The 72089-nt window shown below is 33.9% G+C and overlaps 1 protein-coding gene across 1 annotated transcript; it reads right to left on the reverse strand.

Annotated features, from left to right (window-relative positions):
• Positions 1–26123: 26123 nt before the first annotated feature.
• On the reverse strand, positions 26124–33477 carry LOC112942189 (homeobox-leucine zipper protein HDG11-like). The gene is made up of 5 exons (XM_069289105.1): positions 33323–33477; positions 32174–32290; positions 28696–29208; positions 28081–28173; positions 26124–27981 (listed from the first exon to the last, which is right to left on the reverse strand). The coding sequence occupies exons 3-5, from the start codon at positions 29155–29157 to the stop codon at positions 27547–27549; spliced, it is 990 nt and encodes a 329-aa protein (XP_069145206.1). The 5' UTR covers positions 29158–29208; positions 32174–32290; positions 33323–33477; the 3' UTR covers positions 26124–27546.
• Between the last annotated feature and the right edge of the window lie 38612 nt (positions 33478–72089).

Genomic DNA, 72089 nt, shown 5'->3' on the forward strand with positions numbered 1-72089 from the left:
TATCTTGGGACAGACCTGGTCCCCTTCTTTGTCTTTACCTTTTGTATTCTTGACACTAGGAACAGGTTCTTCAAGGAACATGAGCTCATCTATGATTTTGGAGAATCTGGTGCGCACTTCATGAATGAGTTCACCATCATTCATGCTGAAATCTTCAAACTGAGTAGAAAAAAAATCTACCTTAGATTTCCTTATTTTCTCAGTGCCCTCATATTTTGTTTTTAACAGATCCCAAATTTCCTTGGCTGATTCACATGATGAAATCAGATCGTATTCATTTATACTAAGGCCACACATCAATAGCTTCCCTGGTTTATGATTTTTCTGGACTAATAGTTTGTCAGAGTCATTAAATTGTTTTCTAGTTTTGAAAATGACTCTTGTGACCTCTCCATCTTTAACCTCCATAGTTGACACATAAGGACCTTAACATATGACATCCCATACTTCACTGTCCTCACCCATGAGATAATCTCTCATCTGAATCTTCAAATGTTCATAGAGTTTACTATCAAACAGTGGAGGTCTTGTGGGGGACTGATTTCTTTGATTATTTAGTAGTGACGCCATTTCTCGCAGGAACTTTTCTCTTGGCGTTAACCAGATAAAGAGCACCTGCTCTGATACCATTTGTTGGAATATGTGCGTCCACTACCAGTCAATGAACCACGTCCCTTGACACAACAAGAACAGTGCGGAACATTAAACAATATTTATGTATGTATGTATGTATGTGTGTGTGTGTGTATGTGTGTATGTTGTATGTATGTATGTATGTATGTATATATGTATTTATATATATGTATTATCATCATATCATATATTTATATGAAAGAGAACCTTAGGCCTGCTTATTTGGCGCCACTACAAACCAGGATTCACTTTTTCCTTAATTATTCTCAAAATTAGTCTTTCCATACATGAAAAGTTGTGACTTTTATGAAAAATTGTGACTTTTTATGAAAATTTCTGACATATACGAAGTGTTGCAAATTTTATGAAGAGTTGTGACTTTTATGAAGAGTTGCAAATTTTACGACAAGTTGCGACTTATATGAAGGGTGGCAACTTTAGTAAAAAATTATTGCTTTTATGAAAGATTGTGACTTGTCCAAAGTGTTTTGACCTTTCCGATAAGACACAACAAACATTCACTCAAGCTACCCTTTGTAGTCTATAAATAGAGGGATTTCCTCTAATTTTAAAATAACGAAAATACATGTCCTTTGCTCCTATTGAGTGGCTAACTGACACCATTGTTTTTCAATCAACACACTGGTGAATAGAATCGTTCTGTCCTGACAAGATATATTCCTTTAAACTTCGGGTACTAGAATGAAAAAAATTCCTTAAGGGGACAATGTCCAATAAGTGGGCTCGATTTTTCCTTTATGTTTCATTTATTATTACAGATCCTCTTATGCTTTTTACAATACTAAATTTATGCTTAAATTATTACTTTTTTTTTGAGTACATGTTTTAAATATTTTTTTGTTTATTTTTATTCTTTTGATCATTGTTTGGAAGTAAAAATATTTTAATCAAGAGTTTTATATAATTATTAGACTATTCGTGTCATTTATATGAAAATTCTTGAAGTACAAAAATAAATGTGCTTGATTTTTATAGACTTTTAGTGGCTAAAAGATCCATGGGATGTCTAAGAAGGGACTTTGAGTGTGCAAAAGATATGGTTGTTCCACACTACCTTGGTGTTTTATTTATTCAATTTTCTATCTTATCGAGTCTTTTAATCGATAAATGAGATCCAAAAAATAAAGGAATGTAGTAGGACAGTAAGTATTGTGCTCCACATTAATCAAACGTTTGGGGTTTAAATGTTGGGTTGGAGTCAATGAATTACCCCTCAAAGTAGAATAAATCTATATTAATCTAATGTAAAAGAAACAATTATTTTCTTATAAATTGTAGATTGAAATTCCTCCACATAAGTAAGTTTTAACTATATTGATCGAAACATAAACAACAAAATATTCCTTTTGGCTATCAAAGTAACGTCATCGAGTGCATATGATTTTGAATAAGGGGCATGAAAAGACATCATTTAATATAAATTAATTGAACGACATACGTTATTTAATTGAACTTCAAGGGATGCATTTTTCTATTTTAATTAACTTATCAAGTACAAAAATAATTATATAAGATGTATAATATTTAAATTCTACATGTAGAGGCCTTGAATAGGAGAAAAATTCTCGCAATTGATGAATACATTTTTTTTACAAATTTTTGAAAATATACATAGATAGACAATGAAGCAATTACATATCTTTTCTAAAGACTTTGGTGATGAACAACTACATTTAAATTGTAGAATTAATAACAAAATTCATAAAAACGTAGAATCAAATATTTACCTACTATATATATAAAAGAGAACCCTTGGTCGCCTACGTTGTGCCACTACAAACGAACATTCTCTTTAAATTTATTTTATTTCAAAAACCAGCCTTCCTTTTTAATGAAAAGTTATGACTTTTATGAAAATTTGTAAATTTTTTCCATGAAGAGTTGTGACTTATGAAGACTTGCAACTTTTATGAAATGTTGTGACCTTTCTGGAGGCTTGTAACTTTTCAAAAAGGTTGTGACTTTTCTGATAAGAAACAGTAACCACATTTCTACACTACTTTTTGTTGTCTATAAATAGAGGACTATACTTTGCATTCCGTGGGCTCAACTTTTTTCATTCTGTTTCATTCTATTATTGCATATTCTAGTAAATTTTTTACAATCATTAGTTTATGCTTATATTATTAGTTGTTGTTTTTTGAATATATGTTTTAAACTTTGATTTTTATATTTATGTAAAGTTTATGTTATAAGTATTTGTTAGTTAGATTAAATAACAAATGTTAATAGAATATTCAAGAAAGTTTTCGCGTCTGAAATTATTGAAGATACCTTTAAAAAGCCCTTACAATTCTCAAATTTCTTCATCAACAACGTTATTCCTTCACAAACGAGGAGGTGATTTTGTGTTATTCAGAAAATCAATGTGAGAATTAATAACTATGCGTGTGCATATTTTTTGTTTTTACGTGGATATTATGAGTACTTTAATGACTGAAAGTTTATTGAAGTGTCAGTCAATTAAAGTGGAGGTATCTTATTTCAATATATAGGAATTTTTTTGGTGAAAATGATTTGTTATCATCATTGGATATATCATAGTTTACCTCCTTTATTGTATGTTTTTTCTCGCTCTTTTGTTTTCTCCTTACAATTGAATTGATTTTTTTTGACATGTATATAAAGCCACTATGACGAAAATCTTCGTCCTTTTAATGTTTATTTTCATTTTCTCATTTAATCTTCTAAATATTTTGGACGTATGATGTGACTATTTTAGCCAATCTTAATTTGAAAAATATGAAACAAACCTACAAATAAAAGTAATATTTTAAGTTAAAGAAGATAAGTCTGTTAAAATAAATTTGTTGTCCTTCATTCCTCAAGTCATTGTTAAGCGTTCAAATTGTCTAAGTTAGACTCATTTTTAATTTTTAATGTTTGAGAATGTTTCTTTAACATGAGTCCAGAATAAAACATTTTCATCTCTGTATACTTTAATAATGAAATAATCATACATAAATATTCCTAAAAAGTCATAAAGTTACATTGATGAAGAATTCAGAATGGCCTTCTGTAGTTCAATGAAGAGTGAATTTGTATAAGGGTTAAAAATATTATTTTGTTGTGGTTTCAAATAAATTTTTCTCTTTCTATAATTTTTTTATAATAACAAAGTAATAATAACGAAAAGTGAGAAACATTTGACCTCAAAGAAGTAGATTGTCTCTAAAAATATTATTTCTGTTGTTGCGGTGTATACTTTTTAACGGACATAACTTATTTATAACTATATTGATTATCAAAAACTTTCACAAAATGTTGTTACACAAGGAGTTATTATAACCATAAATCTATTAGATTCTATATTTCATGTATAAAAAAAAGATTTTTAATGGCTACATAAAAACATGACTCAATTTTAACAAGAAAATTATATCATAAAACATATAATATGATAAATTATGTAAAAGATAAAAATAATTAAATATCAAGATATTTCTAATCATTAATTGTATATTAATAATTTTTGAGATATGAGATAACGTCAAATCATGTAATTTGTCTATAAATTTTTAAAAACCTACAAAAATTTACTTTTTTCTTATTATAGTCGATCATTGGTAAAGTTGTTCACAAGTTTAGAAAGATTTCTTATGTCCGCAACCAATGAAGCCTTTTCATTTGTTTTGGAATCTGGGCCCAAAACGTCTCAGCCTTCTTAATGTAAAAAAAGGTGAAAAAAAATATGCACAGAGTGAGAATCAAACTCGACCATTCCAGGCGGAACTTGAACCCCTTATTCATTACGCGATCCTCTATTTAATATTTAGGGGTTCATTTTGATTAATATACTCATAAAACCAGAAATTGACCTTACATATACAGTTTAATTTTTCGACGTAGGGGGTTCGAGTGAACCCCCTAGATTGCACATGTATCCGCCCCTGTGTGCGGGATATGGGAAGAGAAATAATTCACATGGATTCAACTCATAGCTTTGTAAAACTGAGTAGACTAATCAGACCTCAAGAAATACGTGTTGTTGTACAACGAAATAGTTGGTGTTATCAGCTAAAGAAAAAACATACAATAAAAGAAGAAAAGAGAGACATAATATTAAGTTAGAAGAAGAAATGTTTAAATAGAAGGAAATCCTAACATTTTGGAGTACATAATTAAGTAACTGGAAAAAAACTAGGCACTAAGTCTACCAACAACTCAACATGCCTAAAGACTAGGAAACTCAAAACTGAAAAACTAAAACTGAAATATTTATATTTAGAAAATAGAAAAAACATCATCAGCCATGTCACCATGCCAATTCAACATCAATTAATAACTCAAGAGGTAGATTTCAACACTTCTCCTTGCATCAAGAGCTGCAAATTCCATGTCCCTTTCCGAATAACTCAAATTTGCTTGCCGGAAGAGTTTTTGTAAAAATATCAGTCAGCTGCTCTTTCGTTCTGCAATATACCAGATTCGCTAAACCATCCCTTGCACTTCTCTTAGAATGTATAGAGTCACATTGAAATGTATTGTCTTTCTATGAAAAATTGGATTGTGAGAAATAGCAGAGGCAACTTTTTTTCCCACACATATTTTAGTGCTTTCCTTCATTTCCAATCAAAGACCGCATAAGATTTTCTTTATCCATAAAGCTTGATTGCCTGGTGCTGTAGCAGCAATGAATTCTGCTGCTGCAATTTATTGAGCAACAATCTCTCTTTTTTTTGGAACAACAAGAAACGTATCCAGCACCAAAAATAAAACCGTACCCTGAAGTACTTTTCATATCATAGTCCATTGAGCCTGTGATATATCTGAGTACTCTTTTTGCAGCTTGTATATGCAATTCACTAGAAGAATTCAAGAATCGGGATAGAACACTTAGATCATACAATATATGTGGTCTTGTTGCTATAAGATACATCAAACATCCTATCAGCTTTTGCATATCCAGCTGGTTCAAATACGACTACATTTCATCTTTGATAGATACTTGAAAGTGATTTAGTTCCTCGAACGGGAAGATGATCAACTCGTTCCTCAAAATTGTGCAATTCATTAGCTTTTCATTCTTGTTTTTCTCCATCCTTATACGGTTGCTTTTGTTATAAAAAATACACATCTCTGTAAACCAAAAATATTCCATTTTCAGATCGGAAAGTTCTGTAAGCTTTTTACTGCAAAGCTATAGCCAATGAAATTCTAGGTTCTACCTTCTTGTCAAGTTTATCCATTTTCAGCTAAGGTATGTGAGAAAAGCATAAGCAACAAAAAATATTGAGATTTTTTTGTGAAGGTTTGTAAGCATTTCATGCTTCAAAAGGTGTTTGACCAGTAACTGCCTTTGTATGCAGCAAATTCAACAAAAATACAGTAGTATTAGCTGCCTCTGCCCATAACTCCTTGGGAAGATCTTTCTCATGCAACATACACCTTGATATCTTCTTGACGATCGTAGTCTTCCTTACGCTAACTCCATTTTTCTGAGGAGTTTATGGAGTAGTGAGTTGATGCTCTATTCCAGCAACTTTACAAAAGTTTTGAACTGATCTGATGTGGACTAAGTTCCATTATCTGATCTGAGCACTTGTAGTTTGCAGCCGCTTTGATTTTTACCAAGGCTTTTAATTTTCAAAAAGCATCAGCTACCTCCGATTTAATCTTAAGAAGTATATCTAACATCCTTAATATATCATCAATAGAAATCATGTAGTACCTGTTTCCTTTCAATGATATAGTTCTTTGCGGGCCTCCAAGATATATATGAATTAGTTGCAATTTTCAGTCGCTCTCCAAGTTTATTTTGGGAATGGCGATCTCGTCTGCATACCAAGTTGACATGCCTCGCAAATTGGGAGTTTTGTTCAAGTGAAGGTAAACCGTTTACCAACACTTTTTTTTGCATATACAAAAGCACCCTGTGGTGAAAGTGACCCAACCGTTTGTGCCATGTTTCTCCAACACCAGACTTAATTGGATTCCATTTGGATAAATGATCAGACACACCTTATCTTCAAAAAGTAATTTGAACCCATTTTCAAGTAACCGTCCAACATTTAATAAATTTTTATCAAGTTCAGAATTAAATAGAACTTGAGAAACAAATTTTGTGCCTATATAATCTCAATAGCTACAGTCCACTTTCCTTTTGTAGGGAAGTATTCTCCATTTCCAGTCCTGACTCTTGATGTTGTTGTTTTATCAAGCCTTTTGAATAGCTTTCCATCACTAGTCATGTGGTTTTTACAACCACTATCAATAAGACAACTGTCACTTGAAATACTAGATGCAAAACTTGATGCAATAAATTTGAGCTTCTAGTTAGTTCCTAAGAAAGTATGAATTGTCTATACACCTAAAACATGAAGCCCTTTCAGCAGCTTCTTTGAACTGGTATTGGTTTCTTCTTTGATCAGACATCAATGACCCCTGAATGTTGTTCTATATTCTTCTCTGTAGCTAAGCTCCTATGAGAGTATTCGACTGGTCCGTGCTTAGAGCTTCAGTAAAGATGTCACCCACTTAATCTTCCTTCTTACAAAACATTATGATGACACTATCCCTCTTTATCATTTTTTAACATCAAATATTTACGTCGTTTGATAGCTCATTAATGTGCTTTTCAGGACAACCGAGGGTACCTTTCAAGGTGCGCTATATCTGTAGCTCTAGGAAGAAATTTAATTCTTCCATTATGTTTATTTCAACACTCACTTTCAATGAGTTAAATAGAAATAAGATCTTCACACAACACCTCAAAGATTGCCTCAAAGATGACATCATCAATATGTACCTGAATGATCAGCAGTTCCTTGTATATTGAATTCAAAGAGAAGAGTTTTTGACAATTTTACTTCTCTTGAAGACATTGTTGAGGAGCAACTTGGACAACCGATCATCTTGTAGGGTAATCGACTATCAGATTTTTATTCTTTCAAACTGAGATTGATTAGCTTCTTCATTGTCACCTTCGAATGTCACATTATCAGTTTGAACTGCATCATCTTTGTTCAGCACTATCTAGAAACCAGGTCTCTCATCAAGTTCATCATCTACATGATCTTATTTGAGATTGTTGGATTCATGAATAGGATGTTCTTCAGCAAGCTCACTATTTAAACCATTTCTCTGATTCTGAAGCAACTCTTCTATCTCAAAAACTTCTTTCCTTGCAACTTCCAAAATCTTCTAGACTCATCAATAAACACATGACCATTTTTAGTATACCCCTGATAAGCCTTGCTGGTGGAGTAGTGTACCACAATTATTCTTTCATCAATGTTAAGATCAAACATCTCATTATCATCATTTTGGTCACAAACATGTACCATTTATCACTTCAGTCAAAAGTTTCTTGAAAGATTTAAAGTCTGCATATTTCACCTGAAGGACGTCTGATCTGCTTCTCCTTAACATCATCATCATAACCTTTGTCATTTACAAATATTATTTTATGCAGACTGGACCAGGTCCCCTGACACAGGTTTGTCCAGCAAAGCAACACTCATGAGCACGTTTCCTTAATCACACCCAATACCTTGAGCATTAAGTTCAGTGAGACTATCAAAATGAGCAGTAAAAAGATCAGCAATATATATATTCTTGCATCTCTTTTCTATCAAAATCATCGACCGAGAGAGCAAGTTTGAGACAAAACAGTTATCTGATAAGAGCTTACCTTAATTTCATTCATCACAAATCTACACCAATAATGTAGTGTTTATTGCCATTTGCCAAAAGAGACATCTCCACCTTGAAGTGTCTTGAGAGAGAGGAAGTTCAGTGCTTTGAGCATCCACCATTCATGAATCGACACTGGTTGTTGCCACTTCCTCTCACAAGAATGTCATGTCACGTGTTAGCCTTGGGAACCCACTTCAGTTGAAGTTTCCAGTAAGAAGATAAAGGAGTGATAAGAGAATTCTTTGTCCAGTGAGGCAAATTTATATTTTTCAACTTAGGAATAGAAGCAAGAACAGGTCCCTTCTTCTGCAAGTTCTTCTGTTGGACATACATAGGACCAGGTCCTTTCTTCAGTCTATTCCGTTATTTGGAATAGTTTGATGAACTTTCTCCACAATCTTTAAATGCAGGACATTCTCTTTTGCAACTCAGATCTCCTTTTATGTTGTTTCTTTGACTGAGTATATTTGTAAGGATCTTAGAGGAATTAGTCCATTTGAGGGAATTTTCAAGTTCCTCTTTTACACGGACCAGGTCCCTCTCCAATGCATGATTTCTCTCGAAAGCCACCTTAATCTTCATTTTAGCAGTATGCAGCTTATTTTCAAGGTCTAGCTGCAATTTGATAGCCTCACTCTTTTTATTTTAAAAATTGTAGTAGTCGCCCCTTTTATCTTTTCCTTTAGTTCTAGATTTTCTGTTTCTAGAACAACCATTTGACTTTCAATATCAGATACTTGGGCAACTAAATCAGTTTTTCAATCTTGAAAGATGTCTAGGTTGTTGTTTACGAGATCTTTCTCATCTTTCATCTCACTTATCAAATAAGATAGACTTACCTTTTCATCAGAATCTTCTTCGTCTGACTTTGCCATAAAACCATTATCTGTGTTTTCAGAATCATCTGAATCACTTGAGGATTTTTCCCATGCAGCCATTTTTCTTTTTACTGCCCCGAAGAAGACTTCTCTTCTGCTTATCTTGGGACAGACCTGGTCCCCTTCTTTGTCTTTACCTTTTGTATTCTTGACACTAGGAACAGGTTCTTCAAGGAACATGAGCTCATCTATGATTTTGGAGAATCTGGTGCGCACTTCATGAATGAGTTCACCATCATTCATGCTGAAATCTTCAAACTGAGTAGAAAAAAAATCTACCTTAGATTTCCTTATTTTCTCAGTGCCCTCATATTTTGTTTTTAACAGATCCCAAATTTCCTTGGCTGATTCACATGATGAAATCAGATCGTATTCATTTATACTAAGGCCACACATCAATAGCTTCCCTGGTTTATGATTTTTCTGGACTAATAGTTTGTCAGAGTCATTAAATTGTTTTCTAGTTTTGAAAATGACTCTTGTGACCTCTCCATCTTTAACCTCCATAGTTGACACATAAGGACCTTAACATATGACATCCCATACTTCACTGTCCTCACCCATGAGATAATCTCTCATCTGAATCTTCCAATGTTCATAGAGTTTACTATCAAACAGTGGAGGTCTTGTGGGGGACTGATTTCTTTGATTATTTAGTAGTGACGCCATTTCTCGCAGGAACTTTTCTCTTGGCGTTAACCAGATAAAGAGCACCTGCTCTGATACCATTTGTTGGAATATGTGCGTCCACTACCAGTCAATGAACCACGTCCCTTGACACAACAAGAACAGTGCGGAACATTAAACAATATGTATGTATGTATGTATGTATGTGTGTGTGTGTGTATGTGTGTATGTTGTATGTATGTATGTATGTATGTATATATGTATTTATATATATGTATTATCATCATATCATATATTTATATGAAAGAGAACCTTAGGCCTGCTTATTTGGCGCCACTACAAACCAGGATTCACTTTTTCCTTAATTATTCTCAAAATTAGTCTTTCCATACATGAAAAGTTGTGACTTTTATGAAAAATTGTGACTTTTTATGAAAATTTCTGACATATACGAAGTGTTGCAAATTTTATGAAGAGTTGTGACTTTTATGAAGAGTTGCAAATTTTACGACAAGTTGCGACTTATATGAAGGGTGGCAACTTTAGTAAAAAATTATTGCTTTTATGAAAGATTGTGACTTGTCCAAAGTGTTTTGACCTTTCCGATAAGACACAACAAACATTCACTCAAGCTACCCTTTGTAGTCTATAAATAGAGGGATTTCCTCTAATTTTAAAATAACGAAAATACATGTCCTTTGCTCCTATTGAGTGGCTAACTGACACCATTGTTTTTCAATCAACACACTGGTGAATAGAATCGTTCTGTCCTGACAAGATATATTCCTTTAAACTTCGGGTACTAGAATGAAAAAAATTCCTTAAGGGGACAATTTCCAATAAGTGGGCTCGATTTTTCCTTTATGTTTCATTTATTATTACAGATCCTCTTATGCTTTTTACAATACTAAATTTATGCTTAAATTATTACTTTTTTTTTTGAGTACATGTTTTAAATATTTTTTTGTTTATTTTTATTCTTTTGATCATTGTTTGGAAGTAAAAATATTTTAATCAAGAGTTTTATATAATTATTAGACTATTCGTGTCATTTATATGAAAATTCTTGAAGTACAAAAATAAATGTGCTTGATTTTTATAGACTTTTAGTGGCTAAAAGATCCATGGGATGTCTAAGAAGGGACTTTGAGTGTGCAAAAGATATGGTTGTTCCACACTACCTTGGTGTTTTATTTATTCAATTTTCTATCTTATCGAGTCTTTTAATCGATAAATGAGATCCAAAAAATAAAGGAATGTAGTAGGACAGTAAGTATTGTGCTCCACATTAATCAAACGTTTGGGGTTTAAATGTTGGGTTGGAGTCAATGAATTACCCCTCAAAGTAGAATAAATCTATATTAATCTAATGTAAAAGAAACAATTATTTTCTTATAAATTGTAGATTGAAATTCCTCCACATAAGTAAGTTTTAACTATATTGATCGAAACATAAACAACAAAATATTCCTTTTGGCTATCAAAGTAACGTCATCGAGTGCATATGATTTTGAATAAGGGGCATGAAAAGACATCATTTAATATAAATTAATTGAACGACATACGTTATTTAATTGAACTTCAAGGGATGCATTTTTCTATTTTAATTAACTTATCAAGTACAAAAATAATTATATAAGATGTATAATATTTAAATTCTACATGTAGAGGCCTTGAATAGGAGAAAAATTCTCGCAATTGATGAATACATTTTTTTTACAAATTTTTGAAAATATACATAGATAGACAATGAAGCAATTACATATCTTTTCTAAAGACTTTGGTGATGAACAACTACATTTAAATTGTAGAATTAATAACAAAATTCATAAAAACGTAGAATCAAATATTTACCTACTATATATATAAAAGAGAACCCTTGGTCGCCTACGTTGTGCCACTACAAACGAACATTCTCTTTAAATTTATTTTATTTCAAAAACCAGCCTTCCTTTTTAATGAAAAGTTATGACTTTTATGAAAATTTGTAAATTTTTTCCATGAAGAGTTGTGACTTATGAAGACTTGCAACTTTTATGAAATGTTGTGACCTTTCTGGAGGCTTGTAACTTTTCAAAAAGGTTGTGACTTTTCTGATAAGAAACAGTAACCACATTTCTACACTACTTTTTGTTGTCTATAAATAGAGGACTATACTTTGCATTCCGTGGGCTCAACTTTTTTCATTCTGTTTCATTCTATTATTGCATATTCTAGTAAATTTTTTACAATCATTAGTTTATGCTTATATTATTAGTTGTTGTTTTTTGAATATATGTTTTAAACTTTGATTTTTATATTTATGTAAAGTTTATGTTATAAGTATTTGTTAGTTAGATTAAATAACAAATGTTAATAGAATATTCAAGAAAGTTTTCGCGTCTGAAATTATTGAAGATACCTTTAAAAAGCCCTTACAATTCTCAAATTTCTTCATCAACAACGTTATTCCTTCACAAACGAGGAGGTGATTTTGTGTTATTCAGAAAATCAATGTGAGAATTAATAACTATGCGTGTGCATATTTTTTGTTTTTACGTGGATATTATGAGTACTTTAATGACTGAAAGTTTATTGAAGTGTCAGTCAATTAAAGTGGAGGTATCTTATTTCAATATATAGGAATTTTTTTGGTGAAAATGATTTGTTATCATCATTGGATATATCATAGTTTACCTCCTTTATTGTATGTTTTTTCTCGCTCTTTTGTTTTCTCCTTACAATTGAATTGATTTTTTTTGACATGTATATAAAGCCACTATGACGAAAATCTTCGTCCTTTTAATGTTTATTTTCATTTTCTCATTTAATCTTCTAAATATTTTGGACGTATGATGTGACTATTTTAGCCAATCTTAATTTGAAAAATATGAAACAAACCTACAAATAAAAGTAATATTTTAAGTTAAAGAAGATAAGTCTGTTAAAATAAATTTGTTGTCCTTCATTCCTCAAGTCATTGTTAAGCGTTCAAATTGTCTAAGTTAGACTCATTTTTAATTTTTAATGTTTGAGAATGTTTCTTTAACATGAGTCCAGAATAAAACATTTTCATCTCTGTATACTTTAATAATGAAATAATCATACATAAATATTCCTAAAAAGTCATAAAGTTACATTGATGAAGAATTCAGAATGGCCTTCTGTAGTTCAATGAAGAGTGAATTTGTATAAGGGTTAAAAATATTATTTTGTTGTGGTTTCAAATAAATTTTTCTCTTTCTATAATTTTTTTATAATAACAAAGTAATAATAACGAAAAGTGAGAAACATTTGACCTCAAAGAAGTAGATTGTCTCTAAAAATATTATTTCTGTTGTTGCGGTGTATACTTTTTAACGGACATAACTTATTTATAACTATATTGATTATCAAAAACTTTCACAAAATGTTGTTACACAAGGAGTTATTATAACCATAAATCTATTAGATTCTATATTTCATGTATAAAAAAAAGATTTTTAATGGCTACATAAAAACATGACTCAATTTTAACAAGAAAATTATATCATAAAACATATAATATGATAAATTATGTAAAAGATAAAAATAATTAAATATCAAGATATTTCTAATCATTAATTGTATATTAATAATTTTTGAGATATGAGATAACGTCAAATCATGTAATTTGTCTATAAATTTTTAAAAACCTACAAAAATTTACTTTTTTCTTATTATAGTCGATCATTGGTAAAGTTGTTCACAAGTTTAGAAAGATTTCTTATGTCCGCAACCAATGAAGCCTTTTCATTTGTTTTGGAATCTGGGCCCAAAACGTCTCAGCCTTCTTAATGTAAAAAAAGGTGAAAAAAAATATGCACAGAGTGAGAATCAAACTCGACCATTCCAGGCGGAACTTGAACCCCTTATTCATTACGCGATCCTCTATTTAATATTTAGGGGTTCATTTTGATTAATATACTCATAAAACCAGAAATTGACCTTACATATACAGTTTAATTTTTCGACGTAGGGGGTTCGAGTGAACCCCCTAGATTGCACATGTATCCGCCCCTGTGTGCGGGATATGGGAAGAGAAATAATTCACATGGATTCAACTCATAGCTTTGTAAAACTGAGTAGACTAATCAGACCTCAAGAAATACGTGTTGTTGTACAACGAAATAGTTGGTGTTATCAGCTAAAGAAAAAACATACAATAAAAGAAGAAAAGAGAGACATAATATTAAGTTAGAAGAAGAAATGTTTAAATAGAAGGAAATCCTAACATTTTGTAGTACATAATTAAGTAACTGGAAAAAAACTAGGCACTAAGTCTACCAACAACTCAACATGCCTAAAGACTAGGAAACTCAAAACTGAAAAACTAAAACTGAAATATTTATATTTAGAAAATAGAAAAAACATCATCAGCCATGTCACCATGCCAATTCAACATCAATTAATAACTCAAGAGGTAGATTTCAACACTTCTCCTTGCATCAAGAGCTGCAAATTCCATGTCCCTTTCCGAATAACTCAAATTTGCTTGCCGGAAGAGTTTTTGTAAAAATATCAGTCAGCTGCTCTTTCGTTCTGCAATATACCAGATTCGCTAAACCATCCCTTGCACTTCTCTTAGAATGTATAGAGTCACATTGAAATGTATTGTCTTTCTATGAAAAATTGGATTGTGAGAAATAGCAGAGGCAACTTTTTTTCCCACACATATTTTAGTGCTTTCCTTCATTTCCAATCAAAGACCGCATAAGATTTTCTTTATCCATAAAGCTTGATTGCCTGGTGCTGTAGCAGCAATGAATTCTGCTGCTGCAATTTATTGAGCAACAATCTCTCTTTTTTTTGGAACAACAAGAAACGTATCCAGCACCAAAAATAAAACCGTACCCTGAAGTACTTTTCATATCATAGTCCATTGAGCCTGTGATATATCTGAGTACTCTTTTTGCAGCTTGTATATGCAATTCACTAGAAGAATTCAAGAATCGGGATAGAACACTTAGATCATACAATATATGTGGTCTTGTTGCTATAAGATACATCAAACATCCTATCAGCTTTTGCATATCCAGCTGGTTCAAATACGACTACATTTCATCTTTGATAGATACTTGAAAGTGATTTAGTTCCTCGAACGGGAGGATGATCAACTCGTTCCTCAAAATTGTGCAATTCATTAGCTTTTCATTCTTGTTTTTCTCCATCCTTATACGGTTGCTTTTGTTATAAAAAATACACATCTCTGTAAACCAAAAATATTCCATTTTCAGATCGGAAAATTCTGTAAGCTTTTTACTGCAAAGCTATAGCCAATGAAATTCTAGGTTCTACCTTCTTGTCAAGTTTATCCATTTTCAGCTAAGGTATGTGAGAAAAGCATAAGCAACAAAAAATATTGAGATTTTTTTGTGAAGGTTTGTAAGCATTTCATGCTTCAAAAGGTGTTTGACCAGTAACTGCCTTTGTATGCAGCAAATTCAACAAAAATACAGTAGTATTAGCTGCCTCTGCCCATAACTCCTTGGGAAGATCTTTCTCATGCAACATACACCTTGATATCTTCTTGACGATCGTAGTCTTCCTTACGCTAACTCCATTTTTCTGAGGAGTTTATGGAGTAGTGAGTTGATGCTCTATTCCAGCAACTTTACAAAAGTTTTGAACTGATCTGATGTGGACTAAGTTCCATTATCTGATCTGAGCACTTGTAGTTTGCAGCCGCTTTGATTTTTACCAAGGCTTTTAATTTTCAAAAAGCATCAGCTACCTCCGATTTAATCTTAAGAAGTATATCTAACATCCTTAATATATCATCAATAGAAATCATGTAGTACCTGTTTCCTTTCAATGATATAGTTCTTTGCGGGCCTCCAAGATATATATGAATTAGTTGCAATTTTCAGTCGCTCTCCAAGTTTATTTTGGGAATGGCGATCTCGTCTGCATACCAAGTTGACATGCCTCGCAAATTGGGAGTTTTGTTCAAGTGAAGGTAAACCGTTTACCAACACTTTTTTTTGCATATACAAAAGCACCCTGTGGTGAAAGTGACCCAACCGTTTGTGCCATGTTTCTCCAACACCAGACTTAATTGGATTCCATTTGGATAAATGATCAGACACACCTTATCTTCAAAAAGTAATTTGAACCCATTTTCAAGTAACCGTCCAACATTTAATAAATTTTTATCAAGTTCAGAATTAAATAGAACTTGAGAAACAAATTTTGTGCCTATATAATCTCAATAGCTACAGTCCACTTTCCTTTTGTAGGGAAGTATTCTCCATTTCCAGTCCTGACTCTTGATGTTGTTGTTTTATCAAGCCTTTCGAATAGCTTTCCATCACTAGTCATGTGGTTTTTACAACCACTATCAATAAGACAACTGTCACTTGAAATACTAGATGCAAAACTTGATGCAATAAATTTGAGCTTCTCCTTGTTCTCGTTGTTGTCGTCCTTTCTCTTTGTAGATGATCTCATCATGCCCAAGTTTTTGATATTTTGGCACCTCATATACGCCTTTCTCTAGCATTTCAAGTGAGGATGATTCTTCCTTTGACAATATTGACATGGGGGAATTTTTCTCCTCAGTTGCTGACTAAATTGTAGCTACTTCCAGTACCAACGGAAACAAGACTATTTTCTGCATAATTCTTCTTCCCTTTGATTTTCTTGTTTTTTTTCAAGGAGAGTTTTGCCGATTGTCCTGAAGTGCACCTTCTACCGATCCTTCCTGTCTTATTAACCTTCTTTGCTCGAGTACCTGCAATTCATTTGGTAATCCTGCCAAAGTTAACCTTGACAGATCCTTGGTATTTTCTATGGAAGTAATGGTTGGTTCAAACTTCTCTTCTATCAGGAAACTTATTTCCCAACATTCTTACCTTTATGACGATGCTAAGAAGCCTGTCTAAGTATTCTTTGTCATTTTCAGAATCTTTCTTTCTTTGTACCTCAAATTCTCTATTGATATTCATAGCTTTCATACTTTTGATTCGCTCATGTCTTTGGTATTCTTCTTTTAAAAAATCCCAGATTGCTTTTGCTGATTCCAACGGCATGATTCCGGGAAAAGTTGTAGGTGATAGTGCAGCATATAAGCAAGATTTCGCGTTGGATTTTCTTGTCTTGCTTTACTTGTTAAGCTTGACCTGAGTCATTGCTCAATTACTTGGTAAAACAGATATTATGTAATCCTCCTCTACTAGTTCCAGAGATTAGTTCTCTCGATAAAACATTGGTGGAGAAATAGCAGAAGAACCCGAAGAGTTTTTTGAATTCATGTTTCTGATGGCTTTTCAAGGAAACAGGTAGGGACTTTATTGATGGTCCCCTTATACTACACTCACCATTTCCTAATAAGAGGGTTCTGATATCAATTTTTTGGTGTGAAGAGCTAAAGAAAAAACATACGACAGAAGAAGAAAAAGAGAGATGTTACATTAAGTTGAAAGAAGAAATCTTTAAATAGAAGGAACTCCAAACAATATGTAGTAAATAATGTTGTAACTACAAAAACAGAATCTTCCTAATAAGTAGGCCCTAAGTCTTCCAACAACTCTACATACCTAAAGACTAGGAAACTCAAAGCTGAAAAACTAAAACAGGAATGTATATCCATTAAAAACCAAAAATACATCAGCAACCATGTCATCATGTCAACTCAACATCAATTAACAACTCATGAGGTAGATTGTAATAGAAATAAAGTAAGTAAAATCTTTTATATTTATCTTGGTTATACTTGTTTAAATTTAATATGATAAACATTTATTAATGATTTCTATTATCGTCACAAGAATTCATTCTTTATCTTTATCTTTATTTTTGTTAGTAAATTATCAATTGTTTTTTGCCAGCCATTGTGTACTTGAAATGAGCATTTACTTAAGTCCAAAAACTCTCAAATACAAACAGGCTCTCATTTAACAATTATCTAAATCGTGTTTGATGATACATATTTACTATTAAGTTCAAAGAAGGTAACGTATTCATTGTCCTTTAATTTGTGTAACAAATTTTTCTCTCTTAATTTTAGTAGTTAACATGGTTTTATGGTACTTTTTCGTTTTACTAAAATTCAGGGTTCCAAAAATGTGGAAGTAGTGGTGGTACAATGACAATATTAAAGGGTGTGAACTTGAGCACCAATGCATTTCAGGGCGGTTGCAATAGACGGCATGTTTTATATGAGGGGAGATTTTTAGATGTTGTCTAGGGAGCTCAGATGATTCTCTTGGAAACAACATCTGTTAAAATTTATACTATCAAAATTTTCAGCTGAGAAACTTGTATTTTTTTCTGAATATAAATGAGAGTAATATCAAAGAATTTTGTTTGAATTTGTAGGTTCATTACTCGATTCTGCAATTTCACGTGTTTTGCTTTATTGCAACTAAGTGAAAGAAAATCTTACTAGAAGTTATTTTGTTTACTTTTAGTATTGTAGAAGTTTCAAGAAGTTAGATTGCGAACTCTTCAAAAGTATTCTAAACTTCACAGTTCACTAAATCTTGATACTTTGGTGCTTCAGAATTGCTCAAGTTTGAAGAAGATCTATCCATCAACAGGAAAATTGGATAGACTATATGGTCTATCTTTGTATTGTTGCAAAAACATTATGGGTCTTCTGAGAAGCACATGCCAGATAAAATCCCTTGAATACTTGGACCGTAGTTATTATTGATCTTTACAAACACTGCTAGCTGACATTGGAGATATGCAGAGTCTAAGGCATCTTCTTGCATGTGATACCAGTATAAAACAATTGTCTGTTGAAATGTTAAGAAAACCATATTTAGAATCCTTTCGATGAATGTTCCACAAGATTATATATAGAGAGATACTTGGAGTTTATCTTACTTAATTGCTCTAGATTTGAGCGGCAACAATTTTCTCTATCTACCATTTGGTTTTTTGAAGTTACCATTGTTGATTTCCTTGTGTTTGAATGATTTTAAGAATCATCAAACACTGTAGTCAATATTAAATTTAGAGTACCTTGAAATTCTTGAACTTAGAAACTGCCAAAAATTGGTCATTACAGTGTTGACAACCTTCCTTCAATTTAGAAGATCGACATGATTAATTGTACCTCTCTGCAGATTCCATTTGATGAAGGCTTCTTTAGTGCCCCTGCTTTATCGATTCCATCTAGGAAATATATGAGTATGAGTTTAGTCCTCTCTCTCTATCTCGCTCTTATCACATTATTAATTATCTAGTTGTAACATCTCACAATTTTAGAAATCGTTAGGAAGAAGCATAGAACCAGAAATAGGCATTTTCGTAAATAATTAAATGGATATCTACTTGAGTTAGAAAAAATGAGTTTCTGGTCAACTTCAACCGGTCATAACTCCTATCTCAGGATGAGTTAGGTTTATTTCAAGATATGGTCCGTATGAGTAAGTTATACCCTTTGTAAGTTGGTCTGTTCGGTTAAAGAATTGGCAAATCTGGATTTTAGAAGGGTAGGTTGATCTTTTTCTAAAAATCATGAGGCATTTCCTATCACAAATCATAATCCTTGAATTCATAATTCAAATCAAGGATAACGAAGGGCCAATTCAAAGTAAAGTCAAGAGTCAAGTCAATAAAAGTTTATCCAAGATTTCAAAGTTCTTTTACAAATGTTTCAACTTTGTTTTAACATTAAAGTTCACGAAAAGTTAAGCAAAGAGTTCAGATTTGAAGTTCATTTCTTCAAAAGTATACGGGGACTTAATATTCCAGAAGGATTAAAAATGTTCACATTTAAAGAAGAATGGAAACTGAGATTTCCAAAGAGCCTTTGGTCTAGTTTTCAGAGAAGAGTAATCGCTTTATAAATGAAGAAAGAGAGAAAACATTGATTTCCAACGTAGTCTTTGAGCTAATTTTTTGAGAAATAATCTCAAATCATAGAAGGAAGTATGTTTCTAAACATAAGAGCTAATATTATATTTTTTTGGAGTAGTATTGAGCACCGATATGAGGAAGAGTTCAAACAACTCACAGCCCCCATAAACCATCTAGCCACCATGAATAGAAAAGGGTCAATACTTTTAAGATGATTCCTTTAGTGCTTTTTAGCATACACGAGTGGATATACTTAGTAGTTAGGTTCTATACTAATGGCAAGGTATAAAAAGGACCTTGAAGCATGAGGCAAAATGATGTATCATCACAATAGCTCTTATCTGATGGTTGTCGATTAGAGAAACTTCTACATAATTTAATTGTATTTTTTATACACACATACATCTCAGAGTTATATTGTATCTTTGTATACATATTGAAGTAATATCATGTTTTAACTAATTTTTCTTGATATTGCACTTTTTTTAAATTCCTCTATAATGAGTTCAGTCTTGTAGAGTTGATTTTACCCAAGTAAGTTGTTCAAATTTCCATTCAAGCCTATGTTCATATGTTAGCATTCAAACTCGCATACTCGTACATTCGATGTACTGATTCCAGTTTTAATGCATTGTATTATGATGCAGATACAGGTAGCTAGGATCGACATGCAATAAGTTATTCAGAGTTAGTTGGTGAGCCTCCTTGTATTCCGCAGGATCCATTTCAATGCTTTCAGTATTAGTTTTACATTCACTAGGATGCTGTGGGGCTTGTCCCAACATCCATCTCAATTACTTTTAGAGGCTTCATAGAAAGATAATATTAGTTGTTTAGTCTTTTTAATTTCAGTTGTAGAGTTTAAGACTTGAGTTACCATTTTGGCTAAGATATTATTTTTTTAAGTTATTCAATGAATTTATCTTTGTTGAGTTTAAGTCTTCAGCTGATTAAGTAAGTCAGACCAAGGGTTCGCTTGGGGCCAGCAATGGTTTTCGAGTGCCTGTCCCGCCCAAGGTGTAGACTCGGAGTGTGACACTAATTATGTCTTTGTCTAATGAGGTAGGGGTTAGGAATACATCTCTAAAGCAATGAAATTACATCACTATGCTCATCTAACATAATTATAATTTCTTAGGAATGGTTCTCTGGTTTGTTTGTGACTTTAATGTTTTATCCCATTATGGACTCATCCTTGTTATTGTATCGAACAACAAGCCTTTATTTTTTGAGTGGACTAGGTATATATTATAATATCAAATTTTTGACGCTTCATTGTAGGTCAGTTAAATTTGAATTGTGTTTTTTTTAAACAACCGACAAATGTATTTCACTAACATGTAATTGGAATTACAAAGATATTTAAGAACAAAAATAGAAATTGAAGAACACAAGTAGAAGAAAGCGATAAGAAGCAAATCTCATAGAAAGGGGATAAGAGGACAACATGTTTCTCAAAAATTTGCATAATCTCAAAATCACATATCACTATCCTTTTTTTATGGAACCGCTTCTTTACTATTACATAGCCCTGATTCCAAATTAACCTGATCCTATTGCTCGTTCTCAGCCCAATAACTCTTGTCATATCAATAACGACTTGTATTGCATTAGTATCTATATTGAGATGGAATTGATTCATAACCAAAATGGTGTTGAAGCTATTGCAGCTTAGTTTGGAGTAAAACAGTGTTTTTTCAATGGACATACTCAGGACATTACTCAATGCACAACCAACATGGTGACAAAGGAACACACTTTCTACCTGAATCTGAAGCAAATTGTTGACACATTATTAACTACAAGAGAGGGTTGGAATCCAAATCACTCACCGCTACATAGAAGGAAACCAAGTAGCTGTTTTTCTTGTTGCCTTTTTCATTCTAAGGACACAAGTGGATACTAATACTAGTGTGCCTACTATACTCAAACATAGAGGAACAACAACCTATAGATCATAGAGGCAAAACGAGTTGGTACATAAGAGAAATTGAGGAGACACAGGATTGTCTGAAGTATGTCAATGCGGCTACAAGTGTGTTCCTTCCGATCCTATCCTTCCATCACCACCTATAACTAGAGGTTGTCATTTGAGGTGTAGCCAAGAAGAAAGTAAGCAAACAAGTACAGATTGGTACTCAGGACAAAAACTAACCTAGATCTCAAGTAAATATATTGTTTGATGTTTAATTTTTGAGCCTTTTCATGGTTTAGCCCTAAGACCAACAACTTGGCTAGCGGCTGAGCTATCCGTGTTCACAACATATAATTCCATCCACATATGGATACAATATATATATATTAATCCCACACTTTAAAATCAGGAAGGCATGACATTGTAACCTGACAAAGAACAAAAACAATTATTAGAGAAAATCAAACAAATAAGAAGTCTCAAATAAGTGTATTAATAAAAAATATGATTGCAGCGAAACATATCTCATAGTCTTGAGATTTTAAAAGTCACTAAAGAGGGAACACATCATCCTTCAAAACCATCAATTGTCTTAGTTTTGAAATCTTCAAAACAAACAAACAAAATGAAATTAAATAATCACAAATCAGAGCAACCCAATGCTTCTTTGATTCTTAAAATTGTGGCGCTCAAAACACCATTAACAGAACCCACTACCTCCATTTTTTGCTGCCTAGAGGTTGGATTATTATTACCACAAATCATTATTTGAAATGTCACTGTCAAAATTGAACCATTTTGTGCATTTGCAGTGCTGTCCCTATTCGAGGAGAGACGACCATCAGGACTTATAATGATACCAGAGGGCAAAATGGGAACTTTCGTTGCATCACCTCCATTGACAATTGAATTGATTGCTCGTAAATCTATGGATGCATAGACTAAAAATGCTCTCATTTCATCAATACTCGTCTCTTCAAGCACTAACATTTCCTTATGCATATTATAAAGTTGTTTATGCATTACAATAATTAAGAAATATTAGGGTAAATACTATAAAAGAATAAGTGACGATAATTTATGTTTTTGAACAATAAAAAATTCACAGCTAATCCTATTTAATAATGAATTATGAAAGGATTATAAGTAATCTTGTTACCTATATGGGCTATAGGTCATTTAACAACAGATTTAAGGAGAATTTCATAGCTAAGTCTTGTTCTTATTCATAGTGAAATATATTTAGCATTATCAGTTTACCTAAAAGATAGTTAAAGATAATTATTGGATCACCCAAAAAGCCAAGTGAAATTATAAATATAGAAATGAGACAAACAACAACTTGCTATAAATGGCTAAGCTATGATCAGTGTATATAAATTAAACATGAGAATGTTAGTCTTTTGTGTGTGTGTGTTGTAATTGTTAATTGACTACGAGTCAAAAGTAAAATTGGATCGTAGAAAATTCCTTTTGATTCAATAATTAAAGAACAAAAAGTCAAAAGAAAAAAAAGATACAAGTTTAGAAATTTTGGTATTTTTGCATGAGAAAAAAGATAAATTCAGTCATACGTAATATTATTTGATTCTTGAAAAATGTCATTATTACATGATAATTTAGGCAGAAAGCTAATTATAAAGAAATAAATATGACAAATACCTGAATAATCGTAATGTTTTTTCCTGGAAAAGTTCCTGTTAGTACTCGATCTAATTCAATCACATTATTTCCACCGGTCAAAATATCCCACTAAAAAAAATCAAATGATAAACAGTATTATAGTTTAATTGACAAAAAATTATTTTGTGGGATGAGTATTATTTAAGATCACGTATTTCAAACAATATATGTACAATCAATGTCAAGACTAGCAAAACATGTAGATAATATAATATGTAGGGGCTTGAAAAAATAAAATCGACCGATAAATCGAATCGAAAAAGTGCTATTTGTTTATTGCAATTAGATTAATGGATTTTAATTATATTATGGATATATATATATATATATATATATATATATATAATTATCGGGTTACTAGTTTGGTATTTATTTTTTAAATATTGGGTTATAGGGTAAACTATTAACTCATCAAGACTATTGTAATTTACAACATTACCATACATAAATATTATAGATTAATGCTAATACACTACTTATTATTTTTGCCCGTTAGCCTTCCATTCACACTTCATATTGACTTTGAGTTCATAATTTCACATTATATAAAACGTCTAAACCTAAAATAAGAATCTTAGTCCTCTTAATTACTCTGTGTGTAACACTTGTATAATTTTTATATGCTAGTTATTATTGTTTCTATTTTATCAGTATTTGTACAATTACATTATTATTTTATCGCATCAAATTATTGGAGAAATGTCATATATTTAAAATCATTCTTATTGGTTAAACTGAAAATTTAACTTTTAAGGACCAAAATCGATTAAAGATATCTTATTGGTTTAATTTTAGTTTAAAATATTTAAAAACCAATAAACATAACCTATAATATATCAAACGAACTGAGCTGACATACGCACACTCTAGTAACCAGGCAACATAATATTAACAAATCAATCATATTCCAGACTTTAACTAATTGTTTTTAAAAATCCTTAACACAGAACTCATTATATTTTAATGTTAACATTATGATATTTATTGAAATAATTGAGAGTTTTACATAAAAATCTATACATGAATTGAAAAGTAAATTTCTATATGCGTATTTTTAGGGGTCATTCGGTTAACAAGATATACAAGGATTGAAAATGTAAAAATTACTTCTTTTCTTAGATGTTTGGGTCATTGAATTAAAAATTGAATATCAATGCAAAGATATATACGATCATTCCTTTTTATGTCAATCATTCCCAATAACAATTTTTTACCTATTATATACTTTAACAACAATATATTATTTGTAATCGCACAATGTGGATCCTGTAGAGGGTAGATTATACACAAATCTTACCCTTATATAATGAACGGGAGAGACTATTTTTGAAATATCCTCAGCCAATTCAATGTAGAATCAATGTTTTATTCGGAAACAACATAAATTTTATGTTATATTATTATGTTATCTATAATAACATTTCGCTATAAAAACATAAAAAAAATTCTAAACAATTGACATTATTATAAAGAGGTTCGACACATACCTGATTTCTTGTCTTGTAATCATTGAAGAAACTGAAGACATCTTGGAATTAAAGAGGAAGCCATAGATAAGTAGTTGCAATGGCAATAAAGCCTTTTGGTTGGATAGTTTCTTCATTTTTTACTATTGAAATCCTATCTCCACGGTTTAACTGTGGTGAGATTGAAAAATCTCAATGGTTGTCTGTCATGCTTAGAATTTCAAAAAACTTCTTAACCATCCTTTGAGATACTTGTATCGTATTTTTTATCCCTTCTGGATCAGGAAACACTGAAAGTAAAATCAAATTTAAATAGTACAATAACATATATATTTAGTATAATTCCACAAGTGACATCTGCAAAGGGTGGTCATATCTTGAGAAGGTAGAGGGATTGTTTTTGATAGATTCTCATTCAAGTAAAGTATATCCAAATTCAGTTATGAAAAACAAATACATAAGGATATAAAGGAGAAAAAATGTAATACTAAAGTAGAAATAAAATATTAGGAAAGTAATTAAAACAATATTGATAAAGAAACAAGATAAGTGTGTCTTTTTTGTTTTTTGGAAAATAATTTTTGTAGGAAATCTATTTTTATTTTCATATTTTATTTTGAAATTACAAAATATATTTTCTAAAAAAAAACTTCTATTGAAGATTGATAAAAAAATATTAACATATTGGAAAGTATTTTGATAATATTTCTACATGTTAAAGATAATAATAATATTTGGGTGTCGTTAAAGAACTGATATAATACTCAAAGTTGAGATGATTGTAAAGAAAAATGACTTTACACGGAAAATGAGAGAACTGGTCATTTTTTCTGTTCCTTTGATTGGAATTTATTTCTTTATAAAGTATTTCTTGGCCAATCAATAAACATCAAAAAATAAACAATTTTTTAATTGCTTAAATCATACCAAACACACCCCTTAAGGAAATACGAAAAGTTTGAAAAAGAAATGTTTCAAATTAAAAATATGAGAAAATTGTTTAAAAAAATGACTTTCAAAATTAAAAGAGTGATCATTTTCCGAGCCCATTAAAACAAAAAAAATTACACGTCAAACGTGGTTAAAATACGTATTATATATATACTTCAAAGATTAAAAAAATTTAAAAGGTCATATTTCAAACATATAAACAAAGAAAAGAGATGGATCTGGAACCCTTCAAGATTTTTAAGTTTTTAAGTAAAGCTACCTTAATTTGATGAAAAAATTACAATTGATTCTTTTCTCAACTTATAAATTAAAATTCAAAAATGTAGTAAATAAATAAAGGGAATATAAAATCAAACCTCCTTTGGAATCATGCCTGTTATGGTATGTTGAACCCATTTGAAAATTAAATCTCTCACACATCATTTGAAGTGTAACAATCCATCTTTTAGCTCCGTATGCTTCACGATCACACAATAAATCTCTAAAGATATGATTAACCTGATATTTTTCATACACTTGAACATGTTCCACCCAAGTAACCTGCAAAAGTAAAAATAATAAAGAAACAAGAATAAAAATAATTAACTTAGTTGGAAAATAATGAGGAAAGCGTGTTTGAAATTTGTATTTTTTAGCAATGGATGTCATAAGGCAAGAATTGAAAAGGACCATATGAGGACAAAGAATAATCCTCGCTCTTTTGATTCAAACATCTGCGACATGAACAACAGTGTATAGGCCGGAGTTCAACATAAAAATAAAGACTAACAACTCTAATAGCATGTTAAAAGCATAGTTATTGAATCTAACTCAATCCTAAAATAAAACATATCAGGTTGTGGGGGATTTTCCAAGGTTATACACAAACGGAAAGATTATTTTCTAAAACAATATGGGGATACATAAGTAGGTCCCCATGCAAGTCCGAAAGATGATAATTTGGAGAATAAATTAACAACATAATATGATGACCCAAAATTAGATAAATCGAGAATTAAGATAGTTTGACTCTTATATAATATTAGAAACAATAGACATCATGAAATAGGTATAAGTACGAGTAAATTTGTACCTATTTAATATACCATTTGAAAAATAAGCTACATATAAATAGTGATATGTATGTTACCCATTTGACTTGTAGAATAAGACTTGAATACTCAAATAACTGTGAAATATAGCTAGAAAGAAAGACTCTCTATGGATCCAATGGGTGCATACTTATTTCATAAAGAATAGGGGTAGAAACTGTCACTTTACCTACTACTGCTTTATTGGTAGTGCGAAAGACTTTCAGTACAAGAGATTTGATAATCCCAAGGCAAGATGGGCAGAGTGAGTTGATGATGGACTTTGAAAGGCACAAAAATGTGGGAAGTTTTCTACCAATAAGATGAATAACTATATCATGCCTACTTTTACAAGAGTAGAATGGAATAGTATTACTTTGCAACGAGGAGTACATCAAAGATTCAAATTTATTTTGTGGCTAGTAGTGCAGAAAACTTTAGCAATTGTTGAAAGACTTGAAAAGTTTGGTATTCAGGTGTCAGTTGAATATGTGTTCTGTAGTAACAGAAAGGAAACCTTTGAACCTATTTGTTTTGATTGACAAGTGACAAAGACATTATGAGAAAGAATGTGCATCTAGATTGAAATACAAAAGAAGTTTTCATGACTGAATCAAGAATATTGTTTTTGTGAGGATTGAATATAACATTTAGAGAGAAAGAAACAAGATTAGCTTCTATTGAGTAAGAGTATATGCTGATAAGGTCTTTAGAGAGATTGTACTACATATTCATCTAAGAGGACAACACAAGCCAAGATGGAAATCTTTTCTACAAACACTATATAACTATCCTTAGAGTAGCATTTCCTTTGTAATAGATTAGTTTTATGATTTGTTTGATGTATGAGTAGGAAGTTAGATGGTTAGAAGAGAAGTTGTTATGGGTGTTTCTATGTAATGATTTGTTAGTACATGAAAATCCTTTGGATAAAAAACTAAAATAAATTTCAAGAACAAATGCATGATAAGACTACATACAATTGACCACAGTAATATGGACCACGTGTATAGAGGGAGCTTAATGCACATAATTTTCCTATTATATAAAATATTGATATAGAGAGAGGATATTATTCTTACCTTACTTTGGCCATTGCCCATATCTTGAATTGCACAACCAGATGGAAACTTCAAAGAATAATAAGGTTCACCACTCTGAATGTCGTTGAATATATCATATGAAATATCCACCATGATCCATGTTGTTGCATCCAGTTGTCTACAACCACGTATGAATAAAAATTCTCTAGCTTCAACTAGAGGAGATAAAATATGCAACTTTTCATACATCTGAATTCAAGAAACAAAAAAAATGATTATTTTATGAGTCAATTTCAATATTGATTTAATTTCTAGGGGAAAAATCTAAAAGATGTATTAATATTTTACCAATTGCATAGAGCCTCCCCAAGTACCAGAATCAAGAACTTCAATAGTCTTAGCTTTTGTGACTATAGTAGGAAACAAGTTCATCCATTTGACCTACATATAAAAAATAATTACTTTTAAGCATATGATTAATTCTTAAAATACAAGTATGACAACTATGTCTAAAAATAAGTACTGATTGTCCATGTCCATAACTCCATATAAACTCATCTTAATCAATATTGTATGGGAGAAAATTAAAAAGTGAAATGGTATCAACCTAATGAGAAATAGAAATTTTTTTTGAATTCATGACATTGAGTTAGATTTCAAAATATCATGACAGTTTCTTAGATCTCTCACTTGCTCAAGTTCGAAATCCATGATATTGGAATGGTATGTTTCCACAGGAGAAGTGGTAAGTTTCCAACGAATTCTCACATAATGGATACTTTTCAAAAATAAACTAGCGCTCCCAATCTTTAATATACAAAGCATATATATATATATATATATATATATATATATATATATATATATATATATATATATATATATATATATATATATATATATATATATATATATATATATATATATATATATATATAACATGAAAGTGTTCATGAAACTCACTGGATCAAGAAAATTATGTATCAACTCAACTGCAGTCATTAACACAATTCCACAATCCTTTGATGATTCAATTCGACCCGTTGATGTTTGGGGAGGTAGAACTTGATTTGAAAATTTTCTTCCATAAATCTCTCGATAAATAAAACACCGCCTATCACTTGATGAATCTACCCAAAAAGGATCATTCATCTTCCAAAGTTCAACCATTTCATTCATAGAAGCAACAACAGTCTCAAACATAATTTTTTGCTGCCTACTATGCTGATTACATTCATCATGTTCTTGTGGTGATTGAGAGATCATTGAATGTGCATGAACATTATTAGTATTTTGATTGTTTTCTTGACGAAGAGGAGGATATCTAATGGGAGATCCGCATGTGTCTTTGTTCAACAAACTTCCATCAGATGAATTTGAAGGTGATCCAAGAGTCGATATTTGTGGTGCCAAATTTGAATCCATCACAAAAGGTCTTCCAAAAACATGTGAGATGATATTTGATACTTTTTCATCCTGAAAAAATAAAATTTTAAGTTAATTTACATAAATAATAGGTACGTATTAAAATAAACTTATTTGAGAAGTGTATAATTTGCTATTAGTGTATATAATTTAAATTCTTTCAATCAATTAATTGATTGTGAGATCAAGATTATCCCTCTTGTCAAGGGAGGGTGCAACTCATATGCACGGGGCGGAAACAAATCCAAGATATAATTTAACACATTTAACACTAGTGTAAATCTTATTAAAAAGAGAATCACTTTGTTTAACATACTATCAAAACCCTAACAAGGTTTGAGCTCATCTATCCCTAAGACCTTTTGTTAGGGAAAGATGAATCTTATCCATACTATCACAACCCTTGGTAGTAGGATTCCAAAGATTAATTGTTGTATTTATAAAATTATCGATCCAGAGATAATATTATTTGATCTGACTCCTTCATTTTTTATTATAAGATATGTTCTAATACCTTAAATTCTGAATTAATCCATCAAGTTCAAACCATGAATTTGCCTCGTCTTTGTTGTATATAAGTTATTCTTTTAAGGATAAATAGAAAAATTAACATAAAAAATAAAATAAATAGGATAAATAGAAGGTTGAATAACTTGTTATGTCAACTATTGATTTTCTGTTTTCATATTTTCTAAATTACGTTCTCTTTCTTCTTTTCCAATAGGAAGTCCATCACATTTTGGACACATAATATTCTTCATTGCCTCTTTCATTGCCTTATATTCACAAAGATTTTTTTTTTCCGAAGAGCATTGTTAATGGATGTCTCAATTTTAGTCTGATGAAATATATAAAACAAAATTAATCACATATCGAATAACAATAAAAACTTAATATAACATATAGGTAACTAAATAATTGTACAAATAATTATTATGTTAAATTTTCACTCTTCTCAAATAAAGGATCAATAGTTCAAATTCCAATAATTTGAGGATTTATGTATCAGAATTAGAATATTATAATAATTGAAGGACGAAAAATGGTACTTAGCCTTTTTATAATGCTTGAAAAATATTTTTTCCATTCATCTTTGCTTAAAAGATCAAAATTCCATTCTAATTTGAATCACATACACATTCTTCCTTGTATAAGAAATATATTTTAAAGAATTTTTACATTAGGTGAAAAAATTAATCCATGAAAATTTAGTTTACTCAACTTCCCTAAATTTAACTAGAAGTTCTGAACCACATATTATCTGAATTACTACTACTACCCATAGCTCCCACAACTAAAAACTTCTCTATGATATCAAGAGTACTGATCATATTCAACTTCACCATTTTATCCTCGGTTTGTTACCTAGTATCCTCTTCTTTCTCTCCCTTACAATCAGAAATCCAACAGATGGAGTTAGTGTTAGGTCGTTAAATTCTTACTCGGGATAACCAACAGTCTTTATGAAGAACTTTATGTTCCTTCCTAAGAAGCAAATAGTCTATATGAGTTTTATCTACCGTGCTATGGAAGGTGACCAAGTTCTCCCCCACCTTCAAGAAACTTTAATTGAATACCACCAACCCAAAAGCTATTGAAAAATTCATAAGTGAGACTCATCCGCATTCTTGTCCCTGAAATTGAAGCCTCCATACTAATCACTACACCCCATTGTAGTAGACTCAATGTGACCATTGAAATCTCCTTCTATGAATAACTTCTTTGTATTTGAAACACCTCCACCCACCTCGTCCAATTCCTCCCAAAAAGTCTTCTAGTCCTCCTTGTCCAAGACAATTTGCAGAGCGTAAGCACCAATAATGTTCAAACTGGAATCTCCAATTAGTAACTTAATCATCATCATCCTATCATCGATCCTCCTTACCTCAATCACTTCCTCCCTAAGCTCACAATCCGCTAGGATGCCTACTTTATTCCTAATCGTTACACCTTTCGAGTATCACAACTTATACTTATCCATATCACATTCCTTCTATCCTTCTTATTTGGTTTCCTGGATACTAGTTATCCTTCTCTTTTTGAGAATCTTCACTAGCTCTATGAAATTTCCTATCAAAGACCATACTCTTATTCTAGATGTGATAAATATAGTCATGTTATGGAAATAACATTGTTTGGTAATTGAACAACTAACGAGAAAAATTATTTTTTGATAGAAGTTGAAAAATTGGGTTGTGGTCTATTTTAAGCCCAACCCAACCCAAATAATTTATTCATCCGCTCATTTATATATACAAATTATTTTGATTAGCCTGAACTTCATTAAATTGTTCCATTTAATATTTCAAGATTTCCTTCATTCATCAAGTAATCTTGAAAAGAAAATCATTAGTTTTGAGTGGCAAAGCCAAATTTTTCTGACTTTAAATTCTCAAAACCCAAAAGGGATTCAATTTTTTGTCCATTTTGTAATTCCTTGCTAATTAGTGAACTTGCTAGGGAGTTCATGCACTTTGAATTATTTAGAATTCTTGTATTATTGATTTTATTAAGCAACAACTTAATTGACTTAGAGGTTAGATAATGAAAATAATTTAAATGAAAAGTAATTTATTTATTAAAGTTCATATATTGATGAGAGAACATACTTTCAAATTTATTGATCAATTCAACATGGAAAATCAAATTAGTGATTTAGGAAAACTATGTAGAAGTTGAAAAGTGAAATCATCAAGAATGGAATTTATTGTACGCGACCCGAGGGGTTGGTTATAGTGGAAGTAAATAACTTGATTATAACGAGGAATAAATTATCTTATTTATTTACACATCCTAACAACTTAACCAAATATAGAGAAACAATTTACCAATAGATCACTGCTTTCATTAAATTATTTCAACTTTTGTCATTACTTTTTCTAGATTTTTTAAAATTTTAATGAAAAAAATATATATTAATTTGTTGTTGTGTGTAAACAACAACAAAAACAACAATAATATCCAATAAAGTAAGTACAATTGACAATATATAAAAGAATTAAATAATCAAAAGTACCTTTGCTTGAGCCCTTCTGTTTTGGAACCAAAGCTTGACTGCTTATGGTGAAGCCCTGCTTCGCTACCCAATTGTTTTTGTTGATCCTCATCTGGATGCGGGCATTTCTTGAAGAATCTTCATTCAAAAATTCATGAAGAGAAAATATTATTGATCATTTATTAAAAAAATAAACCAAAAAAAGAAAATAACAAAAAAAATATCATAAATACATGGTCGATTAACAAGTATTTCTCCACCATTAATCAGGTCTTAAGTTCAAGCATTGGAACTAAAACTTTTGTAAGGAACGTTTGACCATAAAATGGGACTTGATTCCACACTTCAATTTGAATTTGTCGGGCCGTAGATCAACTACCAGATACTCACTAATGCTTGAGGAGTAGTAAGTACTCTTTTATCGTTAACTAGAAGCCTCGTGTTGAGTCATGGGACAAGAGTTGTCACCATTGATTGGGAGGGGTTTAGCCCCCCCCCCCCCCCAATGTGAGACTTTGTGAGGCAAATCTGAAATAAGCAGATCATAAAGTTTGATTTTTCAATGCAAATCTAGATTACGGTCCCAAAAGATAGATTTTTTACGTGATCTAGATTAGCTGGGCCCTAAAATGAAATTTCTCGACACAAAGTTAAATTATTCATACCTCAAAAGGGGTATCTAACAGAATGGAAAATAGATTATTTGTGTTTTTGGTGCAAAAATTAGAAAGACATTGAACTTAAACGAACTCATCTTATTATGCTAAAGTCATAAAGAATAAACAAGTTCATTTATAATGATGTATATATAACAGATTAATCATCAAAATAAATTATTTCAAAACTATTTTAGCAACTAAACAAAAGAAAAGAGGAAATGTGAAATCAAAAGTACAAATCTTTTATTAAATATAGTGGAAATGTGGGGAACAAAAATAAAACCAAAAGAGAAATCAATCAAAATAAATAAATATCAATTGATGCACAAAAAATACATACAAAAAGAAAATCAAATATTCTATCACTAATGAAATTTAATTTTACCACTGATAATTTAATTTTACCACTGATGCAGTTTAAAAAAATAACATCATCTCTTTGAACAAACGAAAAAATTGAACAGATATATCCGAAGGATCATATTTTTTTTTTAAAAAAAGTTGATCTTACGCATCAAGTCTTTGAATTTGTTCCATAGAATGTTTGTGGTATTGTCCATGCCTTTCAGATTTTTTTTGCGAATGTGATGATTCTCCAGCAGGTTCTTCCACAGAATCTGTCATATTTTTGGATAATTTTCTGTTTGATACAACAAAATAACAAAAGAAACACAAAACCAAGTGATAATCTATTTCATTTACTATGTAAACAATTAATTTATATAAGAAACAACTAAAATAGAACAAAAAAAAGAAAATAAAAGAGAATTTTTTTTACACACACACACACACACACACACACACATATATATAACATTTATTAAGTTTCTTATTTTTCTAATCTAAATTTTAAATTATTAATTTTTAATTTTCAAATTTAATATAACTTTATGGTTGCATTTGCACATCCAAACAATACATGTGTAATTATAGTTTAATTCCACTGTGGCAAATAAGCAAGTCGATGTCATTACAAGGTTGTATAATTATTATGTTGATATTTTCTATCCTAATAATTACATCAATTCTTTCAAATAGACCAAAAGCGTAAAGAGTGAAGATAAGATAGGAATTTGAATTTGTTTTGGTTTTCTCTCTTAAAAGACTTGGTTTGATATAAGTAGATATGGTAAGTAATTTATAAATTCTATATTTAAATTGCAAGTTAATTCCTCATATGGACATTTGAGAACAATTTTTTCCTTTAAATCACATAATTATTTTTCTAATAGTAAAATCACAATTTTTAAAACAATTTTTTAAATATTTAATCTAATATCTAACAAACTCAATTAAAAGAGGATAGACAACACTTGTCCCCTGAAGAATTAAGAAAAAATGACATGGAATATACCTCTCAAATTCAAAATTTAGAGTTGATATACCATTTGTTACAAAAGTGACTCGTATATACTCCTATTATTTCATAAATAGCTCAAATATATCATATTTATCTAATGGGAGTGAAAAAAATAATTAAATTTATTTTATTTTTTTGATATATAATTAAAAACTAGAATCTATATAGGTATATTTGATTTGTTCGCAAAGTTAAGAGGTATAGTTGATCTTTCTCAACTATGAGTTTTTTTTCTACGTTCTTTAATTCAATGAATATTTAAATTTTACTATCTTAACTAGGTAATTTTTCGACGCTTCCTTCGGTCATAAATAATAATTGCATTGAACTTGCAAATAATATTTTACTAATATCCATACATTAAAAATAATAGAAAAATTAATTCTTAAAAAAATATTAGCAATATTCCAACATGAATTTGATTCTTTGTCATTATAACATAAGTCAAGAACCTCTAATGAATGAATTATTCACGATATAATAAATAATTGGTTCCTTAATTAACATGCAAAGGAAAATAAAGAAGAAAATATGCATATATATACAAAGGCATTTCGTAATGAAAAGAAACATTTAAGTTGTACAGATTATACTATTGTGATATATGTCCAAACAGAATTCAACATTTTGTTAACATATTGAAAAAAGAAATTATGCTTACACATGAAAACAAGTATATCTTTTGAACATGCATAATGAATTTCTTCAATTGATAAGTTAGAAATTTCATATTTATGTAGGAAAAGATAATATGTAAACTCATACATAGTACTTTTACAATACTTATTTTTTGTACAATAAATATACGTACTATATATGTATATATTCAATATAACCGGAGAAAATACCTTTGCATAAACATAAAAAAAAATTAAAATAGGTACTCAAAAACAACAATTAATATCATAAACATAAACAAAAGAGTGTAAAAAACATACCTGGATATGTATAAATAGAATAAAATATAAAGAAAAAAATCGAGTCCACTGAATACACAATGTCACCTTAAGAAAACTATTCCCCTCCAATACAAGAGGTTTAAAGAATTATATCCTCTCAGGATGAAATAATTTTATTCACCAACTAGTGGTATTAGTAAATCATTCAAATGGAACAAAGTACAAAATTAATTTCGCAAGAAGTAGAAGAAAAAGATCAGAAATTTTTGTTGTTTTAAAATGAGAGGCAATCTTTCTATTTATTGACAACAAAGTATATTGTGAACAAATGTTTATTGTGCCTTATCAAAAAGGTTACAACTATTTGAAAAACTTTCAATCCCTCGAAAACTTAGCAACCTTTAATAAAAGTCACAAATTTTCATTAAAGTCACACCCTTTCATAAAAGTCACAACTTTTGATACAAGTCACAACTCTTCATTAAAGTTGTAACTTCCATAAATGTCACGTCTTTTCATCAAATATGAAGGCTAGTTTTGAAAATAAATAAATTTAAAAGAAAATTATTGCTTGTAGTGGCGCCACGTAGGCAGACCTTGGGTTCTCTTTTATATATAGAAAATTATTGCTTGTGGTGGCGGGCCTGGGGTTCTCTTTTATAGAAATATATGATATGATGATGATCAAATTTATTTCTACACTCATTTTCTTATAAAATTTATTATTGACCCCCTCCCCCTCCCCCACCCTTTTTTTTCAAATAAAATAACTTACAATGTAGCCTCAAAAGCAAAATCTTGAGTTATATTGTTCTTTTTCCATTCACGTTTCTTCATTTATATTTCTCGTATTTTCACACTAAAAATTAAAGGGAAAAGGATCGGATATAACCCTCAACTTTAACTTTTATAGCTAATATATACCTTGTTTCAAAAGTCACTCACATATACTCTAAGCATTACACAAATGACTCAGACATGAAAATTTTGTGAATTTAAGGGATACATTGGAATGGAGTGATAAGTAAAACGTATCGCGAAAAATTAAGTGTCATAAAAAATGAAAAGTATTTAAAAATATATGGAAGATATCTGAATAGTAGAGAATTTTGGGCTCATTTTAGGCTTTTAGTATACCAAAAGTAATGTTCTCAATGTCTATTTACAACTTATTCTGATCAAATGTATTTGTATTTCAATTATGAGACCGTAAAGAGATCAAAACCAGCCAAAAAACATAAGGAAATATGCAAAGTCGACAGTGAGTGTCACCTAAGTTGACTCGGTACATCGCGGAAAATTACAGTTCTTAACCCTCAAGTTCATCTCAGTTTGGAAATATCAGGGAGAAGTTGGCGCATCGTCAATGTGATTCGGCGATGGTCATTGGTGTCGTAAAATGTAACATGAAAAGAAAGAAAAATTAAAGTTGGAAAGTCTGAGTGGCGGTGAACTCTACCATTTAGCCTGTATCCCCACCTACTTGGCTGTCTCGGATTAGTTATGTGAAATAACACTGAAATGATCCATCTCGATCATTACGATAGGTCAATTGTTAAAGAATTTGGGTTGAAAGTTTACGGATAGTTTCTCAAGAATTTTAGGCTAGGTCAACCTAGAAAGAAATATGGACTAGGTGCACTCTACGACCATCTGATAATGAGTGGGGTTAAGTGCATGGGCTTTGTAAAAGAATTCTTGTAGCCAAGACAATAAGGAACCCGTAGGGCTTCAAAAGTGATTGTAGTTCTATGTATTAATTTGTTTTATTCTAATGTAGTCAATTGGTTACACTCATATCTTGGACGGACCGTATAATCCTACTAATGGTTTATATTGGAAAAATATTATTTTATATATCTCAAAAAGAATCATTTTATATCCTATTATATTTTGAAGAGAATATATTTTTATGTCCTAAATATTTTCCCTCCATAAATAGCTTTTGATTGACCATTACTCCTAATCCAAATATACGTTTGTCTCAATCTTATTAATCATTCTTGAATAAGTAAATAAGGAGAAGACCGTTTTTTAACCAAAATTAATTGCTCATTTTGCCACAATGTTGTTGTTGGAATATGTGCGTCCACTACCAGTCAACGGACCAGGTCCCTTGACACAACAAGAACAGTGCGTAAGATTAAACAATATGAAGAACACGACACAAACAGTTTACGTGGAAACCTCCTTGCTCAAGGGAGTAAAACCACGACCTGTTGCACAAGATTTACAACCGTCTTCACTAATCTCCTCAAGCAAAAGTGAAACCTGGTTACAATCAATGTGAGAAAAAGTTATTAATCTCACAATCAAGTAATCTACCTATTACTTGAAGAGCCTAAGCGGATACAACACCGCCTTCTAAACCACCTAACCCTAGATGACTTAGAATTTGACTAAGCAACAAACAAATGTTGCCCACTAAATCAGTTAACCTTAACTGATTTAGACTTTTACAAACCCAAAACAAATATTTGAATCCTTTATAGATTAGGAACAGATTTACAATGTAAATATATAGACACAAAACTCTAAATACAACAAAGATTCTTTTTTTTACTCTATCAGGTCCTTCTTTTAAGTTGAGCAATGTTCTTCCCTAAAGATGACCTTCTTTTCAAGCTTGTGATTTTCAGAGAAAATCCAAGCTTTATTTGCCAAGTCTTGAATTTGTGTTTTTTTGAAAGAGATAATATAATTTCCCACAAATTCATTGAAGTCATCCCATTGGCTGAAGGCCTGCTGTTGGAAAAGTTGTGCACTTACCGCATCACAGATGAAAACTTTTCTTAAAGTTGTCTTTTCATCCTTTTCACGTCGCAGTCTTGCAGGTACCAGGTCCCTTGCTTGCGGGTACCAGGTCCCTTGCTTGCGAAAACCAGGTCCCTTGCAAACTTCTATATGAGTTCTTGAAAAGGCTTGATGGCTGACTTCCTTCTTTGGATGAATGAATATAATATGGTGTTTGTCATGCTAAAAGTACCAAACATAAAGACTCGTTAGCCGTTGGACAAACACCCTCCTCCATTCTGATTGGTGTAGTACACTAACGCCTTACCAACCTCTGACTTGACAGCTTTACAGTTGTAACAAAGTATGTATCTGATGGAGGAAACTCTGCTGGTACCAGGTCCCTGCATTTGTGAGATACTGAAACATACAATCTCATCCACTCTTCTTTTTGGTGTAGGATACAACACTTTTTACCTACCACCTGACATGATAACTTTTATGACTGTACCCCATTTGTATCTGGACGAGGGCACTCTGCCAAGGACCAGGTCCCCGCATTTGATAGGATCAGAACAACACCTAGAATATAACATTTTCCCCCTTTTTACTGATAGCACACAAATATAACTCACATTGAGTTTATCATTCATCTTATTGTCAGCATTTCCAATAACAAGGATTTGGTTCCTTGTTACATCGATAAGTTTGTTAAATCATCAAAACATCATATCAAGTTCGAGCTATCATCTAAACTCAGCTTGTCAAATCATCAAAACATCAACATATTATCTTCCCACTTTTTGATGATGACAAACATCTTCATCCCCCTATCGACATGACCAGGTCCTCGTCAGGTAGCAAGCATTTATTCCCCCTATAAGCATGACCATATCTCTTCAAGTAGCTAGCATTGATTCCTTCTATCGATGTGACCATGTCTTCTTCAAGAAGTTATAACACTATTGATCTCATACCTTACCTTAACAACTTTTCACCTTTTGACATTATAAAAAAGGGGTTAAAGCAGTAAACCAAGTTAAGAGAAATATAGTTCTTGCAAATTCAATGCCACTTGGGCAACACAGAGCATGAGCAAAAAGGCATAAAGTAATGAGACAATTCAGTAGAAACAAGACATTTAACATCCATAAACAAAAGATCAGTCATCAAAGCATTGCATATATGATTACAGATGAAAACCAGAACAATGCCCAAGATATAAATGAGGACTGACATAGATAGTTAGGAAGAGAAGGGATGATTTAGAGGCATGGGATTGAAAGAATAGAATTAGTAGAGCATATCCCTAGCATAAGATTTCAAGAATCTTCTCTTAGCGTACAACATAATGTGCAACCCAACCTGTATGTTTAACCTTCAGGGCTGCCAATTTTTATCATTTTTTTTGTTGACACCTGGTCCCTTTGATAGTGTTGTTTCAGAATGCTTGACTATTAAACAATCCATTTCAGTATTCCAGTAAACACGAGCAACTGACATAGCTTCCAACACCAGCCTGAGTTTTTCATAACAGAAAGATTGGTAACACAAACAACTCAAGGCCTCCGAGATGAATAGATCAATAATTGAGGAATCAAGAAGTTTTTTTTTTACACCTTCCTCTTCAGAAAACTTTAAGTTGTCAGAATATCAACTTCTCCTTTTTTAGCATCATCTTTTCCACTTCTTCATTTTTGATGGATGAACAGATCCCTCTTCACACTTAAAATATTTTCATCAAAGAATTCTCCAGCAAGAATCAAGGGGTTAACAATTTGAAGTGTGTTTGAAAAGTAGAGAAAAGAGAATTTTGAAGCACCTTGATATTTTGAAGGCAACTCAATTTTTCTTGGAAAATAGAAGAAATATGGAATATAAATAAAGTGAAAATAAGGTATCATTTTGGCACTCAAAAGATAAAACAATAGTCAGATTCCTGAAGGACAGACATGTGGCAATTTCAATGGTTCTCATGCATAATTAAAACTGCAATGTTAAGATTGTTAACCTTCGAGAAAGGACTAGGTCCCTCTTTATAGTTTGAATGTCATTGTATAGATCTATCCTGACCTCCCTTTTTCTTCATCCCCTTTTCCATGTGTGTATACCTACAAAAGGTATGAAACTGAATTTTCTAAAACATACATAACCGAAAAGCAAGGATAACTTCTCCCCGTTTCATAGTCATTAAAAGAAATGATTGCTTCAGGTAGGATCCATTCAAGAAGGTTTTAGCATTTCCATCATTATCTTGATTAATTTAGCCAGATTTTTATGAGCTTCAAGATGTTTCCTAATCCACAAGAGTTGACCCCATCAAGGTACACTTGCTACATTTATTACCTCAGTTGATGAAAGAGCAATTGAATCTTGCCTTTTAATTCCACATGAGTGAAAGATCAGCGCATAACACAATCCACTCTTTAGGTACTCAATATATTAACTTGATACTTAGCATAATCAAAAACACCATGTACTACAAATCAAAAAGTCTCCCAATGGAAAGAATAGGACCAGGTCCTCTATCTTCTTCAGATGACTTAAGATTTTCTCAGCAGCCTTCAAAATATTTTTCTTTGTACACGAGTAGAGTCTTTGAACCAGATCGATCAGCATCCAGCTTCTAGTTAGTTCCTAAGAAAGTGAATTGTCTATAAACCCAAAACATGAAGCCCTTTCAGCAGCTTCTATGAACTGGTATTGGTTCCTTCTTTGATCAGACATCAATGACCCCTGAATGTTGTGCTATCTTCTTCTCTGTAGCTAAGCTCATATGAGAGTATTCGACTGGTCCGTGCTTAGAGCTTCAGTGAAGATGTCACCCACTTGATCTTGCTTCTTACAAAACTTCATGATGACACTATCCCTCTTTATCATTGTCTTAACTTCAAATATTTACGTCGTTTGCTGGCTCATTAATGTGTTTTTCAGGACAACAGAGGATAACTTTCAAGGTGCGCTAAATCTGTAGCTCTAGGAAGAAATTTAATTCTTCCATTATGTTTATTTCAACACTCACTTTCAATGAGTGAAATAGAAATAAGATCTTCACACAACACCTCAAAGATTGCCTCAAAGATTACATCATCAATATGTACCTGAATGATCAGCAGTTCCTTGTACATTGAATTCAAAAAGAAGAGTTTTTGACAATTTTATCTCTCTTGAAGACATTGTTGAGGAGCAACTTGGACAACCGATCATCTTGTTGGGTAATCGACTATCAGATTTTTATTCTTTCAAACTGAGCTTGATTAGCTTCTTCATTCTCACCTTCAAATGTCACATTATCAGTTTGAACTGCATCATCTTTGTTCAGCACTGTCTAGAAAACCGGGTCTTTCATCAGGTTCATCATCTACATCATCTTATTTGAGATTGCTGGATTCATGAATAGGATGTTCTTCAGCAAGCTCACTATTTAAACCATTGCTCTGATTCTGAAGCAACTCTTCTATCTCAAAAACTTTTTTCCTTGCAACTTCTAAAATCTTCTAGACTCATCAATAAATACATGACCATTTTTAGTATACCCCTGATAAGCCCTGCTGGTGGAGTAGTGTACCACAATTATTCTTTTATCAATGTTGAGATCAAACTTCTCATTATCATCATTTTGGTCACAAACATGTACCATTTATCACTTCAGTCAAAAGTTTCTTGAAAGATTTAAAGTTTTCATATTTCACCTGAAGGAGGTTTGATCTGCTTCTCCTTAACATCATCATCAAAACCTTTGTCATTTACAAATATTATTTTATGTAGACTAGACCAGGTCCCCTGACACAGGTTTGTCCACCAAAGCAACACTCATGAGCACGTTTCCTTAATCATACCTCAACATTCATACCTGAGCATTAAGTTTAGTGAGACTATCAAAATGAGCAGTAAATAGATCAGCAATATACATGTTCTTGGATCTCTTTTCTATCAAAATCATCGACTGAGAGAGCAAGTTTGTGACAAAACAGTTATCCGATAAGAGCTTAGTTTCATTTCATTCATAAAAAATCTACACCAATAATGTAGTGTTTATTTCCATTTTCCAAAAGAGACACCTCCACCTTGAAGTGTCTTGAGAGAGAGGAAGTTCAGTTCTTTGAGCATCCACCATTCATTTATCGACACAGGTTGTTGCCACTTCCTCTCACAAGAATGTCATATCATGTGTTAGCCTTGGGAAACCAATTCAGTTGAAGTTCCCAGTAAGCGGATAAAAGAGTGATAAGAGAATTCTTTGTCCAGTGAGGCAAATCTCCACAATCATTAAATGCAGGACATTCTCTTTTGCAGCTCAGATCTCCTTTTATGTTGTTTCCTTGACTGAGTATATTTTTAAGGATCTTAGAGGAATAAGTCCATTTGAGGGAATTTTTAAGTTCCTCTTTTACACGGACCAGGTCCCTCTCCAATACATGATTTCTCTCGAAAGCACCTTAATCTTCATTTCCACAGTATGTAGCTTATTTTCAAGGTCTAGATGCAATTTGATAGCCTCACTCTTTCCTTTAAAAATTGTAGTAGTCGCCCCTTTTATCTTTTCCTTTAGTTCTAGATTTTCTGTTTCTAGAACAACAATTTGACTTTCAATATCAGATACTTGGGCAACTAAAGCAATTTTTCAATCTTGAATGATGTCTAGGTTGTTGTTTACGAGATCATTCTCATCTTTCATCTCACTTATCAAATCAAGTAATACAACAACCAACTTTCTCAACCTAATAGTAGAAAAGGTATTCAAGTTTTGCTTTAAATAAGATAGACTTACCTTTTCATCAGAATCTTCCTCGTCAGACTTTGACATAAAACCATTATCTGTGTTTTCAGAATCATCTGAATCACTTGAGGATTTTTCCCATGCAGCCATTTCTCTTTTTACTGCCCCGAAGAAGACTTCTCTTCTCCTTATCTTGGGACAGACCTGGTCCCCTTGTTTGTCTTTACCTTTTGCGTTCTTGACAATACGAACAAGTTCTTCAAGGAACATGAGCTCATCTGTGATGTTGGAGAATCTGGTGCACACTTCATGAATGAGTTCACCATCATTCATAGTGAAATCTTCAAACTGAGTAGAAAAAAATCTACCTTAGATTTCCTTATTTCCTCAGTTCCCTCATATGTTGTTTTTAACAGATCCCAAATTTCCTTGGCTGATTCACATGATGAAATCAGATCGTATTCATTTATACTAAGTCCACAAATCAATAGCTTCCTTGGTTTATGATTTTTCTGGACTAATAGTCTGTCAGAGTCATTAAATTGTTTTCTAGTTTTGGGAATGACTTTTGTGACCTCTCCATCTTTAACCTCTATAGTTGGCATATAAAAACCTTTACATATGACGTCCCATACATCATTGTCCTCAACCATGAGATAGTCTCTCATCCGAATCTTCCAATGTTTATAGAGTTTACTATCAAACACTGGATGTCTTGTGGGGGACTGATTTCTTTGATTATTTAGTAGTGACGCCATTTGTCTTTAGAATCTTCCAATGTTTATAGAGTTTACTATCAAATAGTGGAGGTCTTGTGGGGGACTGATTTCTTTGATTATTTAGTAGTGACACCATTTGTCGCAGGAACTTCTCTCTTGGTGTTAACCATATAGAGAGCACCTACTCTGATACTACTTGTTGGAATATGTGCGTCCACTACCATTCAACGGACCAGGTCCCTTGACATAACAAGAACAGTGCGGAACATTAAATAATATGTATGTATGTATGTATGTTGTATGTATGTCTGTATGTATGTATATATGTATTTATATATATGTATCATCATCATATCATATATTTATATGAAAGAGAACCTTAGGCCCTCTTATTTGGCGCCACTACAAACCAGTATTCACTTTTTCCTTAATTATTCTCAAAATTAGTCTTTCCTTACATGAAAAGTTGTGACTTTTTATGAAAATTTCTGACTTATACGAAGAGTTGCAAATTTTATGAAGAGTTGTGACTTTTATGAAGAGTTACAAATTTTACGACGAGTTGCACTTATATGAAGGATTGCAACTTTAGTAAAAAATTATTACTTTTATGAAAGATTCTGAATTGTCCAAAGAGTTTTGACCTTTCCGATAAGACACAATAAACATTCACTCAAGCTACCCTTTGTAGTCTATATATAGAGGGATTTCCTCTAATTTTAAAATAATGAAAATAAATGTCCTTTGCTCCTGTTGAGTGGCTCACTAACACCATTGTTTTTCAATCAACACACTAGTGAATAGAATCGTTCTGTCCTGAGAAGATATATTCCTTTAAACTTCGGGTACTAGAATGAAAAAAATTCCTTAAGGGGACAATGTCCAATAAGTGGGCTCGATTTTTCCTTTATGTTTCATTTATTATTACAGATCCTCTTATGCTTTTTACAATAATAAATTTATGCTTAAATTAATACTTTTTGTTTTTGAGTATATGTTTTAAATATTTTTGTTTATTTTTATTCTTTTGATCATTGTTTTGAAGTAAAAATATTTTAATCAAGAGTTTTATGTAATTATTAGACTATTCGTGTCATTTATATGAAAATTCTTAAAGTACAAAAATAAATGAGTTTGATTTTTATAGACTTTTAGTGGCTAAAAGATCCATGGGATGTCTAAGAAGGGACTTTGAGTGTTCAAAAGATATGGTTGTTCTACACTACCTTGTTGTTTTATTTATTCAATTTTCTATCTTATCGAGTCATTTAATTGATCAGTGATATCCAAAAAATAAAGGAATGTAGTAGGACGGTAAGTATTGTGCTCCACATTAATCAAACGTTTGGCATTTAAATGTTGGGTTAGAGTCAATGAATTACCCCTCAAAGTAGAATAAATCTATATTAATCAAATGTAAAAGAAACAATTATTTTCTTATAAATTGTAGATTGAAATTTCTCCATATAATTATGTTTTAACTATATTGATCGAAACATAAACAACAAAATATTCCTTTTGGCTATCAAAGTAGTGTTATCGAGTGAATATGATTTTGAATAAGGGGGCATGAAAAGACATCATTTAATATAAATTATTTGAACGACATACGGTATTTAATTGAACTTCAAGGGATGCATTTTCTATTTTAATCAACTTATAAAGTACACAAATAATTATATAAGATGTATAATATTTAAATTCTACATGTAGAGGCATTGAATAGGAGAAAAATTCTCGCAATTGATGAATACATTTTTTTTTACAAATTTTTGAAAATATACATAGATAGACAATGAAGCAATTACATATCTTTTCTAAAGACTTTGGTGATGAACAACTACATTTAAAATGTAGAATTAAAAACAAAATTCATAAAAACATAGAATCGAATATTTTTTTCGTTTTAAGATTACAAAAAACAATTCAGTATTTTATGATAAAATATTCTTAAAAATTATCGTAGGTTGTACCTTCTCAAAAACATTTATATTAGTACATGTTCAAAGGTATATTATTGACGTAGTTAACCACCACATGAAGCGCGGGCAATTTACCTACTATATATATAAAAGAGAACCCTAGGTCTCCTACGTGGTGCCACTAAAAACAAACATTCTCTTTAAATTTATTTTATTTCAAAAACTAGCCTTCCTTTTTTATGAAAAGTTATGACTTTTATGAAAATTTTAAAAAATTTTCCATGAAGAGTTGTGGCTTATGAAGAGTTGCAACCTTTATGAAATGTTGTGACCTTTCTGGAGGCTTGTAACTTTCCAAAAAGGTTGTGACTTTTCTGATAAGAAACAATAACCACATTTTTACTCTACTTTTTGTTGTCTATAAATAGAGGACTATACTTTGCATTCCGTGGGCTCAACTCTTTTCATTCTGTTTCATTCTATTGTTGCATATTCTAGTAAATTTTTAACAATCATTAGTTTATGCTTATATTATTAGTTGTTGTTTTTGGAATATATGTTTTAAACTTTGATTTTTATATTTATGTAAAGTAACTGTTATAAGTATTTGTTAGTTAGACTAAATAACAAATGTTAATAGAATATTCAAGAAAGTTTTCGCGTCTGAAATGATTGAAGATACCTTAAAAAAGCCCTTACAATTCTCAAATTTCTTCATCAACAACGTTATTCCTTCACAAACAAGGATGTGGTTTTGTGTTATTCAGAAAATCAATCTGAGAGTTAATAATGCATGTGCATATTTTTTGTTTTTATGTGCATATTTTTTTGTTTTTCGTTGTCCTTCATTCCTCAAGTCATTGTTCAACAATCAAATTGTCTAAGTTAGACTCATTTTTGATTTTTAATGTTTGAGAATGTTTCTTTAACATGAGTCCAGAATAAAACATTTTCATCTCTGTATACTTTAATAATGAAAAAATCATACATAAATATTCCTAAAAAGTCATAAAGTTACTTTGATGAAGAATTCAGAATGGCCTTCTGTAGTTTAATGAAGAATGAATTTCTATAAGGTTTAAAAATATTATTTTGTTGTTGTTTCAAATATATTTTTCTCCTTCTATAATTTTTTTGGAATAACAAAGTAATAATAACGAAAAGTGAGAAACATTTGACCTCAAACAAGTAGATTGTCTCTAAAAATATTATTTCTGTTGTTGCGGTGTATACTTTTTAACGGACGTAACTTATTTATAACTATATTGATTATCAAAAACTTTCACAAAATGTTGTTACACAAGGAGTTATGATAACCATAAATCTATTAGATTCTATATTTCATGGATAAAAAAAAGATTTTTAATGGCTACATAAAAACATGACTCAATTTTAACAAGAAAATTATATCATAAAACATATAATATGATAAATTATGTAAAACATAAAAATAATTAAATATCAAGATATTTCTAATCATTAATTGTATATTAATAATTTTTGAGATATGAGATAACGTCAAATCATGTAATTTTTCTATAAATTTTTACAAACGTACAAAAATAAACTTTTTTCTTATTATAGTCGATCATTGGTAAAGTTGTTCACAAGTTGTCACGACCCAAATCAGGCCGCGACTGGCACCCACACTTATCCTACTATGTGAGCGAACCAACCAATCTAAACCCCAACATTTTAAACATAATGAACAAAATACAATGGGAAAGACTTAAACTTATTAATGAAAGTCAATTCAATAAACTTCTAAAAACTCAACAACTATTATTCCCCAAAATCTGGAAGTCATCATAACAAGAACATCTATCCTCAAATTAGTAAAGCTAAGAGTATCTAGAAAGCTAGAATAAATAAAAAGCTAGTCCATGCCGGAACTTCAAGGCATCAAGACATGAAGAGGAAGATCCAGTCGAAGCTAGAAGCATTAGCTCACCCTGAAATCCGGAGTAATGAAGACTGGCTAGAGTTGCGGTTGAGTTAAAGAAGGCGGTGTATTTGCTGCACTCCACATATAACAAAGAAAGAAACATACAAGTAGGGGTCAGTACAAAACACAAGTACTGAGTAGGTATCATCGGCCAACATAAAATAGAAAACAATATATATCAAGTAATAATATAATACCAACTACATTACTCAACATGTAGCAACAACAAGTACTATAATCGTTAATAAGTACCGCCAAGTTCACACATGAGGACTCAAGCCTCAATACCATACTCATTTGGGAATTAGGTTCAATAGATTGAGTATATTAACATCTTTCAAGATTCATCACCTTTATTCTTGTGTCGGTACGTGACACTCCGCTCCCCAACTACTATGTGTCGGAACGTGACACTCCGATCCCCTAGTTCTACGTGTCGGTTCATGACACCCGATTCCCTAATTCTACATATCGGTTCGTGACACCCGATCCCCTAATTCTACGTGTCGGTTCGTGACACCCGATCCCCTAGTTCTACGTGTCAGTTCGTGACACCCGATCCCCTAATTCTACGTGTTAGTTCATGACACCCGATCCCCTAATTGTATGTGTCGGTTCGTGACATCCGATCCATTAATCTCATTCTATTAATTCATCAAGCCTTCTTTTATACCAAGGCATTATCAATCTCATTACTTTAGTTCATCAAGCCTTCTTTTATACCAAGACATCATCAATCTCATTACTTTAGTTCATCAAGCCTTCTTTTATACCAAGGCATCATCATTAACAAGGGGTTTTCAAGATTTGGGATTCAATAGCTTCATCATGCTTATTTCATCACAATTATATATTCACATTCATGCAAGCATACAATTAAGAATATAGAAGACTTTATAATACAACCCAACACATATCATTCGCTATTAAGAGTTAACTACGAATAGTATAAAAACCATAACCTACCTCCACCGAAGATTCGTGATCAAGCAAGCAATTTCCCCAAAGCTTTGTTATCCTCTTCATTCCTCTCTCTCTTTATCGATTCTCCCTCTCTTGTTCTTTCTATTTTTCTTATTTCAACCCTCTTTCTTTTACCCTAATTAACATATAATTAAGTATAAATGATGACAGAATAACCCACCAATTAATTTAAGGTTATCTCCTTTAACCCTCAAGAAATTGGATTATTAATATTCAACCACCAACTTTATAATTATAAGCAGGAATAGTCCAAAACGTCCCTTAAAACATTTAAAGAGATTCGACCCAGCCTGGGATTACGTAGTCTGTGACGGGCCGTCGTGCCTGCGACGGTCCGTCATGCTGAGTCGTCATAGAGTTCAGAGGCTGAAATTTACTGAAGGATATGTGACGGCCCGTCACGTCTGTGACGGTCCGTCTTGCCATTCCGTCACAAAGTTCAGAGAGTCGAATTCAGTCCCCAAATTTCAGAATTCTAAGTGTTTTGGAACGAGACCCCCCCGACGGTCCGTCGTGCCCATGACGGTCCGTCATGGGTTCCGTCGTCTCAGCCAGTTTTTCCAAAAATAAAATCTGCTGCTCAAAACGACTAAACAGGTTGTTACAATAGAAACCAATTTACCCATCGTTCGTCCCCGAACGATCGTAAGAAGAAAAACAAGGGCGAAAAGGAGTAACTGAATCTGTAAATAGGTGTGGGTATCTTTCTTGCATGTCCGCCTCTTTCTCCCAAGTGACTTCTTCAACGGGTCGATTCTTCCATTGAACTTTGATGGATGCAATCTCCCTTGACCAGAACTTGCGAACTTCTATATCTAAAATAGCCACAGGCTCCTCCTCATAAGACAAATTTTCATCAAGCAGCACTGAATCCCAACGAATGATGTAGTTTCCATCCCCATGGTATCTTTTTAACATAGACACATGAAATACCGGATGTACTCCGGACAGCCCTGGAGGCAAGGCTAATTCATAAGCCACCTCCCCTACCCGCTTAAGTACTCCAAATGGTCCAATATACCTTGGGCTAAGCTTACCACTTTTACCAAACCGCATCACCCTTTTATGGGAGAAACCTTCCGCAAGACTTACTCACCCTCCATAAACTCCAAGTCTCTAACCTTTCGATCTGCATATTCCTTTAGCCTACTTTGCGCTGCTAAAAGCATTTCTTGAATAGATTTCACTTTCTCCAATGAGTCCCTCAAAAGGTCAGTACCCTAAGGTCTAACCTCAAATGTCTCAAACCAACCAATGGGAGACCTACATCTCCTCCCATACAATGCTTTGAATGGAGCCATATTATTACATGAGTGATAGCTATTATTGTATGAACACTCTGCTAAGGGTACGAAGTTATCCCAATGGCCTCCAAATTCTATCACACATGCACGAAGCATATCCTCCAACACTTGAATTGTTCGCTAAGACTGACCATCGGTCTGAGGGTGAAATGCAGTACTAAGGTCCAACCTAGTACCAAATTCAGCATGCAATGTTCTCCAAAACTTAGAAGTAAAATGCGTACCTCTATCTGATATGATTAAAAGTGGAACTCCATGCAATCGAACGATTTTTGAGATATAGATTTTGGCTAACTTCTCTGCATTGTAGGTCGCCTTGACTGGAATGAAGTGAGCAGACTTAGTTAATCTGTCCACAATTACCCAAATAGAGTCAAACTTCCCCAATGTCTTTGGAAGACCAACCACGAAGTACGTTGCAATTCTCTCCCACTTCCATTCAGGAATGGGCATTCTCTGAAGTGTTCCTCCGGGCCTCTGGTGTTCATACTTTACTTGCTAACAATTTGGACATTTGGCAACAAAATCAACAATGTCGCGCTTCATTCTACTCCACCAAAAGTGTTGCTTTAGGTCACGGTACATCTTGGTTGCACCAGGATGTATAGAATATCCGGAACTATGAGCCTCTGTGAGAATAGTGTGGATCAAATCATCCACACGAGGCACACGTACCCTTCCCTTAATTCTCAAAACACCTTCCTCATCCATTATTGCTTCTTTAGCCTCTCCTCGCAACACCATATCCCGAATTCGGCTTAGTTTCTCATCATCAAATTGTTTTCCCTTGATCTTGTCAAGAAAAGAAGATCTTGCCTCCACACAAGCCAACAATCCTCCCTTCTCATTTACTTCTAACTTCATAAAATCGTTAGCCAGAGTCTGAACCTCTCTAGCCAATGGACGTCTAGAAACTTGCAAGTGAGCTAGACTTCCCATGCTCCCTGCCTTTCTACTTAAGGCGTCTGCCACAACATTAGCCTTTCCCGGATGATACAAGATAGTGATATCGTAGTCCTTGTGTAGTTCCATCCATCTCCTCTTTCTCAAATTCAAATATTATTGAGTAAAGACATACTGTAGGCTACGATGATCCGTGTATACTTCACACTTAACCCCATATAGATAGTCTCTCCATTGCTTTAAGGCAAACACTACCGCAGCCAATTCCAAATCATGGGTCGGATAATTACGTTCGTGCACCTTTAATTGCCTTGAAGCATAAGCAATTACGTTCTTCTCTTGTATTAGCACTGCACCCAAACCCGAATAGGATGCATCACAATAGACAATGAAATTCTTACCTTCCGCTGGCAGGGTAAGGATCGGTGCAGTAGTCAACAAGGTCTTGAGTTTCTGAAAGCTTTCCTAACATTCGTCCGACCATACAAATGGAACATTCTGCTTAGTTAAATTCTTCAATTGGGAAGCAATGGAAGAGAATCCCTTGACAAATCGATGGTGATAGCTAGCCAAACCAACAAAGCTCCTTATTTCTGACACATTAGTAGGTCTTACCCAATTCTTCACTGTCTCAATCTTAGAAGGATCCACCATTACCCCATCCTTAGAAACCACATGCCCCAAGAAGGACACTGCATCTAGCAAAAATTCACACTTGGAGAATTTGGCATAAAGCTTTTTCTCCCTCAACAGTTCCAATACAATTCTCAAGTGCTCCTCATGTTCCTTCTTGCTCTTTGAGTATACCAGTATATCATCAATAAATACGATCACAAAGAGATCCAGATATGGCTTAAAAATCTCATTCATCAAGCTCATTAAAGCAGCACGGGCATTCGTAAGCCAAAAACACATTACTAAGAACTCAAAATGCCCATAACTGGTCCGAAAAGCAGTCTTGGGCACATCTGCTGCCCGTATTTTAAATTGATCATAGCCAGATCTCAAGTCGATTTTTGAGAAGGTACAAGCACCTTGTAACTGATCGAACAAATCATCAATACGAGGAAGAGGATACTTGTTCTTAACCGTTACCTTATTTAACTGTTGGTAGTCTATGCACATCTGAAAACTCCCATCCTTCTTCTTCACAAATAACACTGGAGCACCCCAAGGAGATGCACTTGGTCTAATGAAGCCTTTGCTCAACTATTCTTGAAGTTGGGTGTTTAACTCTCTTAACTCCGCGGGAGCCATTTTATAAGGAGGTATAGAAATGGGGCGAGTACCCGGTTCAAGATCAATGCAGAAATCAATATCCCTATCTGGTGGCATACCAGGAAGATCTGCAGGGAACACATCAAAAAACTCACGGACTACCGAAACCGACTCAATTGAAGGAACTTGGGTAGTGTCATCCCTGAGGTGTGCCAAGAAAGCTAAACACCCTTTACTAACCATTCTCTTAGCACGAAGAAAGGAGATGACACGTGTTTTATTGAAAAAGGTGATTTTCGAAAAGAGTTCGTCTTATTTTAAGGGTATTTTTGACTTTTAGAAGTCGCCACTTAATTTTTTAAGAAAAAATCAAGAAAACTTTATTTCTAAACAATTTAAACAAAAAAAAATTGTTTTGAAACATTTTTAAGGGGTTCAGGATTCCTATTAGCGTCTTAGGAAGGTGTTGAAGGAACCTAAGACACTCTGTTAAATACGATTTTCCGGTGATTAACAATTTGACTATTTTATTTTAACTTTCGCAATTTTGAAGTTGAGCTTATTTCATTTAAACAAATTTTACAAGTTTTGGAACATATTTTTTAGAATTCCGTTGAAGTTAAAAAATTTAAACATCTATCTTTTAAAATTTCAAATTTTAAGTTTAAGTTTGATAAAACAAAAGACGTTCGATGGGGTTTGGATTCTTCTAACCCTAACTAACGAAATTCAAGCAAACGTTTAAATGAATAATAAAAGGAGAGAGAGAGAGAGAGAGGGGTTTTGGGTCCAAACTCGGGTTCTGTTCGCCTTGACCGAGTTTTGGACCCACCTGTTTTTTGGGGTTTTTGACCCATTTTGTACCTGTCCTAATCTAAACATACAAAATAAAATAAGAAAGTAAAAACGACCAGAGGGCTTATGCCCATTACAAAAATAAAGATATACAAGCTATTGAATAAGGAAATCTTCTAATCCATTTTTTTGGATTTTCTTCAATCTCCGTGGCATTTTGAATTTTGCCCGTTGTCTTGACTCGATAAGATTTTGAACCTTTACGGCTCAAAGAGGATGTGTGAGATACAAATCAAGTCCATGGGGACTCACGAACAATTTCACATGCAATAAAATGATAATGGATTAGCATATGAAATGGTATAATAAACAAGATACATATCTTGAACAAAAACACATTTTACTAAAAGAAAGCTACTTCAAGGGGTTCAAATTGAAACGACACCTGGGACTCTAAAGAAAAAGCAAATGAATCAAGCTAAAGCTTACAAAGTTGATACCCACATGTGACACTTAGATAGTAACATATATTTCATGTATGTTCAACTATGAGCACATTATCTTTATGGAAGTACATAACCATTCATCAACAATTAGACTCAAAAATGTAAAGGGAGCATGTTGCACATTTACAAAATAAACAACTCGTGCACAATTGAAACAATTCATTTTGATAAAATAAATATGATATGGATGCAATAGTTGGCTTATTAAGTTGACAGTAATCCAAGTATATATGACTTAACACTTTGCTCAAGCAAATATAATAACAGAGAAGCCAATGCTAATTAAGAAAAGAAGAAGACCATTATAATTGATGCCATTAAAATGCCATATGAGACATGGCAAGCAGAGTAAGAAAGGAACATGTATAGCGCCAAGTTACACTTGTTGAACAAAACCAAGCAATGGACAAAATTGGTAAGGCTTGCTATCTCTTTTATGAAACTTTAGGCATGTCTTTAAGGATCAACGAAATGCATTAACACTTCAAACTTCACGACTATAACACAAAAAACAGAATTCATGCTTTGTAAATATACGTGAGAACATGTCAATCACGAAAACTGGAAAAGAAGACTAAATAACTATGTAGAACAAACATATGCACGCTAAGAAGGAGAGTGTCCCATATCTAGGGAGAATGTGTGGCAACGACACCATGGGATCTAAGATGGGGGAAGAGAAAAGCAATTGCATCCAAACGAACATTCAATAACACAACAGGACTTCCACACCATTCAGGCTTCCGACCAATCCAAAGGAAATACATTACAGCTGCCTAAGAAAACTTAAGAGAGGAAGAGAAAGATAGACTTGAACAAGATTTAAATCAACATTTGTGTTCTGTTGAGCAACGAAATCCTATGCTAAGGAGATAACCCATAACGAACTCGCGACAACCGGATGACAGCATGAGCGAGCGAGCATAAAAAACAACAAAGAACAAGAAGACGGAGAAAAAAAAACCATTACGCAAGACACCTTACAGAACAAAGCCAACAAAAAGGGTGTGACGTCTCATATCACAGCAACACGAACCACGATTCGGACTTCATAAAGAAAATTGATAAAAGAAAATGGAAAGTATACCTGTTATGGAGCAGCGAATGGAACGTTGTCGAGCAAGGAAATGTCGAGCTTCAACCACAGAAACCACCCTCGAACCACAGCGAAGGCGACCAAACGAAAACCGACAGTCGAGCGCAGTGTGACTCAACGGCAATCTCTCGACTTCTTTTCAATTTCTCGCACACCCTCTGTTCTTCAGGTATCAAAAAAAAAAAAAGAACAAAGCCTCTTTGCTCCAAAATTCCAAAAAATCCCAACTTAAAATCGCTAACCCCTTTTGTGTTCCAATTCTATTTTCGAAAAATCCCAACCCCGAAAAATCTAGCCAGAAACTCCGAATGAAAAATCCAACCAGAAACTCCCAAAACTCTCCAAAATTTTCCGTAACCCAAAAAACGTCCCCTATTTTTGAGAAAGGTGGGGTTTAAATAGAGAGAATCCTTTTGGGTTCTTCAGGGAGAGGGCTGGCAGATGATTGGAGGCCCATTTCGAATTTGAATTTCGAAATCTTATCCAAGGGGACGATTCCAACGGAAAGAGAGATGGAGGGACGAGATTGATTCGTGGTACTAGGCGGGCGACGTGTCTTCATCTCCCAACGAGCAAGGACGAGTTGTGTCGTCTTGCGCTTTGCAGAGCCGCGCGACAGAGCAATAGGACAGCAGGTGTCCGTTGCTACTTCCACCACGCGCGATGAGAGAGACGAGGAGAGGGAGGGTTCGCATGGGAGAAGTCGCGTGAGGTGACGTGGGGGAGGGAAGGGAAAGAAGGAGGGGAGGGGCGCGTGGGGGCTACTGTGATCGTGGGGGAAGAGGGGAAGAAGAAAGGGAAGACGGGTCGGGTAGGATAGCTGGATTCGGGGCGGGTCAAAGGGATGTGGGTTAAATTAAAGGAGGTTGGGCCTGGGAATTGGGTTTGTTCTTTTTAAAAGCTGAAGTGGGCTGGAATAGGGAGGATTGGGCCTCAGAATTGGTTTGGTAAGTTCGGAGAAGACCCAAAATGGTTCTAAAGAAAAAGATTTAAGTTTAATGAATGGTCAATTGATTTAAAGTAAGACGAATTTGGCGTAAATTTATTAACGAGCTGACTTACCTAGTAATAAAATTTTAAAAATAGTGACTCATGATTTTAAACTAAGATGGAATGATTATCAAAATCGAAATATTAAGGGATAATTTTCGAATATACACAAGATATACCGTCTATATACACAACTATGTAAACATTATATCGTTATATTTTTGCAAAATTATAAAGCTAATTAATTTAAATAATTTGAAAAATTCACGAAGCTCGATAATTAATTTACACCGACGCGGGTCAAAATTGGGTGTCAACAACTGTCCCTTATTTTACTTGGGTTGATGCAAGCAAATCGAAGAAAATGAAATTGACCAAACCAATTTTGACCAACCCATTCATTTTACTTGGAAGGATTTGACAAAGGGTTTAGGAATTATGGCCGAACCCTTGAAACGGGTTTCCTACATATCTCAGGCTATATGATAATTAAGGACACTTGTAGTTCGATAAGCTTGATTTAACGCACGATTTTGAAAAAATTCAAAAACCACCTCGATACCGAATTAAGAAGGTATCGAAATGCATGAGAATAAAATTGGAGAGCGGATGTTGGAATACAACCGAGTTTTCAACATTGAATCCTCCTACATATCCTTAAACCTTCAGGAATCAGGCTGTGTGTAGTTCAACTCGATCGGTTGAAAAGGAAATCTATTATGCTAGATAACCTTCGGTTTCGGACAAGTGACAAATTAAACGAGTATGAAAAAGAGGCTTGTAACTTCTTAGCCATGAATGTGGCGCGCTTCACACCCGTAATTAAGAACATACACGGACATAATTTCCAAAGCTCTTGGCGCATTGTCACTCAGATTGGAAACTTGTTTCCGGTAAATTGAAATTTCCGGATGCGAGACTGAAACTGACAAAGCTAAAGAAAAACCTACATGCCTTAAGATAGGGGTGTGGTTTGATTGTGGTGGAAGTCGCTCCTCTGCTCGCGTCCTAAGAGTTTGACATTCCTCTTTGGACTGTGTCCCAGTTCGCTGCTAAGAAAAAGTTACACGTTGTGCTGCATCCTTTTTGATGTCGTCCGCACCTGTGGTTTTTTGAGAATTCATCCTTTTGGATGCTCTCGACAAAGACTGAGATAAAATTCGTCAGCTTAAAAATGCAATTAGGATGGGAGACAGTGTCTTTTTTACCATGTCGACACTTCATTGTTCTCCTCAAATCGACGTCGACTCGATCGGTCTGACATCCACCAAAAAGAGCTTATGCCTTGTGTTTTGCAATACAATCTTTAGTGTACTCTTCTTGATGTCTAAATAAATAAATAGACGCTGATGCGACGTTGATGTTTCTTTTGTCGTCATCTTTGATGCTCTTCTTGATGTTTATTTTTCTTTTCTTTTCTTCTTTTTTTTTTCAAAAATAAAGGATGCAGTTAAGGCCGATGGATAAATGTTGCTCTTGGGATACACGATTTCCCTTTCTTTATCCATGTATGTCCTCTTGCGGGGCATGAATATCTTCCCGCGATACAAAAACTCCTGCGAGGTATGAAATCCTCTCGCAATGCATAATTTTCAGCGAGGCATGAAATTTTCTCGCGATGCATTAACTCAAGCGAGGTATAAAGCCTTCTCATGATATATAAATTTGACGAGGCATGAAATCTTCTCGTCGTGCATAAATTCAAGCGAGGTATAAAGTCTTCTCGCGATGTATAAATTTGACGAGGCATGAAGTCTTATCGTCGAGCAAAATTCCAGCGAGGTATAAAGTCCTCTCGCGATGTATAAATTTGACGAGGCATGAAATCTTCTCGTCGTGCATAAATTCAAGAGAGGTATATAGTCTTCTCGCGATGTGCAAATTTGACGAGGCATGAAATCTTCTCGTCGTGCATAAATTCAAGCGAGGTATAAAGTCTTCTCGCGATGTGCAAATTTTGACAAGGCATGACTTCTTCTCGTCGTGCATAATTGTTGATTCACAATGCATGATTTTCGCAATGCATGACTTTTTCGCGATGCATGATTTTTGCAATGCATGACTTTTTCGCAATGCATGATTTTCGTGATGCATGATTTTCACGATGCCTGTTTTTCCGCAATGCATGATTTCCGCGATGCATGATTTCCCGCAATGCATGATTTTCGCGATGCATGATTTTTGCGCAATGCATGATTTCCGCAATGCATGATTTTCGCAAAGCTTGTTTTTCCGCAATGCATGATTTTCGCGATTCATGATTTTCGCAATGCATGATTTTTGGAATGCATGTTTTTATGCAATGCATGATTTCCGCGATTCATGATTTTCCGCAATGCATGATTTTTGCGATGCATGTTCTTCCGCAATGCTGATGCATGATTTTCCGCAATGCATGATTTTTTGCGATGCATAATTTTCCGCAATGCATGATTTTCGCGATGCCTGATTTTCGCGATGCATGATTTTTTGCAATGCATGGTTTTTGCGATGCATGATTTTCACAATGCATGATTTTCGCGATGCATGATTTTTTGCAATGCATGATTTTTAACGAGGCCTGGATGGCTCGATAATGTTCCAATTGTAACGAGGTGGATGGCTTGATAATGTTCCAACTATAACGAGGTGGACGGCTCGATAATGTTCCAACTGTAACGAGGTGGATGTCTCGATAATGTTCCAACTGTAACGAGGTGGACGGCTCGATAATGTTCCAACTGTAACGAGGTGGATGGCTCGATAATGTTTCACTGTAACAAGGTGGATGTCTCGATAATGTTCCAACAGTAACGAGGTGGATGGCTCGATAATGTTCCACTGTACCGAGGTGGATGTCTCGATAATGTTCCAACTGTAACGAGGTGGACGGCTCGATAATGTTCCAACTGTAACGAGGTGGACGGCTCGATAATATTCCACTGTAACGAGGTGGATGGCTCGATAATGTTCCAACTATAACGAGGTGAATGGCTCGATAATGTTCCAACTGTTACGAGGTGGATGGCTCGATAATGTTCCACTGTAACGAGGTGGATGTCTCGATAATGTTCCAACTGTAACGAGGTGGATGGCTCGATAATGTTCCAACTGTAACGAGGTGGACGGCTCGATAATGTTTCACTGTAACGAGGTGGATGTCTCGATAATGTTCCAACTTTAACGAGGTGGATGGCTCAATAATGTTCCAACTGTAACGAGGTGGACGGCTCGATAATATTCCACTGTAACGAGGTGGATGTCTTGATAATGTTCCAAATGTAACGAGGTGGATGGCTCGATAATAGTCCAACTGTAACGAGGTGGACGACTCGATAATATTCCTGCAAGATAAAAAGAAACTTGTTTAGAAATCACTTGAGGCAATATAAAGGAATAGAGATAAATAAGGTGGAAGATTTTCTAGGTTTTGTTGAGGAGTCCACGATGGGTGCAAGTGACGCCCTTTGTCATTCATGACAGCTTTGTATAGCCATTTTTGTGACTTCAACGTTCCTGCATCCATAGAAAAATTCTTAGTTTGAAGGACTTATCTGTGTTGGTCTTGTCTCCATGCTCCTCCTTGCAGTTGGCTTAAACGCTCGCCCGTCCTTTATATGACATGTATGATGGAATTTTCGAGAACCCTCCATGAAAGTTTGTCCGGTCTACAATATAGAACTCTCATAACTTGCTCTGCTATGTCTGAGGTTGCTCATTCTGGAATTCTGAAGCCCCTCCTCAAAATTTGTCCCAATTTACCTCAATAAGTAACAAATGACATTTGTGGAATTTTTGAGATAATCTCAAAAATTCTGTCGCAGTTACAAACTAAATTGTCGCAATTTATTAGATCCACCGGAAGCTAATCACCGTAGAATTTTGGTCTTCTGTTTTGACTTGTTAAAGAAGTCCAACTTCAAATGAATTTTTGAGATCCTCTCAAAAATTCTGTCCTAGTTTCCATTATGAAGAGAAATGGAAATCTTATTAGGTATACGACCGAGCCGTTGTGGCGCCTACGTATCCCGTTGGATCAGGAATCAGGTCAAACGTAGTTCCCCCCTCGAGGGTTAACCAAAATAGGAAGTTCTGATAAAGAAACGACCGAGGCCGACATAGGTCGCCTACGTATCTTATTCTTGAGAATTCAGGTCGAACGTAGTTCAAACACAAAGGAATAATCAAGGGGAATAAATGGGGTGACCGAAGGCGACATAGGCCGCCTACGTATCTCGTTCTCGAGAATTCAGGTCAGACGTAGTTCATTAAAAGAAATGTGCGATACATTTTCAAAATAAAGGTAACAACTTCATATGCAAAATTTGGTCAACGTTGGGCATTCTTCTTCTCGACCTTTGATGAAGAATATCTCCAAATGACTCAGTTCAGAAATGTCTTGTACTCACTCTTGAGTATCCAATTTGTCACCCATTCATGTGGTTTCCTCAATATTGATCAAGTTGTTGTTGATCATGTTTTGTATCTTGTGCTTCAGAGTCGAACAATTCTCTGTGTCATGTCCGACGGCTCCTTGCATTCTTTGCATTTCAACCCTCATTTTTGCAATCTGTTGTATCAACTTGTGAAATACGAACGATCAAGCAACTTATCAACACAAATCAGTTTTAAATACCTGTCAAATGAAAAGCTCAAAAGACCAATATGTTAGTGTCTGGAAGTGATAAATAATACAAGATATCACATATAGGTCAAGATATCACATATAGGTGTAAACACATAAAAGTTGCTTTATTTGGAGATAAACTGGCTCACGAATAGGGAGAAACCAATATATATAATAAAAATGGTTAAATAGACAGGAATTTGTCTACTCGACTTTGGGATTAGTTAATAAAAAATGTCAACTTGAGTCGAGACAAAGTTGGCGGTATCTTTCATTACCGTACTTTGATTTTTGATTGAGATGTAACTCCAATTTCCTAGTAAGAGTCGGAAAAGATAAAATTTCTTAAAATACTTTTGTTTTGTAATGATGAACCTTTTCGGACATAAAATCATTTTTTTAGGAAACATAAGGCTCGAAGAATATTTGGACGCACTTTTGATAGTGACTTGATATTTGTGCTTAGGGTATCTAAAAGTATTTGAAGAAGAGTGAGCTAGAATATCTCCAGATAAAACAACATATTGACACAAGGAGTTATAACACATAGACAAATATTGCGCGTTCTAAACAGATATGTGACCCTTTTCCGCCAAGGGTTGGCCTAGCGATTTGAAGGATGTATACGTTCTTCAAATTTAATCACATAAGTATGGACGTCCGTTTAGGCCGTGGGCCGTTTTGGACTCAAGGTGGTCTTTTCTAATGGGCCCAACACTCCTTGGGTGTTGGGTCGTCTTAGGCCAATGCGCTATTTTTTCGAGATTAAGTTTCGCTCTATCCTAGTTTGACTAAGAGTGAGTTGTATTTAGAGTGGAATGGGTAACTCAAGCGAACTACTTGAGCTGGGACAATTAACGATCGTTGACTATCAAGTAGTCAACTACACTCGTCAGGGTGCCCCGAGAAGATTTCTGGTTAACGAACGACTTAGAACCCGCATAATCGTCCTTTAGTGGAAATGTAATAAGTGTCGTTTGACGGAAGTATGTATGTTATGCATGCAACAGTTTAAAGATCTAACGAATTTAAACACTTAAACAATTAATCGCAAATAATCAAATATGTTAATCTTAGGGTTAGAATCCTCCAAAGTCCCTAGCGGAGTCGCCATTTCTGTTTTATCGAAAAAAGTGATTTTCGAAAAGAGTTCGTCTTTTTTTAAGGGTATTTTTGACTTTTAGAAGTCGCCACTTAATTTTTTAAGAAAAAATCAAGAAAACTTTGTTTCTAAACAATTTAAAAAGAAAAAAATTGTTTTGAAACATTTTTAAGGGATTCGGGATTTCTATTAGCGTCTTAGGAAGGTGTTGAAGGCACCTAAGACACTCCGTTAAATATGGTTTTCCGGCGATTAACAATTTGACTATTTTATTTTAACTTTTGCAATTTTGAAGTTGAGCTTATTTCATTTAAACAAATTTTACAAGTTTTGCAACATATTTTTTAGAATTCCGTTGAAGTTAAAAAATTTAAACATCTATCTTTTAAAATTTAAAATTTTAAGCTTAAGTTTGATAAAACAAAAGACGTTCGATGGGGTTTGGATTCTTCTAACCCTAACTAACGAAATTCAATCAAACGTATAAACGAATAATAAAAGGAGAGAGAGAGAGAGAGGGGTCTTGGGCCCCAACTCGGGTTCTGTTCGCCTTGACCGAGTTTTGGACCCACCTGTTTTTTGGGGTTTTTGACCCATTTTGTACCTGTCCTAATCTAAACATACAAAATAAAATAAGAAAGTAAAAACGACAAGAGGGCTTATGCCGATTAAAAAAATAAAGATATACAAGCTATGGAATAAGGAAATCTTCTAATCCGTTTTTTTGGATTTTCTTCAATCTCCGTGGCATTTTGAATTTCGCCCGTTGTCTTGACTCGATAAGATTTTGAACCTTTACGGCTCAAAGAGGATGTGTGAGATACAAATCAAGTCAATGGGGACTCACGAACAATTTCACATGCAATAAAATGATAATGGATTAGCATATGAAATGGTATAATAAACAAGATACATATCTTGAACGAAAACACATTTTACTAAAAGAAAGCTACTTCAAGGGGTTCAAATTGAAACGACACCTGGGACTCTAAAGAAAAAGCAAATGAATCAAGCTAAAGCTTACAAAGTTGATACCCACATGTGACACTTAAATAGTAACATATATTTCATGTATGTTCAACTATGAGCACATTATCTTTATGGAAGTACATAACCATTCATCAACAATTAGACTCAAAAATGTAAAGGGAGCATGTTGCACATTTACAAAATAAACAACTCGTGCACAATTGAAACAATTCATTTTGATAAAATAAATATGATATGGATGCAATAGTTGGCTTATTAAGTTGACAGTAATCAAAGTAAATGAGACTTAACACTTTGCTCAAGCAAATATAATAATAAAGAAGCCAATGCTAATTAAGAAAAGAAGCAGACCATTATAATTGATGCCAATAAAATGCCATATGAGACATGACAAGCAGAGTAAGAAAGGAACATGTATAGCGCCAAGTTACACTTGTTGAACAAAACCAAGCAATGGACAAAATTTGTAAGGCTTGCTATCTCTTTTATGAAACTTTAGGCATGTCTTTAAGGATCAACAAAATGCATTAACACTTCAAACTTCACGACTATAACACAAAAAAGAGAATTCATGCTTTGTAAATATACATGAGAACATGTCAATCACGAAAAATGGAAAAGAAAACTAAATAACTATGTAGAACAAACATATGCACGCTAAGAAGGAGAGTGTCCCATATCTAGGGAGAATGTGTGGCAACGACACCATGGGATCTAAGATGGGGGAAGAGAAAAGCAATTGCATCCAAACGAACATTCAGTAACACAACATGACTTCCACACCATTCAGGCTTCCGACCAATCCAAAGGAAATACATTACAACTGCCTAAGAAAACTTATGAGAGGAAGAGAAAGACAGACTTGAACAAGATTTAAATCAAGATTTGTGTTCTGTCGAGCAACGAAATCCTATGCTAAGGAGATAACCCATAACGAACTCGCGACAATCGGATGACAACATGAGCGAGCGAGCATAAAAAACAACAACGAACAAGAAGACGGAGAAAAAAAACAAAACATTACGCAAGACACCTTACAGAACAAAGCCAACAAACAGGGTGTGACGTCTCATATCACAGCAACACGAACCATGATTCGGACTTCATAAAGAAAATTGATAAAAGAAAATGGAAAGTATACCTGTTATGGAGCAGCGAAGGGAACGTTGTCGAGCAAGGAAATGGCGAGCTTCAACCACAGAAACCACCCTCGAACCACAACGAAGGCGTCCAAACGGAAACCGGCAGTCGAGCGCACTGTGACTTAACGGCGATCTCTCGACTTCTTTTCAATTTCTCGCACGCCCTTTATTCTTCAAGAATAAAAAAAAAGAACAAAGCCTCTTTGCTCCAAAATTTCTGAAAAATCCCAACTTAAAATCGCTAACCCCTTTTGTGTTCCAATTCTATTTCCGAAAAATCCCAACCCCGAAAAATCTAACCAGAAACTCCCAATCAAAAATCCAACCAGAAACTCCCAAAACTCTCCAAAATTTTCCGTAACCTTAAAAACGTCCCCTGTTTTTGAGAAAGGTGGGGTTTAAATAGAGAGAATCCTTTTGGGTTCTTCAGGGAGAGGGCTAGCAGATGATTGGAGGCCCATTTCGAATTTGAATTTCGAAATCTTATCCAAGGGGACGATTCAAACGGAAAGGGAGATGGAGGGACGAGATTGATTCGTGGTACTAGGCGGGCGACGTGTCTTCATCTCCCAACGAGCAAGGACGAGTTGTGTCGTCTTGCGCTTTGCAGAGCCGCGCGACAGAGCAACAGGACAGCAGGTGTCCGTTGCTACTTCCCCACCACGCGTGATGAGAGAGACGAGGAGAGGAAGGGTTCGCGTGGGAGAGGTCGTGTGAGGTGACACGGGGGAGGAGAGGGAAAGAAGGAGGGGAGGGGCGCGTGGGGGCTACTGGGATCGTGGGGGAAGAGGGGAAGAAGAAAGGGAAGACGGGTCGGGTAGGAGAGCTGGATTCGGGGCGGGTCAAAGGGATGTGGGTTAAATTAAAGGAGGTTGGGCCTGGGAATTGGGTTTGTTCTTTTTAAAAGCTGAAGTGGGCTTGAATAGGAAGGATTGGGCCTCAGAATTGGGTTGGTAAGTCGGGAGAAGACCCAAAATGGTTCTAATGAAAAAGAGTTAGGTTTAATGAATGGTCAATTGATTTAAAGTAAGACGAATTTGGCGTAAATTTATTAACGAGCTTACTTACCTAGTAATAAAATTTTAAAAATAGTGACTCATGATTTTAAACTAAGATGGAATGATTATCAAAATCGAAATATTTTGGGATAATTTTCGAATATACACAAGACATACCGTCTATATACACAACTATGTAAACATTATATCGTTATATTTTAGCAAAATTATAAAACTAATTAATTTAAATAATTTGAAAAATTCACGAAGCTCGATAATTAATTTACACCGACGCGGGTCAAAATTGGGTGTCAACAATATGAACCGGATTGGAAGTGTAGTCACCCTCCCACACTAACGGATCTGTCCCAGGCTGGGCTAACATCAAAGTTTTAGCATTACAATCCAAGATCGCAAAATTCGGAGAAAGCCAAGTTATACCCAGAATTACATCAAAATCAACAATTTCTAAGATAACCAAGTCTACATAAGTATTGCTCCCCACAAAAGTCACAAGACAAGACCTATACACTTTTTCAACTATCACAGACTCACCCACCGGAGTAGAAACACGAATGGGTACGTCAAGCAATTCACAATTTAAATTAAGACCATTAGCAAATGCGGAAGATACATATGAAAATGTAGAGCCAGGGTCAAATAATACAGAAGCCATACAATCACAAACCAAAAGATTACCTGTGATAACAGCATCTGATGTCTCCGCTTCAAACCGCCCAGGGAAAGCGTAACAATGGGCACTATCACCTTTCTGCCCATTGCCCCTACCATGTTGCACTGTAGTTCCCATTTGTCCGTCACCCGTCCGTTTTGGTGACCACCATTACCTCGGCCACCACGTCCTCCAGAATAACGGCCTCTACCATGACCACCTCTACCACTAGCTATTAGGGGTCTATAACTCTGTTTTGGACAATTCCTCCTAATATGTCCAGTTTCCCCACATCTATAACACTCTCTAGGGTCAAGCATAGGTCTCTCAGAGAAGTGTTGACCGGTCTGAGGTGGACCCCCAACTACAGTCTGTAGTGAAGACTGAATTGGTCGGACTGAGTAACCTCCTGAACCCTGTCCTCTAGAGTAAGAACCATTAAACTCACATCCCTTTCGAAACCTTTTTGATGTCGATGCCATGGTGAAGTCATCTGGCTTTACTCCTTCCACCTCTATCATGAAGTCTACCACTTTTTGAAAGGATTTTGCCGTAGCCGCTACCTGTAAGGCTGAAATCCGCAATTCTGACCTCAACCCCTTCACAAAACGGCGAATCCGCTCTTGTGGACTGAAACAAAGTTGGGTGGCATACCTGGATAATGCACGCAACTTAGCCTCATATGCAGTAACCGACATCCTACTTTGCTCTAGGCTCAAGAACTCATCTCTTTTCCTATCCCTCAAAGTCCGGGGGATATACTTCTCCATAAATAAGCTAGAGAATGATGTCCAAGTCATAGGTGGCGCCTCTGTTGGTTGACACTCAACATGTGACCGCCACCACATTTTGGCGTTCCCTTGAAACTGATAAGTCACAATCTCCACACCAAACCGTTCTACTATACACATCTTGTGTAGTAGCTCATAACAGTCAACCAGAAAATCATAAGCATCCTCAGATTCAGCACCCTTGAAGATTGGAGGTTTCAATTTCAAGAACTTACTGAAAAGTTCATGCTGATCATATGTCATTACAGGCCCTGTAGTCAGACAAGGAAACATGCCTATTTCCAATGAGGCATCCATGCGGAGAGCCACAGTATCCGCATGTTGTACCTCCGTAACCTCAGGTGCTCGTGCAAAAAACACTGGAGGTGTCTGGCCTTGATCGGATAACCCGCTAAGATAAGCAAGAACCTGATTGATCATCTCTGGGGTAGGTTGGGGTGGTAATTCCTCATTCTGTACTTGTTCATTCTCCCCTTCCTCACCCTCTCTTACCACTTCCTGAGTCGGTGGAGGAGTCACCGCCCTAGTACCAGATGGGCCAGGCGTTCATCCTCTTCCTCTAGAGGATGTCCTCCCGCGACCTCTACCGCGGCCTCTTGCTACTGCTCCTCTCTGAGCTACAGTCTTAGTGGCTGGCTCAGTTGCATCTTGTCTTGCCGATGTTGATGTTGGCGCGATTGTTTCTCTAGTTCTAACCATCTGCGAAATAGAGTGAAGATGGTCAGATACCAATTTGTATCACCTAGATACAAATTGGATCCAAGTAATAGCACGAAATAAAGAAAGAAAGAATGGAATTTTCCTGAAGTCTTATAGCCTCTCAAAGAAATGTAAAGGCGTCCCCCTACCGTTCCTTAAGATTCTACTAGACTCGTTCTTGTATGATAAGACCAACGAACCTAATGCTCTGATATGATGTTTGTCACGACCCAAATCAGGCAGCGACTGGCACCCATACTTATCCTACTATGTGAGCGAACCAACCAATCTAAACCCCAACATTTTAAACATAATGAACAAAATACAATGCGGAAGACTTAAACTTATTAATGAAAATCAATTCAATAAACTTCTAAAAACTCAACAACTATTATTCCCCAAAATCTGGAAGTCATCATCACAAGAACATCTATCCTCAAATTACTAAAGCTAAGAGTATCTAGAAAGCTAGAATAAATAAAAAGCTAGTCCATGCCGGAACTTCAAGGCATCAAGACATGACGAGAAAGATCCAGTCCAAGCTAGAAGCATTAGCTCACCCTGAAATCCGGAGTAATGAAGACTGGCTAGAGTTGCGGTTGAGTTGAAGACGGCGGTATGTTTGCTGCACTCCACATATAACAAAGAAAGAAACATACAAGTAGGGGTCAGTACAAAACACAAGTACTAAGTAGGTATCATCGGCCAACTCAAAATAGAAAATAATATATATCAAGTAATAATATAAAACCAACAACATTACTCAACATGTACCAACAACAAGTACTATAATCGTTAATAAGTACCGCCAAGTTCACACATGAGGACTCAAGCCTCAATACCATACTCATTTGGGAATTAGGTTCATTAGATTGAGTATATTAACATCTTTCAAGATTCATCACCTTTATTCTTGTGTCGGTACGTGACACTCCGCTCCCCTACTACTATGTGTCGAAACGTGACACTCCGATCCCCTAGTTCTACGTGTCAGTTCGTGACACCCGATTCCCTAATTCTACGTGTCGGTTCGTGACACCAGATCCCCTAATTCTACGTGTCGGTTCGTGACACCCGATCCCCTAATTCTACGTGTCAGTTCGTGACACCCGATCCCCTAATTCTACGTGTCGATTCGTGACACCCGATCCGCTAATCTCATTTTATGAATTCATCAAGCCTTCTTTTATACCAAGGCATCATCAATCTCATTACTTTAGTTCATCAAGCCTTCTTTTATACCAAGGCATCATCAATCTCAATACTTTAGTTCATCAAGCCTTCTTTTATACAAAAGCATCATCATTAACAAGGGTTTTTCAAGATTTGGGATTCAATAGCTTCATCATGCTTATTTCATCACAATCATATAATCACATTCATGCAAGCATACAATTAAGCATATAGAAGACTTTACAATACAACCCAACACATATCATTCGATATTAAGAGTTAACTATGAATAGTATAAAAACCATAACCTACCTCCACCGAAGATTCGTGATCAGGCAAGCAATTGCCCCAAAGCTTTGTTATCCTCTTTGTTCCTCTCTCTCTTGATCGATTCTCTCTCTCTTGTTCTTTCTATTTTTCTTATTCCAACCCTCTTTCTTTTACCCTAATTAAAATATACTTAAGTATAAAAGATGACAAAATAACCCACCAATTAATTTAAGGTTATCTTCTTTAACCCTCAAGAAATTGGATTATTAATATTCAACCACCAACTTTATAATTATAAGCAGGAATAGTCCGAAACGTCCCTTAAAACATTTAAAGAGATCGGACCCAGCCTGGGATTACGCAGTCTGTGACGGGCCGTCGTGCGTGCGACGGTCCGTCCTGCTGAGTCGTCATAGAGTTCAGAGACTGAAATTTACTGAAGGATCAGTGATGGCCCGTCACGCCTGTGACGGTCCGTTGTGCCATTCCATCACGAAGTTCAGAGATTCGATTTCAGTAACCACATTTCAGAATTTGAAGTGTTTTGGAATGAGACCCCCTCGACGGTCCGTCGTGCCCATGACAGTCCGTCGTGGGTTCTGTCGTCTCAGCCAGTTTTGCCAGAAATAAAATCTGCTGCTCAAAACGACTAAACAGGTCGTTACACAAGTTTAGAAAGATTTCTTATGAATGCAGGTAGACTACCTAGTTGAAGAATAAAGGAAAAAATTACAAAGAATGTGACTAATAAATTTAAACAAAGACAAATTGAGAAAAGAGAATAGTAAAAAAAAAGGATAAAGCTTCACATTGATCCAATGAAGCCTTTTCATTTGTTTGGAATCTGGGCCCAAAACGTCACAACCTTTTTAAAGTAAAAAAAAGGTGGAAAAAATATGCTCATAGTGAGAATCAAACTCGGCAATTCCAGGCGAAACTTGAACCCCTTATTCATTACGCGATCCTTCTCTTTAATATTTAGGGGTTCATTTTGATGAATATACACATAAAACCAGAAATTGACCTTACATATATAGTTTAATTTTTCGACGTAGGGGGTTCGAGTGAGCCCCCTAGATTGCACATGTATCCGCCCCTGGGTGCGGGATATGGGAAGAGAAATAATTCACATGGATTCAACTCATAACTTTTTAAAACAGAGTAGACTAATCAGACCTCAAGAAATCCGTGTTGTTGTACAAGGAAATTGTTGGTGTTATCAGCTAAAGAAAAAACATACAATAAAAGAAGAAAAGAGAGACATAATATTAAGTTGAAAGAACAATTGTTTAAATAGAAGTACCTCCTAACATTTTGTAGTACATAATTCAGTAACTGGAAAAAAACTAGGCACTAAGTCTATCAACAACTCAACATGCCTAAAGACTAGGAAACTAAAAACTAAAAAACTAAAACAAAAATATTTATATTTAGAAAATTGAAAAGACATCATCAGCCATGTAATCATGCCAATTCAACATCAATTAATAACTCAAGAGGTAGATTTCAACACTTCTCCTTGCATCAAGAGCCGAAAGTTCCATGTCCCTTTCCGAATAACTCAAATTTGCTTGCCGGAAGAGTTTTTGTAAAAATATCAGTCAGCTGCTCTTTCGTTCTGCAATATACCAGATTCGCTAAACCGTCCCTTGCAATTCTCTTAGAAAGTATAGAGTCACATTAATATGTATGGTCTTTCTATGAAAAATTAGATTGTGAGAAATAGCAGAGGCAACTTTGTTTCCCATACATATTTTAGTGCGTTCCTTCTTTTCCAACCAAAGATCGCATAAGATTTTCTTTATCCATAAAGCTTGATTGCCTGGTGCTGTAGCAGCAATGAATTCTGCTGCTGCAATTGATTGAGCAACAATCTTTTTTTTTGGAACAACAAGAAAGGTATCCAGCACCAAAAATAAAACCGTACCCTGAAGTACTTTTCATATCATAGTCCATTGGGCCTGTGATATATCTGAGTACTCTTTTTGCAGCTTGTATATGCAATTCACTAGAAGAATTCAAGAATCAGGATAGAACACTTAGATGATACAATATATGTGGTCTTGTTGTTGTAAGATACATCAACCATCCTATCAGCTTTTGCATATCCAGCTAGTTCAAATACGACTACATTTCATCTTTGATAGATACTTGAAAGTGATCTAGTTCCTCGAACAGGAGGATGATCAACTCGTTCCTCAAAATTGTGCAATTCATTAGCTTTTAATTCTTATTTTTCTCCATCCTAATCCGGTTGCTTTTGTTATAAAAAATTCACATCTCTGTATACCAAAAATTTTCCATTTTCAGATCGGAAAATTCTGTAAGCTTTTTACTGCAAAGCTATAGCCAATGAAATTCTAGGTTCTACCTTCTTGTCAAGTTTATCCATTTTCAGCTAAGGTCTGTGAGAAAAACATAAGCAACAAAAAATATTGAGATTAGCTGCCTCTTCCCATAACTCCTTCGGAAGCTCTTTCTCATGCAACATACACCTTGGTATCTCCTTGACGGTCGTAGTATTCCTTGCACTTACTCCATTTTTCTGAGGAGTATATGGAGTAGTGAGTTGATGCTCTATTCCAGAAACTTTACAAAAGTTTTTAAACTGATCTGATGTGGAGTAAGTCCCATTATCTGATCTGAGCACTTGTAGTTTTCAGCCGCTTTGATTTTTACCAAGGCTTTTAATTTTCAAAAAAACGTCAGCAACCTCCGATTTTAATCTTAAGAAGTATATCTAACATCCTTGTTATATCATCAACAGAAATCCTGTAGTACCTGTTTCCTTTCAATGATAGAGTTCTTTGGGGGCCTCCAAGATATATATGAATCAGCTGCAATTTTCAGTCGCTCTCCAAGTTTATTTTGGGAATGGCGATCTCGTCTGCATACCAAGTTGACATGCCTCGCAACATGGGAGTTTTTGTTCAAGTGAAGGTAAACCGTTTGCCAACCCTTTTTTTGCATATACAAAAGCACCCTGTGGTGAAAGTTACCCAACTGTTTTTGCCATGTTTCTCCAACACCAGACTTAGTTGGATTCCATTTGTTCTTCATCCATTAGATTTAAAGAAAAACTTTTTCCCTGCATTTTAATATAAATGGTTCCTCACCACTTGGATAAATGATCAGACACACCTTATCTTCAAAAAGTAATTTGAACCCATTTTCAAGTAACCGTCAAACATTTAATAAATTTTTATCAAGATCAGAATTAAATAGAACTTCAGAAACAAATTTTGTGCCTATATAATCTCAATAGCTACAGTCCACTTTCCTTTTGTAGGGAAGTATTCTCCATTTCCAATCCTGACTCTTGATGTTGTTGTTTTATCAAGTCTTTCGAAAAGCTTTTCATCACTAGTCATGTGGTTTGTACAACCACTATCAATAAGACAACTGTCACCTTAAATACTACATGCAAAACTTGATGCAACAAATTTGAGCTTCTCCTTGTTCTTGTTGTTGTCGTTCTTTCTCTTTGTAGATGATCTAAAAGTAAAGTAAAGTCAAGAAAAGTTTATCCAAGATTTCAAAGTTCTTTTACAAATGTTTCAACTTTGTTTTAAAACTTAAAGTTCACGATAAGTTAAGCAAAGAGTTCAAATTTGAAGTTCATTTCTTCGAAAGTATACGGGGACTAAATATTCCAAAAGGATTAAAAATGTTCACATTTAAATAAGAATGGAAACTGAGATTTCCAAAGAGCCTTTGGGCTAGTTTTCAGAGAAGAGTAATCGCTTTATAAATGAAGAAAGAGAGGAAACATTGATTTCTAACGTAGTCTTTGAGCTAATTTTTTGAGAAATAATCTCAAATCATATAAAGAAGTATGTTTCTAAACATAAGAGCTAATATTATATTTTTTTGGAGTAGTATTGAGCACCGATATGAGGAAGAGTTCAGACAACTCACAGCCCCCATAAACCATCTAGCCATCATGGGTAGAAAAGGGTCAATACTTTTAATATGATTCCTTTAGTGCTTTTTAGCATACACGAGTGGATATACTTAGTAGTTAGGTTCTATACTAATGGCAAGGTATAAAAAGGACCTGGAAGCATGAGGTAAAATGATGTATCATCACAATAGCTCTTATCTGATTGTTGTCGATTAAAGAAACTGTTACATAATTTAATTGTATTTTATATACACACATACATCTAAGAGTTATATTGTATCTTTGCATACATATTTAAATAATATCATGTTTTAACTAACTTTTCTTGATATTGCACTTGTTTTAAATTCCTCTATAATGAGTTCTGTCTTGTAGAGTTGATTTTACCCAAGTAAGTTGTTCAAATTTCCATTCAAGCCTATGTTTATATGTTAGCATTCAAACTCGCATACTCGTACATTCAATGTACTAATTCCAGTTTTAATGCATCGTATTATGATGCAGATATAGGTAGCTAGGATCGACATCCAATAAGTTGTTCAGAGTTAGTTGGTGAGCCTCTTTGTATTCCGCAAGATCCATTTCATTGCTTTCAGTATTAGTTTTACTTTCACTAGGATGCTGTGGGGCTTGTCCCAACATCAATCTTAGTTATTTTTAGAGTCTTCATAGAAAGATAATATTAGTTGTTTAGTCTTATTAATTTCAGTTATAGAGTTTAAGACTTGAGTTACCATTTTGGCTAATATATTATTTTTTTAAGTTATTCAATGAACTTATCTTTGTTGAGTTTAAGTCTTCAGCTGAGTAAGTAAGTCAGACCAAGGGTTCCCTTG

Source organism: Solanum lycopersicum, chromosome 9 (genome assembly GCF_036512215.1).
Source record: "Solanum lycopersicum chromosome 9, SLM_r2.1".
NCBI lineage: Eukaryota > Viridiplantae > Streptophyta > Magnoliopsida > Solanales > Solanaceae > Solanum > Solanum lycopersicum.

What these genes read in the sequence shown, in the direction of transcription:
- LOC112942189 (XM_069289105.1), bottom strand. Translation starts at nt 29,157, where the DNA reads ATGGATTCAAATTTGGCACCACAAATATCGACTCTTGGATCACCTTCA. An exon ending in TACATAATTTTCTTGATCCA is followed by an intron (nt 28,174 to 28,695) that starts GTGAGTTTCATG and finishes TTTTATATGTAG; the next exon opens with GTCAAATGGATGAACTTGTT. An exon ending in GGGGAGGCTCTATGCAATTG is followed by an intron (nt 27,982 to 28,080) that starts GTAAAATATTAA and finishes TCTTGAATTCAG; the next exon opens with ATGTATGAAAAGTTGCATAT.